At 37.0% G+C, this 72089-nt stretch overlaps 3 protein-coding genes across 4 annotated transcripts; 2 read left to right on the forward strand and 1 right to left on the reverse strand.

The window, feature by feature from the left end:
* Nucleotides 1-5434: 5434 nt before the first annotated feature.
* LOC142850893 (olfactory receptor 5P1) lies at nt 5435-8191 on the reverse strand. 2 transcript variants are annotated; one of them, XM_075974795.1, is made up of 2 exons: nt 8174-8191; nt 5435-6361 (listed from the first exon to the last, which is right to left on the reverse strand). In XM_075974795.1, the coding sequence occupies exons 1-2, from the start codon at nt 8189-8191 to the stop codon at nt 5435-5437; spliced, it is 945 nt and encodes a 314-aa protein (XP_075830910.1). The 2 variants fall into 2 exon arrangements, with proteins under 2 accessions (XP_075830910.1, XP_075830911.1); XM_075974796.1 differs by lacking the exon at nt 8174-8191 and having other exon boundaries at nt 5435-6376.
* A 23979-nt stretch (nt 8192-32170) lies between these two features.
* Nucleotides 32171-33116, forward strand: LOC142850895 (olfactory receptor 5P66). The gene has a single exon (XM_075974797.1). The coding sequence runs from the start codon at nt 32172-32174 to the stop codon at nt 33114-33116; it is 945 nt and encodes a 314-aa protein (XP_075830912.1). The 5' UTR covers nt 32171.
* Nucleotides 33117-62423: 29307 nt separating this feature from the next.
* LOC142850896 (olfactory receptor 5P72-like) lies at nt 62424-63369 on the forward strand. Its single transcript, XM_075974798.1, is given in 2 exon segments — nt 62424-62441; nt 62443-63369. Coding segments are annotated over 2 exon segments (945 nt in total).
* Nucleotides 63370-72089: the final 8720 nt, after the last annotated feature.

Raw genomic sequence — 72089 nt, forward strand, 5'->3', positions numbered from 1 at the left:
TATTAGATTTTAATGCTCTCCATGTATTTATTAAATAAATTGAATTTATAAATTCCTTCCTGTAATGTGTCCATCACAGCTGTGTTTTTCAAGCAGTCATAATGACCCATAGTTTCTTCAACAATGAGAACCACACTGTAGTGACAGAGTGTATTTTATCAGGCTTAACAGATGACCCATCCTCTTCACCATCATCCTGTGCATCTACCTGGTGACCATGTCTGGAAATGTCAGCACCATCCTTCTCATCAGAGTCTCCTCTCAGCTCCATCATCCCACGTACTTTTTTTTTTATCAGTCACTTACTTTCTATTGACATAGGTGTCTTATCTCTCACATAGAATATGCTTGTCAGCTTCCTGGTAGAGAGAAGTACAATATCCTATCTTGCATGTGGCATGCAGCTTGGCATATCTGATTTCTTTGGGTCAGTTGAATTCTTTATGTGGCTGCCATGACATATGATCATTTTATGGCAATCTGCAACTCACTGCTTTATTCTCCAAAATATCCACACAAATTTATAACCAGTTGGTTGTAGGATCTTATATAGGGGCTTTACTTGATGCTTACTTTGCCACTGTTTCCTTTTTCTTTTCTTTTTTTTCTTTTCTTTTGAACCAAATAGAATCAATCTTTTTTTTTCTGTGATTTTGCTTCTTTGGGGGAACTCTCCTGTTCTGATGGCAGTGTCCCTGAAACTGTACCTCATTTGCTCTGACTCAGTTCACAGTGTTTGTCAGTGCTGTCTCCTGTTCCTATATATTCATTACTATCCTCAAGATGCACTCCACTGAGGGTTACCATAAAGTCTTCTCCATCTGTGCCTCTCACCTCACTTCAGTCACTCTCTTTTATGGGACCATCACATTCATTTATATGACACCCACATTCAGCTACTCCACTGACCAAAGAGGTGATGTCTTGTTCTGCATGGTGGGTATCCTCATGTCAAAACCCCTAATTTACAGCCTCAGGAATACTGAGATTAAGGGTGCTCTGAAGACACAGCTTGAAAAAGATTTTCTTTTTCTTTCTTTCTTTTTTTCTCTGTGCTAGTTCGTTTATTTTATTTTTTAAATTTATTTATTTATTAAAGATTTCTGCCTCCTCCCCTCCACCGCCTCCCATTTCCCTCCCCCTCCCCTAATCAAGTCCCCCTCCCTCATCAGCTGGAAGAGCAATCAGGGTTCCCTGACGTGTGGGAATTCCAAGGACCACCCACCTCCATCCAGGTCTAGTAAGGCGAGCATCCAAACTCCTTAGGCTCCCCCAAAGCCAGTACGTGCAGTAGGATCAAAAACCCATTGCCATTGTTCTTGAGTTCTCAATAGTCCTCATTGTCTGCTATGTTCAGCCAGTCTGGTTTTATCCCATGCTTTGAAAAAGATTTTCTTAACAGTAGTTATAAAACTATGTAATAGTGGCTGTCACAGTTATCTCAGTTTTGGTTGTTAACCTTCTTGTTACTCCTTTCTCCCCCACCTTCTCTTTCCCCTAATTAAAAAAAAACCTTTTATTTTATTTTATTTGTATTTTTAAACGTATCTTTGAAAATCTTATACAATATATTTTGACACTGTTTCTCCCTCTCGCCAACTACTCTCAATCCTATATTTCCCTCTCCTACATATCCAACCCCATATACTTTTTGTCAATTAATACTTGTGCTGCCTGTATACACTTAGTTGTATTGGAATCTACTGAACCATGGCTGGCCTACCAGGGGCCACTGACTATTCATCATCTGGCAGATATTAGTTCATAATAACTCCTCAATTATGAATGGACTTTATAGACACATCTATTCCCCATGCTGATATTTTGTCTCTTTTGAGCTTGTACATACTGACACAGTTACTGTGAGTTTACATCTATAACCATTCTGCTTGTGTCCTCAAAACTATGCTTTGTTTGTAGGCATCTACCAACTCTGGCCCTTGCAGTCTTTTTACCCATTCTCTCTCAATGATTGGAAAGATGGAGATATGAATTAGTTCTCCCATTTAGAGCTGATAATTTTAGTCTCCCATTACCTACACATTGACAAGTTGTGTGTTAATCACCATCTTCTGCAAAAAGAACCTATGCTGATAAGGATTGGGAGATGTACTAATGTATAATGTACTAATGTATAATGTTAAATCATTCCAATGGAGTTTAATATTATTTGAAGTCAGCAGGATAATAGTCGTAGGCTCTTCCATATGGCCTATTACCTGTCCTCAACAGGATTTGTCTCTACTAGTAGTGATAAGTATGGGTTTCATCTCATGGAGCTAGTCTTAGTTACACTCAGTAAGTAGTTGGTTACTCTCATGACATCTGTGCCGCTACAGTACCAGTTGGCATGTCTTGCCACTTTGGTTAGCTCGTAGGGTTCACAAGATAAATTTCCTATACTATACATATGATATTTAAAATTATGGTCATATTATGTTACACCTATTTTCAAATTTTAATTTGTTCCATACACTTTAGAATAGAATCCAGAATCTCTTCTATCTTCCATGAGTCTCTTCTTGGATTACCCTGTCATGCTTTTTATTTCTTTAGATTATCAGGAGCTGTGAACTTGTTATTTTCCATCTGGAATCTTTTTTTCTCTATTTTTCATACCTACAAAACATTCTCTATTTCGTGCTCAAATATCACTTTTCAATGGGAATTTCATTGCTAGTTAATGCAAGCTAATACCATCCATCCCACCACACCTAACTTTGCCACTGATAACAATTCTATTTATGCTTCTCTTACCACATTCTAAATTTTAAAATGTTGATGCTTTTTCTACTTTACTATCTACTAAAATACCAACTTCATCACAATTATTTTACTTGGTAGCATGTTTTTAGTGTATATTTGCTATATAATATAATAAACTTTCGACATCTAGATAGAATAGATGCTTCAATGATTATCTTGTGTCTACCAGTAAAGCAATTCCAATCTCTGACACAACATGCCAGAAAGAATTTGGGGTCATGAAGGTAAAGACCACAGGTTTTTGGAGTCCTTTTCCTGACTTCTTTGTAACCTAGCCTCAATCATGTTGAGAGAGAGCAAGAAAACTTCACAGATGTATAAATTAATTATTCTTTTTGGTCATTAACATAATTTCTCAATTATGCAAGTGTAGCTAATACTAATGTAAAATTCAGAAAACTGAATGTAAAATTTAGTTGAACAACTTGACCTCAGAGATAAATAATTCAGTGCTTATGAGGAGGTTAATCTTTATGTTCAGGAATTTTGGATTTATATAGCTAAAGTTCTAAGGTCTAAATTCTAAGGTCATTGACTTTTTTTTATCAGTCTTGTTTAGTTCTATCCTAAGTCTCTGGGCTGTCCAGCCTCTAGGTTGTAGCCCTTTAGGCAGTGTCAGGGGTGGACTGCATCTCATGGTATGTGTCTCAAGCTGGATCAGTCATTGGTTGACCATTCCCATGACTTCTGGCCAATCTACTATTTCTGATGTGGTTTCTTACACCTCCACTGCCCTAAGCTTGCTTTTTATCTAGTCATATTGTAACATTTTGTTTGTATACTCTATTTCTTTTGAAAAGTGCTATTCTACAATACTGCTTGAGAAAATACAGCTCCCTTGCGCATAGTGCTTTTTTTTGTACCTTCTACATTTAAACTTAAGATTCAAAATTCCTCTAGAAAAGGAAACACATGGGCTTATTTGATTTTGTAATAACTTAGAGTCATATGAGGATTTGAGCATTTTGGTATCTGCACAATACCTGTTGCTTAATAAATGCTCAGTAAACAGTCAAGCTGAATTGAATTATCTCAAATAACACTAGGAAAACATGTACCTCAGTGAAATGAAAGATGCTTGTCCGAAGAGAAAAAGCCTATCATTCCCAGGTCACGTACCTCTATTTGACTATAGCACTCTCCTCCATAGCTAAGAAGTGGAATTTCAGGCCAACTACCCAAAAGGGAAATACAAACTTTTGTACATTGCCTGAAGGATCAAATGTGATATTTGAGCATCAATGTGTGTCAATTCTTTCCCTATATTTTCTATTTTCTTTATGTTTGTTTATTTTTTCACTTTATTTGTGTTTATCTATGTGTATGAATTCAGCTCATCAAATGTGGTGGTAAGCACTTCTGCTCAGTGATCCATTTTCATGGCCTAACTTTATTTTCAGTGTTTCTGAATTTTAAATAAGGTATTAAACTATGAAAAATGAAAACATGAAATTCCTATGCAGTACCTCATATTTTTCTGCATTTAATTTACCTTGTTTCCTTTCCGTCTTGCTTAGAATCTTTCATTGAAATGTACTGTAGGGTTTCACTCAGTAGTAAAGTATGAAAATTTTCCATTTGACTGGATACTTCAAAGTATCTCCAAGCCCTAACATCTTTTACCTTATCACACTGAGGAACAATTGTTGGAGTCCGAATCAGCCTTTCTGGTTCCATAATCGGTTGTTACAACATTTAATTTGAAGTACCATATTATATTAAATTTGTCCCACTTTTTCCTAATAAAAATCATACATCTACAAAATGTAGTCCTTTCCACAAGGAAAAAGTATGCAGTATGGTCTGTGACAAATGTCCTTCTTTTGCCCACAAGTTCTACTTTACAGTTCTAGGCCCAAGAAAATATGACTGTGGAAAGACATTTGACTTCAAGATCCAATTATCTAAACATAAAAATGAATTTATAATGGAATAAGTCGAGTTTTCCAAGATTTACACTTCCCCCAGTGTTGGTATAACATAGAATATCTCTGAGCACGATTTCTCTAAAAGACTGATGTAGTGTATCTTTGATCCAGTCCCTCACATCATTTTCAGTGTCCAGGTCACTGTACTGAATGTGGAGAGAGAGTATAAATACAGTTGATGAAAGATAGAATTAACAGCCTTGAATACACACTGATTGGATAAAGTATTTGATCTCTTGCACACCAGTTTCTCACTGATATTTCTCATCTGTGAATTAGGGGAAGATTTTAATGCCAGGTCAGCAGACTTATTGTAAAAAATCATTGTAGAAGTAGAGATTTTAGAAGCAGGTTCTCAATGTTAATCTAGTAACTACTTATATACCTAAGTGTGATAATCTAACTACCTCCTTAGAAAAGTTATTTGTAAAATAAAACGAATGATGTCGTTTCACTAGGTTATTGTTTTTGTATGTAGAATAAATTTAGAGCAATATGGCACACAACAAAGGCAAACTGTTGTTTGGTACATGAATTTTGAAAAGAAAAATTTATTGACATCTGTAGGAAATCCATACTTAACACAAAAAAATTTAAAGACTTTAAGATAGCCTCTAAATGAACAAAGATTAAAAGTGAGATTTAGAAAAAAAACCAAGATGTTAATTTAAATACCCTGTGATGGATGCTGAGAGTGACATGTATAAATGAAATATTTATGTCTCTTCAATGAATAGATTCTATGAATATATTCTTACAGTTGCCTTCCTCAGGGCCTCCTTTACATCTCTGTTCCTCAAACTGTAGATGAGGGGATTCAACATGCGGATCACCACTGTGTAGAACAGAGATACCACCCTGTTTTGCTTAGTTGAGTAACTAGACTTAGGCATCACATAGATGAAGGTGATGGTCCCATAGTAGAGAGTGACTGCAGTGAGGTGGGAGGTGCAGGTGGAGAAGGCCTTGTGGCGGCCCTCAGTAGAGCGCATCTTCAGGATGGTGATGAGGATGTAGATGTAGGAGACGGCTATGACAAACACTGTCACTACAATGATGGATCCAGCAGAGATGGAGGGAATTATTCCAATAATGGAGACATCTGAACAGGACAGTTTCAACAAAGGGGAGAAGTCACAGAAGAAGTGATCTATCTGATTTGCTCCACAGAAAGATATACTCAGCAAGCAACCTGTAAATGTCCAAGCGTTCACACAGCCACCCACATAGGAAGCCCCAACTAAGAGAAAGCAGATCTGGGGAGACATGTGTGTAGAGTAGAGTAGGGGTGAGCAGATAGCTACATATCGATCATAGGCCATGGCAGCCAGCAGGAAACACTCAGCTGTCCCAAAAGTCACAACAGAACAGAGTTGGGCTTCACAGCCATGTACAGGAAGGGCTGTTCCATGCACAATAAATCCTATGAGCATTATAGGTGTAACCGATGTAGAGTAGCCAATGTCAACAAAAGCCAGATGGCTAAGGAACAGGTACATGGGGGTATGGAGTTGAGGACAATTTCTTACTAAATTAATTATGCTGATATTTCCTACCAAAGTGACAATGTATATTACAAGAAAAAGCACAAAGAAGATGACACAAAGTATAGGATCATCTGTTAACCCCAAAAGGATGAATTCTTTCACTTTTGTGTAGTTTCCAGGCTTCATTTTCTTTGTGAATTGTCCCTGAGGAAAATAAAATGTTCATTTGTTTAATACGCTCATTCTGTACAGTCCAGGTTGCATATGACTATTCCCTAGACTCAACCAGGTCTTCTTTATCCCAACGTTCACTTACTAAGGGTTTTTTTTTAACCATAATTGAGGGTTTTATTTCTTTGCATAAATGAAGAGGATTGTACCTCACTCTCTGATATGTCATATGATATCTCTTGAAAGTGCTTTGCCAGCCTTCTATTAATAGGCAGAACTGTTTCCCATGCTCCAAATCCATTTCCCATGGCATACTGGAATTCTCATCATGCTCCATGACACATTGAAATCCTAGACACACCTCACTAACTTTCTTCTCGTCCATCCTATTTTACAACCACTCCTCCTGTAATATGTATTTAGGGAATGATACTGCATCTAGCCAGCCAGCTGTATCTGAAATTTGGCAGACATTCTGGCCTGTATCAAAAATTAGGAATTTGCCACATTTCTCTCCAAGGTCTGTTCCTTCCAGGTGTAAATTAAAATGGCATTAACACATTATGAGAAAACAATTTGATAGTAGTATTTTAACTGTACATTTTCATATAAAAATTCTGTGACCTCATAAATAATTGCGAAGAAGTTTTGAGAATGGTCTGATGAAACACTACATAGATATTCATTTTGTGATTATTATTCAATTCAATTTAACGGTGACAATTTGATGAAAGGTTATCTATTTCTTTTGTATCTTCACTTGCTCTCAGCCCTTTCTTTCAGAACTAGGAACACTATTATATAAAAGAAGCCTCAAAAAAAAGAAGCCTCAGTTTAAATATTAATATTATTTTCTCTTACTTTTCTTAAGGTAGTAATTCAAAAGAAGTATGTGTGTTCAAAAATAAGTTTATTTTTCTGACATGAAGTAATGAAAATGTTAAACTGATTTGCTAAGTATCACTCATTAATTGTTTTGTATGTGTAGTTTGATGCATTTTTATTAGAGTTCCATGCCTTCTCTGTTTAGTCACTTCATTGTGACAAGCACAAGATTCTAGTGTTTTGGAGCAGTCCTAAGACAGCATAAACAACAATAAATAAATTTATTCAGAAAAGAAAAAAACTGCTAAAACAGCTATACTAAAACCTCAATAAAAATTAAAATGTTATAATATTAATGTGAAAGTCACAGAATAAAAAATAATTCTAAACCATTTCAGTCAAATATGTGGCTTACGAGTTAAAAGTACTTTACTGCTGTTTCAGAAGACTTGGGTTCCATTCCCAGAAACCACATCTGTAACTCCTCTTCCAGGGGTTCCAAGGTCTTCTTCTGACCTTATGTGATGCACATACACATGTGCAGAAAAAATACTCTTGCACATAAAACACAAATCTTTAAACTTTTAATAAAAGTATTTTAATTAGGAAGTTTTCAGTGCAAGAATCTTAATTTATTCACACCTCATGGTAGTTAGTCCAACTACATAATTATACATTTCAGTATAATCTATTGATTACAAATTTTATCAGCTTGTTTTCTTTCAGCTAATGAAAAGTTTATTCTATGGGGAATGTCAGGAAGAATCACCACAAATAATCTTAGATATTGATGTGCAGGATTTGGTCAGGTAGGGAGGGTGGATGCAGTATTGAATCCTTAATTTTCAAAACAAATCACAATTCATTGAGTTATTTTAATTTGGGGTCATATATAATAGTGTCTTCATTTAGATTATTACAGTCAAGTTAATATTACTAATAAAATGCTTCCCATCTTCTGAATCAGCTTCACAGCAGAAATACTGCACCAAACACATAAACTGAGAATGCCATAATCCTTCCTCAGTTACATCTTGAAATGCACCTCACTGCTACGTTGCTATATATGCTTTCTCACAGTTCTGTTTCCTTCAAAAATTGTGTGTGAGAGAGAGACCTGCTATGTTTAAAGGGAAATGGATAAGGAGTGGATTTCAGGGAAGTGGGGGAGACAGTGAGGAGTGGCAGGAGGATAAACTGGTGGGGATGTAATTAATGAGAGAAGAATTAAAAACCAAACAGAATTGTGTTACTATGATGCCCAGTTTCTACCCAAGTCTCTTAGTTACAGCAGTAATAAAGATATGAATTCATTCTAACAGAATTGTTGCATCTCTTAAGAATTTTAAAACAAGCTGGGCAGTGGTGTCAGATGCCTTTACTCCCAACACTCAGGAGGCAGAGGCTGTCAGGTCTCTGTGAGTTTGAGGCCAGCCTGATCTACAAGATCTAGTTCCAGGATAGGCTCCAAAGCTACAGAGAAACCTTGTCTTGAAAAACCAAAAAAAAAAAAAACCATTTACCAGAGATAATCAAACATGGTTATAAAGTAGCATGAGAATGTATTAATTCCTTAAATGTTTTCAAATGTTTTCTTCATAGCTAGTAATAATGTTGTTCCTCTGATAAATGGACTGGGGTCTTGAACTGGGGAACTGTAAAATGCACTGAATCAACAGCTGCTGTCCATTAAAGAATGTAATCCATCTCTTTACTGATAATCCTTCCTTAGACATCTTCAAATTATTTTAATAACAGGCACCCTACATTGCTTGATATGTTATCATTTATAAAGTTGTTGTAAATATTATCAATTTTGCATCACTATTTTAATGGTACAAATCATTCATTTTCCATATAAAACCCTTAAATGATTGTCCACACAGTGTAATTTTGTTGTAAAATTAAAAGAATTGTTTTATAAAATTAAAAGAAATACTATCTATACAATTTCCAGAGGTATTTGATCATATGCCATGATTAAGCAACTTCTAAATATAAAATATTCTAGATATAAAATATTGATGGACTTTTAACTATTATGTTAATGAGATGTATTATTTAGTTCATACTTAGTAAGATTTTCACCATCAATCTAAAGAAAAGTAGGAAGAACAAAGTCTGATATTTCCTTTGCTCCTAAGTAAATCATTCATATGCATGAACCCCTGCTAGGTTTTGCCCTCTTTCTCTTTCCATTTGAAACTAAAAGTATAGAGCTCTCATTGGCAAACTTGCTGTTTGAATCAGCAACTGTGACCCTGTATCCATTCCCTGGACTCATTAGCCAACTGTGTAGATAAATTGAGTACAGGAGTGTGAACTAAATCCAACCAAACATCTGCTCTTTTCCTTCAATTCCTTTTTCATAGTCTTTAGTGCTCAAACGTAGCCAGGGTTTTGTCACAGACCATTCATATTACCTTGGGCACCCTTGAAAGAATGATCCAGGTGAGTCAGGCCGATCATTGCACAGTGACTCTTGCATGAACAAGCTTTCCAGAGGAATCAAGAACTAAAACCAGTGAATTAGTTCTGTTACTTTCAAATTCTTCTTTAACTAGTAAGGTTCGTGTGTCTCATACTTACCTTTTAGAAACAGAACTGTTGATGCTGAATTTCAAAAAAAAGGTCTTTGAAGTAGACACATCCCATCTATCCTTATAGTTGAAAAGTCTACCCTAGGAACCATGACTGCAACACTTGATGAAGGAACATACTTATACACATGAGGTGAGGATGATGGCAGGAGCCTGTGTGGTGGTGGGGGAGAAGAGAAGGTTAATGTCAACATGGCAAAGTCTCTGGGGCTACTGCTATTTGTCCCTTTGAGATAAAAAGTCCATGGGTTTGTTGTACATAAATAACTTAAGGAACCAGGTGGCTCATTAAGGCCTCTCTCTAGGACTTGTTTAATATTTACCACAGCAAGACATAACAAATTTTATAACAAAAATAAGCTCCACATTTACCTTGACTCTAGTTCCAACTCTTCAATATGTATTTAATGATAAGGATTTTATATTGCCATCTTTAACATATGCCATTATGTATCTTGGAAAAACTGCATGAAAGTTGAGTTTTAAATAACAAAACTTTTAAAAAGATCATTCCCATTATCATATCAGAATGAAGAACATGAATACCTTGAAAATGAAATAAAAAATAAGATTATAAGAGGTTTGAATGAATGGAACAGTGTGAGAGTGTCACCTCATGAGCAGTTGATGTGGGATTCCCCTCTGTATGCTGTGCACATGTTTTATTACCATTAGTTAATAAAGAAGCTGTTTTGGACAATGACTTAGCAGAGTAAAGAAAGGTGGGAAATCTGAGCATAGATAGAGATAGAGAGAGAGCAGGCAGAGTCAAAGAGAAACCATGCAGCTGCTGAAGGAGAAAGATGCCCACTGGAAACTTACCTTATCAGTAGATCACAATCTCATGATGATACACAGATTAATAAAAATGGGTTAATTCAAGATTTAAGAGTTAGTACAAATGTACCTGAGTCATTGGCCAAACATTTTTTATAATTAATGTAGTTTCTATGTGATTATTTGGGTCTGAGCACTCAGGAAACAAATGAACAGTCTCTGCCTACAAATGGCATACCAACGTGGGTACTCTACATCCTCATAAAAATTGAGAAAGCTTGGGAAAAAATACTAGATACAAAAGCACAGAGTTAAGCACAGCTTCTTGGTAACCACATTTTTTTTTCAGATAGACTCTGTTTCCTGGCAGCAAGCAGAGGCATGGCTCCTTTAAGAGAAGTCTTCATGACTCAGTGTTAGTGGCAAAACAATTTCATTGGTTCTTTAAGAAATGACTTCATAGTTCAAGCTGGCAGAATAAATTTTGATTCTTTCAGGAGACCCTGTATTTAAATGGGGCTTGTGAGTAGAGTGCTACAAATTGCTTAATGGCAACATTTACTTCCTGGGTCCCTGGAGTTTGGGCAATGAGAATGGCTAGTGGAGACAGTGAACATACCTCCACCATCTTAAACTGGTCAGAGCAAGCGGCCAAGACTGCAGAGTTGGTCCTAGCCATTCCAGCTTAGCATTTTCTAAATAAAAAATTGCTCCTGGTTATAAAATGATTACATATATGCAATAAAGACAGATTCAAATGAAAAAGACCTCTGAATGTGTCACAGTGTTGGATAAATATATGTAGACTTTGGAAAGAGAGGAAAAAGAGTTTAGACAGCTATAAAAAGAAGTAAATGGTTTTAAAAAGCAAACAAAGTCTTTAAAGAGACAGATTACAGACAGTCATAGATTGAAGGAGTAAAAAATTAAGCAACATAAACATAGAATATACACAAAGAGTTTGTATTATGTATATTATTGTGTTTTCTTTGAATTTTTTGACTGCAGAGAGATATTGGATTTTGTAGGGCTGCCAAGCTAAACCAACACATATATTTTAAAGGATTCTTGACTTCAAAATTTGAGTCTAAGGATATGTTACTTCGGAAAAGAGGTTCTAGTTTTGTTTCCACAGAGGATGGGAACCTGTGGATTCCTTCCAGGCTGATGTGATTTGATGAAACAAGACCCACAAAAAATCCAGGTGGGAAATCTGAACACACACACAGAGACACACACACACACGCACACACACACATGTGTGTGTGTGTGCGTGTGTGTGTGTGCGCGCGCATGTGTGTGTGTCTTTATGATGATAATTATGCAAAGCATTTTATACATACTGAACCTTAAAAACAACTTTACGATATAAATGCTTTCATTATTTTCATTTTTTTAAACATGAAAGAACTGTGATTTTCCCACTTCCAGTGCTGTCCACTGAACTTTCCACATTAATGTTGACCTCATTATCTGAAGACAAAAGTCCCCTAGTAAATACAGATATGCTCACCTCATATGCAAGCACAGGGAAGCAGCCTAAAATAAGAGAAGCTAGAATTCTGTGCATACTCATTTGTCTCTTAATGACCAGATAGAAAGTGCTTTCCGAGATTCCAACATGTACCAGTATAATTTGTTTGATCTTGCTCCATCAGTGACTTGAGTTATGCCATCAGAAAAATAGACTTTAAGGGAATGATGGAAATATCTTACTTGCAAGAGTGCATTAAGGAAATTTAATAAAAATAAATATACATATTCACTACCCTTTGGAATCCATAAATCTCACTAAATAAAAATATTAAGTTTCCTAATGATCCCTGTATATTACTATTTATAAGATACAGATTAATAAAATATTAATGTAGTCTTAGGACAGTAAACTTAGGAATCTTCATATTTTGGGTAATCTACTACATTACTAATGGAGATAAGTATGACAATCTATGAATGAATATTGCAATACCAAGAACAATCATTTTAAAAAGTAATGTGAAAATTTGTGCCTAAAATATCAATAGAAAAATTAGAGTAGATTCAAAAATTCAAGTAATCCATAAGAAGTGATAAAATGTAATAAAATTTAAAAACTTAGAAAGAGAAGCAGCATCATGTCTAGTGGCAAAATGGTGATTTATGTCCATCAATGTTTGGGTAAATAGTACATGACTTACTCTTGCTGTTTTCACAAAACAGTAAAGGTATGTTTCAGGATTCATGAAAAATAATAAAGAATAATGAATATATGTGAAAAATAAGTCAAATTCCCTATTTTTGTTCTGCTTTACATGTAGTAAGTAGCAAAAATATTATAAAATGTTATATTATTATGATAAAAATACAACATATATGTAAATAATTTATGTACCTGTAATTGTTAACACAGAAAAAGGTGCAAAACCTATTTAAGGAGAAATGTATGTAAATGTATAAAATTACTTACCAAAATTTTGAAGACAAATTAAATAACATTTGTTAAGTACAAAGAGATATATTATGTTTCTGAACATTAAGTGTCAATATTATCTAAGTGTCAATTTCTAAAATTGCTCTATTTTAGGACGCTCTAAGTCAACACTCACTCTTTGTGTAAATCAACAAGATGATTTTGCTATCATGCACAAAATAATTAGAATTAGTGATAAAAATGAATAAAAGAGCAAAATCAAATAATTTGCTTCTTATAAATTTAAGACACACCAAAATATTAAATTAATGTTGACAGTATGGCATTGGTGAGAGGACAGGTATGTACATCAATGGAACAGAAAAGATGGTTCAAAAATGGTCTCACATGATCTATATTATACATGGTAAATTTAAGAGTTAATTAAATATTCTGACATAAATTGACTATGGATAAAACTCATTTTCTCTATTCTTTATAAATAGATATATAAACTCTGTTATGTTGAACATTGCTTTATAATAAAACTAATTCTTTTATTACATTCATTTCTTTATTATCTTCAGTATCCATCACAGCAGAGGTAGAATTCCAAGGAAAACTTGGGGGAGTTAATTCTTTCCCTCTACCATGTGATCTCAGGCACTAAAAACATGTTATCAAGCTGGATAGCAAGTGCATTTATCCATTCTGATACCTTTATAAATTTAATATAAATCTAATAAATTTTTCTTTCATGATACATTGCATCAGTAGTAGAAATATCACACAACATTCTGTATAATGTCATATAATCACTAGCACACTGATTTCTATGACTCCAAACAACCCCTGAAGGGATCCTAAAATATATATGATGTATTTCATGATGCACTACATCAGAGGGACACAGAAGTATTACATAGGCATATCCTGCCCATACTGCCAGTGCAACACTATCAAAACTTTCATGAAGAATGTGTTAAAACACAAGGTTGCTTGCTTTTCCCACTGTATGGTGAAGTTTGCCGTTGATTCTTTCATATATTGTCATTACCTTCTCCTTCTTCTCCTTCTTCTCCTCCTTCCTCTTCTCCTCCTCCTCCTCCTCCTCCTTCTTCTTCTTTTCTCTTTTACCCTCTCCCCCCTCCTCCTCTTTCTCCTTCTTCATCTTCTTCAGAAAGGGATTTTCAAATTCCAAAGAGAGAATCTATTTTGACAGGGAAGCAATGGGAGACAGGGTAGGCATGAGGTAGGAGCAGAAAACTGACTTATCTCATTTCATCCACACCAAGAAAGACCCTTAAAATGAAGTGGGAACAAAATGTATCTTGAATACTTCCCTAGATGGCATATTTCTTACTGCAAGACTTCACATTCTAAAGAATTACAACCTTTCCTTTTTAAAAAATATTTATTTATTATGGATACAATACTCTGTTTTCATATATGTCTGCAGGTTAGAAGAGGACACCAGACCTCATTACAGATGATTGTGAACCACTATGGTTGCTGGGAATTGAACTCAGGTCCCTTGGAAGAGCAGGCAATGCCCTTAACCCCTGAACCATCTCTCTAGCCCCCAAACTACAACCTTTCTAAACAGGTCCATCAGCTAGGGATCAAGTATCTTTCTTTCTGTGACTTGCTCAGTCTGATTTTTTAAATAACTAAGGAAAACCTTCTCAATGATGGCAGGATGTACACTAAGCTGGATCCTCCCACATCAAACACTAATCAAAACAATACATCATAGACTTAACACCAGGCCAGGTCCATAAAGGCATTTTTTAAACTAAGACTCTTACTTCCCAGATCTGTCTAGGTTTATATCAAATTAACAAGAGCCAACAAGTACAGTGGCCCAATACATTTAATCATATTTTGTTTGAGGAAGGTGAGTGTATTGCAGGGGATCTTCTTAGTTGGTCCCAGATGCTTAACCCCAAAATAGTCACACAGAAACCATATTATTTGCAATACTGTTTAACCAATAGCCTAAGCATATTTTTGACTAAGACTAACACATATCCTAAACTAACCCATCTCTATTAATCTGTGAATCGCCATGTGGCTGTGGCTTTCCGGCTAAAGTCTGGCATTCATCTCTGGTGTGGCTACATGGTTTCTCCATGACTCTGCCTTCTTTCTCCCAGCATTCAGCTTAGTTTTTCCTGCCTAGCTCTGTTCACATATAGCTCTGCTATATGCCCAAAGAAGTTCCTTTATTAACAAATGGTATTTACAGCATACAGAGACGAATCACACATCACCTCCCCTTTTCTGTTAAAATTAAAAGAAAAGTTTTAAATTTCACATAGAAAAATTACATATAACAAAACAGATATCAAGCAAGAATTATAGTTACAATATTAATGTCTAATCTATCTTTTATTATAACTAAGGAAAACTATAACTATAAATTCCTCAACTCCATCAAAGACTCCAGAAGGATATAATATTACCTAAGGAAACAGGAAGTACATTATAAGCAACTTCTAAAACTCTAGAATTGACAAAGACATCTTGCTGCCTGTACAGTCACCCAAATTTCTTTTGTACCATGTGGGCATCCATCTTCAGCCTAAAGTTCCATAATATCCAGCAGACTTTCCATGAAGCAGCAAATTTCAAAGACAGTTTTGCCTATATTGACAGTTTGTCCAGAAGAATGTCTAGCAGACTCTTTCATGAAGCAGGAACCCTGAAGAATTGTCTCACCATTAGGCAAGTTCAGCAGTCATTTCTCTGTGGGTCCTGCATGACCAATTCACATAGCAGGCCATCAAGCAGTCTAGGCAAGATCAGTTTTTTTTTTGTTGTTGTTGCCCAAATGGCTAACAAACACCATAAAGAGTCTCTTCGATGCCCATCTCCCTCTTGAAATAGCTTGGTGCTGCCAGGAACAGATGTGTCTCACTGTCATGAAATGTTCTAAATTCTTTTTTTCTAAATAATTAAAATGCTTTAAATGCCATATTCTGAAGGTCTCTAAAAGATTTAAAGAATTCCTATCCTTGAACATGAGCAAAGAAGTCAGGACCACAAGGGGTGCACCCACCCACAGAGACAGTGGGGCTGATCTATTGGAGCTCACAAAGGCCAGCTGGACTGTGACTGGATAAGCATGGGATAAAACCGGACTCTCTGAATATGGTGGACAATGAGGGCTGCTGAGAAGCCAAGGGCAATGGCACTGGGTTTTGATCCTACTTCATGTCCTGGCTTTGTGGGAGCCTAGCCAGTTTGGATGTTCTCCTTCCTAGACCAGGATGGAGGGGGGAGGACTTTGGACTTTCCACAGGGCAGGGAACCCTGACTGCTTTTCAGACTGGAGAGGGAGGGGGAGAGGAGTGAGGGAGGGGGGAGGACTGGGAGGCTGAGAGGAGGCGGAAATTTTTTTCTCAATAATAATAATAAAAAAAAGAATCTCAAAAACAAAATAAGAAGAGAGCACCTGAAAAAAAAAAGAATTCCTATCCTTCTGAAATATATCTTTGTATATCTAGGAGATATATCATAACTACAAGTTTGACTACTGTAGATGACTATTTATTTAATCATAGATTGCATTTTTAAATGAGCTACACAAACACAACATCTTAGTCAAGATCAGAAATATATATACATATAACAAAATTGACCTTAAATTTGTATCAATAAACCAAAATCCATACCAATGCAGATCTCTATAGCATATCCCCCTTTAAATGTAAACAAACATTTATAAATAATATTTGGGAATATGGACATAGTTCTCGCCAAGCTGCGTTCTGCTGCTTATTGGGAGAAATAATTTTTGAGCAGTGTTCAAGGCGACCTTTCAGGGGCTCTTGGTCCATCAAACCGTATTAATCTGGAAGCAAACTACAGTTTCTCATCCTCTGTGGAAACCACAGAAGAACCTCTTTTCCAAAGCAACCTCTTTTTAGACTCATATTTTTAATTCAAGATACCTTTAAAATATATATGTTGGTTTAATTTAGCAGTCCCCAGAATTAAATGTCTCTTTGTAGTAAAAAAAATCAAAGAAAACACTTAATATACATAATCCAGACTCTCTGTGTGTATTTCATCTTGGCTTGTTTTTACCCTATTACTTTTTAGTATTTATTTTCTTTACTCCTTTAATCTATGACTGTCTGTACTCTGTCTTTTTAAATACTTAGTTTTATTATTTTGTTTTAAAACAATTTACTTTTTTGTAACTCTCTATACTCTTTTCTTTTTTCTCCAAAGCCTATAAACATTTATCCAACACTGTGACTCATTTAGAGGTCTTTTTCATCTAAATTTTTCTTTATTGTGTGTCTATAATTATTTTCTGACCAACACTGATTCTTAAAATACTAAGCCCTTCTTATGAACTTAAGCAGTGCCTTTTTTAGGGGAAACATGGCAATGCCTACTTGCCCCACTCAGTATAGCATGGCAGCGCTGTTTTCTGCCTCTAGGTTCCATGCTCACGGCACTGTCTTTAGGCTCACAACCAGTCTATGTTGCCATTAAGAAAGTTGCAGGAGGCTGTTTATAAACCCCATTTAAATGCTCCATAACCAGATCTCTTGAAAGAGTAAGTGTTCATGTTTGCAGCAAGGCCCAGAAAACTACAGTTTCAAAATAGCACAGCTTTTTTCTGCTACCACTGAATCAGGAAAACATCTTTTTTCTTTCTTTTTTTTTATTGAAAAATAAAAAAAATTTCCGCCTCCTCCCAGCCTCCCATTTCCCTCCCCTTTCTCCCACAGCACTCCCCCTCCCCCCACTCCTTTCCCCCTCCCTCTGCAGTCCGAAGAGCAGTCAGGGTTCGCTGCCCTGTGGAAAGTCCAAGGTCCTCCCCCCTCCATCTAGGTCTAGGAAAGTGAGCATCCAAACTGGCTAGGCTCCCACAAAACCAGAACATGAAGTAGGATCAAACCCCAGTGCCATTGTCTTTGGCTTCTCATCAGTCCTCATTGTTCAGAGAGTCCGGTTTTATCCCATGCTTTTTCAGTTCCAGTCCAGCTGGCCTTGGTGAGCTCCCAATAGATCTGTCCCTCTGTCTCAATGGGTTGGTGCACCCCTCACGGTCCTAACTTTCTTGCTCATGTTCTCCCTCCTTCTGCTCCTCATTGGGACCTTGGGAGCTTATTCCGGTTTCTAATTCTTCTCAACTAACAGGTCTATTTAGGTGGTTCACCTGGTCCTGGTTTAACTTTGGTGTATGGTGTTTATCTAAAAAAATGTCCATTTCTTTTACATTTTCCAGTTTTGTGGCATACATGTTTTTGTAGTAAGATCTAATGATTCTCTGAATTTCCTCTGTGTCTGTGTTTATGTCCCCCTTTTCATTTCTGATCTTATTAATTTGCATTTTCTCTTTGCCATTTGATTAGTTTGGATACGGGTTTATCAATCTTGTTTATTTTCTCCAGGAACCAGCTTTTTGTTTCATTGATTCTTTGGATTGTTTTCTGTGATTCTATTTTGTTGATTTCAGCCCTCAGTTTGATTATTTCCAGTCTTCTACTCCTCCTAGGTGAGTCTGCTTCTTTTTTTTTCTAGAGCTTTCAGGTGGGCTGTTAAGTCTCCAACGTGTGTTTTCTCTGTTTTCTTTAAGTGGGCACTTAGTGCTATGAACATTCCTCTTAGGACTGCTTTCATAGTGTCCCATGAGTTTCAGTATGTTGTTTCTTTATTTTCATTAAATTCAAGGAAGGCTTTAATTTTTTTCTTTATTTCTTCCTTAATCCAGGTGTGGTTCAGCAGTTGACTGTTCAGTTTCCATGAATTTGTAGGCCTTCTGGGGGTAGCATTGTTGTTGAATTCTAACTTTAATCCATGGTGATCCGATAAGGCGCAGGTAGTTACTAATATTTTTTTGTATCTCTGGAAGTTTGGTTTGTTACCGAGTATGAGGTCAATTTTCGAGAAGGTTCCATGAGCTGCAGAGAAGAAGGTATATTCTTTCCTATTTGGGTGGAATGTTCTATGGATGTCTGTTAAGTCTATTTGATTCATTACCTCCATTAATTCTCTTATTTCTCTGTTGGGTTTCTGTCTGATTGACCTGTCCATTGGTGAGAGAGGAGTGTTGAAGTCTCCTACTATTAGTGTGTGCGGTTTGATGACTGGCTTGAGTTTTAGCAATGTTTCTTTTACATACATGGGTGCTTTTATATTAGGGGCATAGATATTCAGGATTGAGACTTCATCCTGATGAATTGTTTCTGATATGAGTATAAAATGTCCCTCTCCATCTCTTCTGATTGATTTAAGTTTGAAGTCAACTTTGTTAGAAATTAGTATGGCCACACCTGCTTGTTTCTTAGGTCCATTTGCTTGATAAGCCTTTTCCCAGCCCTTTACTCTGAGTAGGTGCCTGTCTTTGTGGTTGAGGTGTGTTTCTTGTAGAAAGCAAAATGTTGGATCCTGTTTTCGTATCCAATCTCTTAGACTGTGCCTTTTTATAGGTGAGTTGAGTCCATTGACATTAAATGATATTAATGACCAGTGGTTGTTAACTCCGGTCACTTTTTCGGCAGTAGACTTTGTGTGTATCCCTTCTTCGGGTTGTGCTGGTGAAGGGTCTCTAGATGTCTGAGTTATTGTGGTCATTGTTGGACTCCTTGGTTAGTGATTTTCCTTCTATTACTTTCTGTAAGGCTGGATTTGTGGCTATGTATTGTTTAAATTTGTTTTTATCCTGGAAAATTTTGTTTTCTCCATTTATATTGAACGAAAGCTTGGCTGGGTATAGTAGTCTGGGCTTGCATCCCTGGTCTCTTATTTTCTGAAGTACCTCTATCCAGGACCTTCTGGCTTTCATGGTTTCCATAGAGAATTCAGGTGTAAGTCTGATAGGTTTACCTTTATATGTAACTTGGCCTTTTTCCTTTGCAGCTCTTAATATTCTTTTTTTATTCTGTATGCTTTGTGTTTTGATTATTATACCGTGAGGGGATGTTTTTTTTTTTGATCCAGTCTATTCGGTGTTCTGTATGCTTCTTGAAACTTCATAGGTATATCCAAAAAATGGATAATGAAATAATAGTACATTTACACAATTGAGTATTACTCAGCAGTAAAAAATGACATCTTGAAATTTACAGTCAACTGGATGAAATAGAAAATAAAACATCTTGAATGAGTTAACCCAGACCCAGAAATACAAACATGAACTTACACCCAGTAATTAATGGAAACAGTGACCCACACACAAGCACTGGGATATATTCCTGTAGTTCATTTGAAGGGAGCGAAGAGGGATCATATGAGAAAGGAGGAGTCAAGATCATAAAGGCAAATAATTCTGTAACTATATTTCAGCCATTAGAGATTCTTCTGTTGAAAATTCTCTGATTAGATCTATACCCCGATTAATTTTTTTAAATTCAATTATTTGGTATTTTGATATCTACTTATTTATTTATATATTTTTATTGAAAAAAAATTCTGCCTCCTCTCAGCCTCCCATTTCCCTCCCCCTCCTCCCACTCCTCTCCCTCTCCCCCCACTCCTCTCCCCCCTCCCTCTCCAGTACAAAAAGCAGTCAGGGTTCCCTGCCCTGTGGAAAGTCCAAGATCCTCCCCTCTCCATCCAGGTCTAGTAAGGTGAGCATCCAAACTGGCTAGGCTCCCACAAAGCCAGAACATGAAGTAAGATCAAACCCCAGTGCCATTGTCCTTGGCTTCTCATCAGCTTTTATTGTCCACCATATTCAGAGAGTCTGGTTTTAATCCATGCTTTTTCAGTCACAGACCAGCTGGCCTTGGTGAACTCCCAATAGATCACCCCACTGTCTCAGTGGGTGGGTGCACCCCTCACGGTCCTGACTTCCCTGCTCATGTTTTCCCTCCTTCTGCTCCTCACTGGGACCTTGGGAGCTCATTCCGGTATTCCAATGTGGGTCTCTGTCTCTATCTCCATCCATTGCCACATGAAGGTTCCCAGTGATGGCTCTCCTGGTGCCAAGATCAGATCCTGATATCTACTTTTTAAAAGTTCTTTATAAATGTTGATGATCAGCCCACTGTCAGATGTGGGGTGGGTGAAGATATTTACCCATTCTGTGGGTTGCTGTTTTATATTATTTATAATGTCCTTTGGTGTAAAGCTTTTCAGTTTTAGGAGGTAACATTTATTAATTATTGATCTCTGTGTCTGTGCTTTACTTCAAAAGTACCAGGCGACCACCTCCTGTGTGGAAGGTGCAAATTGTTCCTGTAAGTTGCTCAGATTCTTTGACTGCCAGACAATGTGGAATATGGGCCTGCATTTTTTGGCCTCAACACATATATTAATTGGCCTTTTGCCTTTTCTTCTGTATGCTTAGTGTTTTTTTTTTTGTTCTTGTTTATTTTTTTTTGGTCCAGTCTGGTATTTCTGTTGTAAGGCCACAGGGTTCTGGTGTTACCATATTGCCCTTTATGTTGTTGAATGTATTCTCACAATGCATTTACTTCTCTGTTCTTCTAACTGGTGTGTGTGGTGCTTGTGCCTATAGGCCATGATAATGTTGCCAAAAAGGCTGTCCACAGGGAGGATGTTGTGATGTGGGAGTGTCATATCAATCTGTTGATTTCTTTGACTAAGCAATAAAGAAACTGCTAGGCCCATTTGATAGGCCCACCCTTAGGTGGGTGGAGTAAACAGAACAGAACGCTGGGAGGAAGAGGAAGTGAGGTCAGACTCCGCAGCTCTCCTCTCCGGAGCAGACGTAGGAGAGACGCCATGCTACCTGCTCCAGGGAAGACGCACGCTATGAAGCTCCGACCCAGGATGGACTTAGGCTAGAATCTTCCCGGTAAGCGCACCTAGGGGCGCTACACAGATGATTAGAAATGAGCTAAATTAATATGTGAGAATTAGCCTAGAAGAGGCTAGATAGGAATGGGTCAAAGCAGTGTTTAAATGAATACAGTGTCTGTGTAATTATTTCGGGGCATAAGCTAGCCGAGCCGAGCCAGGCGGCTGGGGTTTTGGGGACCCAGCCCCGCCGCTCATATTACTACAAATGGCGCCCAACGTGGGGCTCGAACCCACGACCCTGAGATTAAGAGTCTCATGCTCTACCGACTGTTTTTAGGGCCTAGAGATTGGTGCAGTTCAGCTGGGAGACCAATCAATCACCTGTTCTTATAACTGGTGTGGATGGCACTTGTGCCTGTCAGGTTTGCTGATGTTGAGGGTGAAGGCTGTTTGCGATGAGAATTCTGTGGTAGTTGGGGGTAGATGAAAGAGTGGGTCTTGTGGGAACTGAGTCCAGTGGGTGACATTGGTGGTGCCCCCTGCCCACAGGTCAGGAAGTTAACCATTAAGTTTCTTAACAGGTATTCAATTTCATCTGTAAAAAAAGTCAAGATGAGCTAAAGAGTTTATATAAACACACCATACATGAATGGAAAAGGCCACTCTCAAAAGCCAAAATGTTGGTGAAAATCTCAGTAAAAAGATTGGGCAATCTCCCTAAAAATTATGGTCAGTGAAGAACCCACAAACTACTATAAATGTTAAAGGATATTGCTACTGCATTGAGTTGCATGTGAGAGCTGGATGGAAGTAGACACCACTTCCCTGGCAGAATAACATAGAGAAATTAGGCTGTGACGACTGAGCTGGATGATACCTCCTTTCTGGTAGAATTCATACTGCCGGAAAATGCTATAAAGAGTTCTGGGCAAAATTGTCATTTACAGTACTGGTTTGTTATGGTCCCTATGTGCTAATGGTAATATACCATCTTATATTACTAATATGCTAGGCAATATGTGCAAACTGGTTCAATAGTGGCATGACAAGCATGTATGTAATTAACTGCTTTCTGCCATCTAGTTACTGTAAGCCAAGTTGAAAGACCACAGCTGTTGTGAGCATAGACCCCACAGGAAAAGCAACTTCTATTTTTCTGTTAAGTACAGATGATATAATTGTCAAATTGTCTTTTAAACATATGTGCTCATGCCCAAGATTACAACTACTGTCACTCACAGTTGAGAATGAAAAAAAATTCTGTGTCCAAATGGGAAGTGTACTCCAGATGCTCACAGCCAGTCAGCTTCTGGGAATAAGTGACTGTTTCTATGTATTTTTTATCACCTGAATCTCAGGACTTAAACAAAAACAGTTAGTCTAAAAACTGGTACAAAGTGATAATTGCTATTTTTGAATCAGAGCAGGGAGGTATCAGTAGGAGACATAGCTGCTATTGATCTCTTGAAGGATTATGTTATAACAAGGACACACATTTGAAATACTACCTAATTGTCATAAATATTCGAAGGACTTATATCTAACAAGGCCAGATACCTGAAATTCTTCTCTGGGGAAGTTCCTTCTGTGATCACTCCATAAGGGCATTCTGTCTGGCCAATTTGCCTTGTATGTCAAGTTATAGATACAGAACAGACTTTAAAATTTCTCGACATAAAATGGGACAAAGACTGGACTATGAGAGCTTGTTTATATGCCAGAAAATATAGCACAGGAATAAGTCAACCTACTAACAGAATACAGGAATATTGTGCCTGATATATGAGAAACACACTGCTAAGGGTTCCAAAGCTGAGTTAGAAAGTGTGTTATCGCACAAGAGAATTTGCATTTAGAGACAGCCAACTATTTAAAAGGCTATACATTTCATGGGCTGAGCCTATGTGAATTTAACCTCCATCAGAAGTGTCAGTCTCTGGTGGCTTGCCTTCCAAATTGTCAGTTATTATTATTGTATATCTTTGTGAAATCCATCAAGCATACATCAGTGATTTTCTTAATGTCTTCTATTACACCCTTTCCATTTTTTCTTAATTGTGTCTTCACTAGTAAATTATAGATTACATAATAAGATTTCTATAAGCATCTTCAAAAATTGTGACAAATTAGGGAATCAAGTCTAAAATTGTGTGTGTGTGTGTGTGTGTGTGTGTGTGTATTTGAGATGGACCAGCAGGTTAAAATCCTTATTACAAAAGTCTGATTATTTGAGTTTATTCCCTGGTACTCACATAAAAGTAAAAGAGAAACCCTCATTCACCCACAAATAGTAAGAAATATATTATTTTTTTTAATGAGATAATTTGAAAATTCAGAAAAAAGTTACATTTTTTAGGAAATTTAATATGAGATGGGGGATGTTAGGGGTAGAATCAGAAATTTAAGTGTTTCCTTGAGAGAGATCTGATCAATAGACCCTGATAGAGTCTCAGAATAAGCAAGACAAACAAGCCTTGTACAGATTGCTGTAATAGTAGGATAGGAAAGTTTAGTCCTGGAACTTGGATGGAATAAGGTCAAGAACTAGTGGTATGTTAGGACCAATTGAGTCAATGAATAGACAAGTCTTAATTATCCCTGTCAAATACAGAGAAAATTATTGACCTGCTTAAAACAATCCTAGGTTAGTAAACAGAGAAGCAAAAGCCAAAGTACAACAGAAACAAAACCACTAGGATTTAATGTATATAACTTAATCAACACACAGAGTAGTATTACTTTCCCTGAAAAGTTAAGGGACAGCTAAAATGTATACAGTAACAGAGAATGAAAAATGAAATTAAATAGAGTGTCATAGCTGGAAAGTTTGCCATCTAGCACTTACAAAAGACATTTCCCTTTGAAGTGCACTTTCCTCTGGTTTTAGACTGTGTTTTCAGTGGCAGTACTAGCTGAGGAGCAGCACAGATAAGAACCCTATGACTCTCTGGAATAGGATATGTTAAAATGCTGTCAGATATTTTCTAATGATCCCTGTAAGCATTGTTTAGACTTTTAAAAATTGCTGTACTTAGGGAATCAGACAGAATATAGCAGAGCTTGGGTGAAGGTGGTTTGAAAGTTGGTCATTGCTCAGTGGTCAGTTACTTACATCAAGGGCATTAAAGATAGAGTGAATGACTCCGTAAAATTAGGATTAATTAAAGTCAGACTGACTTTTCAGACTGAAGAACACTTTCTGTTATCTTCCACAACAAAATAAAAGCCAAAACCTGTTTGAGGTATGAATTGTCTGACGCCAAATTTTATCTGACAACCACTCACATGTCTTTTCACTCACAGTTTTGTATATAACAGTATTTAACACTTTAACTGTAAGATTTATGTGTGTTTATAAAGTTGTTATTTGAAAATAGCCTTTACATCTCTTCACACCCCTATTCCTCAAAGTACCTAAGGAAGTATATTATATATCTCACTAGAAACCACTACACAGCTACACAGATAAAAAGATTTTGAACAAAAGAAGAAAATGTTGTGGTATGGGAAGTCCTTCTGTATATGTGTTGCTTTTATTGGTTAATGAATAAAGAAGCTGCTCCAGCCAATAGCTTAACAGAACATAGCCAGGCTGAAATATATATATTTGGAGAGAAGGCAGAGTCAGTGAGATGCTATGTAGCTGCCTCCTGAAGCCCATCGAACTTTGCCAGTATGCCATGACCTCATGGTGATGCATAGATTAATGAAAATGGGTTAGTTTAGGATATAAAACTAAGTCAGAAATACTTTTAAACTTGGCCAAACAGTATTACAAATAATATAGTTTCTAATTGATTATTTCAGGGCTGAGCAGCCAGGAACAAATGAACAGCCTTCCTCCAACAACAAATTGGTGCTCAACGTGGTGGACTATATCCATATAAAACCCGAGAAAGCTCAAAAGTAATTTTAGACACAAAAGAAAAGAGGTGACCATGGCTTCTTGGTAGCCAGCATGTTGCTTGTGGAATGCTGCAGCTCCTTTTAGAGAGGTCTTTCTGATTCATCAGTAGCAGAAAAGAAAACCACATGGTTTCAAAACAGCAGCTTCCTCGGCCATGCTGCCAGCACAAACTCTGTTTTGTTCAGGAGGCCGAGCATTTAAATGGGGTTTGTGAGAAGCATAATATAAACCACTTAATGGCTCAACATAGACCTGTTGGAACTGGTCTATGTTCAACTGAACATAGACCAATTGGTTTGAACATAATACAAACCACTTAATGGCTCAACATAGACCTGTTGGACATAGACCATATTGGAGCCATAGTTCCAATATGTTGGACCTGGGGCAGTGTGTGAGGCTTGCAGAGAGCAAAGCAGCCTTAGTCCTAGTCATGCCACCACTTAGCTTTTAAAGAAGTGTTTAGTATTTTAAGAAGCGTTCCTGAACAGAAAAGGATTTTAGATACACAATTCAGACATAAACAACATCTAAATGAGACACAGTGAGTTTAAAAAGTGTACATAGGCTTGGGAGAGAGAAGAAATAAGGGGACAGTAAACGTAATATAAAAGAGTACAGACAGACATAGATTAAAGAAGTAAAGATAATAAATATTAAACTTGTAGAAAAAGTAATAGAGTAAGAAAAATAAGCCACATAGATGGATTATACACAGAAAGTCTGGAATATGTATATTATTGTGTTTTCTTTAAATTATTTGACTGTGAAGAAGCTAAGAGTACAGGGAGATATTTCATTGTACAGGCTGATAAGCTAAACCAACACATATGTTTTAAAGATATCATGTCATCAGAATTTGGGTCTAAGGTTTTGTTACTTTGGAAAAGAAGTTCTTCTTTTGTTTCCATGAAAATGAGAACATGTGGCATTTTTATAGACTAATGTGGTTTGATGGACCAAGACTCCTGAAAGGTTGCTGTGAACACCCCCCCCCCCAAATTACTTAACCCAATAAACAGTAGGAAGTAGTTTGGAGCAAGCTATCCCAAATTCCCAAATGTTGTTTATAAATGTTGATTACATTTAAAGGGGCTTATGCTATAGAGATTTGCATTGGTACATAACTTGATTTATTGATACAAATTTATGGTCAGTTTTGTTATATGTATATTTCTTCTCTTGATGAAGGTATTGTGTTTGTGCAGTTCATTTAAAAACATAATGTATGATTAAGAAATAGAGGTCAATAGATAGTTATCTCTAATAGTCAAGCTTGTAGTCATGTTAGTTAGATTTTCTGGATGTACAGAGATATATTTCAGATGGATAGGCATTCTTCAAACCTTTCAAAGACTACAGAATATGGCATTTTATTAGAGTACTACTCAGCAGTAAAAAACAAGGACTTCTTGAATTTTACATACAAATGGATGGAAATAGAAAACACTATCCTGAGTGAGGTAAACCAGACCCAAAAAGAGGAACATGGGATGTACTCACTCATATTTGGTTTCTAGCCATAAATAAAGGACATTGAGCCTATAATTCACGATCCTTGAGAAGCTAAATAAGAAGGTGAACCCAAAGGAAAACATATAGGCATCCTCCTGAATATTAACCTTCATCAGGCGATGAAAGGAGACAGAGACAGAGACCCACATTGGAGCACCGGACTGAAATCTCAAGGTCCAAATCAGGAGCAGAAGGAGAGAGAGCACGAGCAAGGAACTCAGGACCGTGAGGGGTGCACCCACACACTGAGACAATGGGGATGTTCTATCGGGAACTCACCAAGGCCAGCTGGCCTGGGTCTGAAAAAGCATGGGATAAAACCAGACTTGCTGAACATAGTGGACAATGAGGACTACTGAGAACTCAAGAGCAATGGCAAAGGGTTTTTGATCCTACTGCACGTACTGGCTTTGGGGGAGCCTAGGCAGTTTGGATGCTCACCTTACTAGACTTGGATGGAGGTGGGTGGTCCTTGGACATCCCACAGGGCAGGGAACCCTGATTGCTCTTAGGGCTGATGAGGGAGGGGGTCTTGTTTGGTGGAGGGGGCGGGAAATGGGAGGTGGTGGCGGGGAGGAGGCAGAAATTTTAAATCAATCAATCAATCAATCAAAACAAAATGTTTAAGAGCTTGGGACTTTTCATGACAGTGAGACACATATGCTCCTGACAATATCAATTTACTTAAAGAAGAATATGAGCATTGAAGAGGATCCTTATGACATTGGTTAGCCATTTGGGCAAGAAACTGCCCTTGCCAGTAATGTTATGCTGTAAGAAGTGGACATGCAGGACCCACAGAAATGACTGCTGAACTTGATTAAAAATGAGATGATCCTTTGGGGTTCCTGCTTCATAAAAGATTGCCAGACATTCTGCCAGGACATAGAAGAAAGTGACTGACAAACTGCCAATATAGGTAGAACTGTCTTTGAAATTTCCTGCTTCATGGACAAGTCTGCTGGATACTATGGCCCTGTAGGCTGAACACGAATGCTCCAATGATACAGAACTTTGGGTGACTGTCCAGGCAGTGAGATGTTTCTGTCAATTCTAGAGTTTTGGAAGTTACTTACAATGCATTGTTGTTTACTTAGGTAACATTATATTTTTCTGGGGTCTTTGATGGAGTTGAAGAACAGATAGTTATAGTTTTCCTTAGTTATGATAAAAGATAAAGTAGATATAAATATTGTAACTACAATTCTTGCTTGATACCTGTTTTGTTATATGTAATTTTAATATGTTAAAGTTGAAAGCTTCCTTTTTATTTAAACAGAAAAGGGGAATTGGTGTGGGAATTCCTTCTGTATATGCATTGCTTTTATTGGTAAATGAATAAAGAAGCTGCTCTCAGCCAATGGCTTAACAGAACATAGCCAGGCTGGATGATCAATCTATCTGTTTGTCTGTCTGTCTTGTGTGGGGGAATGGGAGGGATGTGGGAGGAGGGGAGGAAGTGGGAATTTTGATTGGTATTATTTAGAAAGTAATAAAAAAGAAAAAAATAAAATAAAAATAACAGGGAACTATTACAAACCACTGAGATGTCTTTCAGTGGGTGGAGATTATCACTGTGGTATAGCTGCACCCAGCAATAAGAAGACCAAACAACTTAGATGGACTATAAAAGTACTGTAACAAATGGGAAAAGCCAGTCTCAAACAGTGAGAAACTATATGAATCCTCTTACAAAACAACAATGTATAGAGAAGGGGAATTGCCAAGTGGTGGGGGTGAGAGAAACAGCGATGAGGGTGAGTCTACAGGGTATCACCAGAGAGATCCTTTGTGGTGAGGGACAGATAGATCTGTGTTGATTGTACAAAGGCACAAACAAGTAAATACATGCAAGAGCTGGTGATATCACTATTGCAGGTAACTGGGTAATAGGTATAAGGGACTTCCTTATGTTGTTTTTCAAATTTTCTGTCAGTACACAATTATTTCAGCACAATGTGTTAAATAGTTCATTAAAAGCAGACTGAGGAGGAAGACATGAAGCAGCCTTGTACACATTAGACATCTAACTTACAAGTTAGCTTGTTCATTTATTCGACTTACTTCGTGCCTTCCTGCTTTGTCCGTACTGTGCTTGGGAACACAATGCCTACAGTCTTTTTGCTATTACAGCCTAGCTGACAAAAGTGAAGCAGATGGAACTCAAAGCTGTGGCCCCGCCCTCAGAAAGACAATGGTGTCACTAGAACTTTTCAAGTATTCTCTCTCTCTTTCTCTCTAGAAGTGAGTCAGTGAGATGCCATGTTGCCACGGCAGGGGATAGATGCCTGCTGCAGCTCGTTGCAACTTTGCTGGTAGGCCACACCCTCATGGTGATGCACAGATTAATGGAGATGGGTTAGTTTAGGATGTAAGAGTAAGCCAGAAATGCATTTAAGCTATTGGCCAAACAGTATTAAAAATAATATAGTTTCTGAGTGATTATTTCAGGACTAGCAGCCAGGAATGAACAAACAGCCTTCCTCCAGCAACAATGTTGTCATTTTCTTCTTATTATTATTATTTTCAATATCCAGTAAAATTAAATAAAATTAACTTAGAAACAACATTTACCAGATACGATTGGTTATTATAAAGTTCTAATAATTATAAAATGAATGTGCATCAATTCCCATATAAAAATAAAAAATAAGATTGCATATTGGAAATTTGTGTTCATGTGTAATGAATGGCTTGTTTTCACCTATGGTAATGGTCTCTGGGGATTTAATTCATATCTGAATCCTTAGATTCTTCAGAGACTTACTCTCAATGGTAAACAATGATTTTGGGAGATAGCTATGAGGCTATAAAACCATGTTATAATTATCTTGACTTTCTAATTTAAGATGAATTCTTATTTCGAAAGGTGAGTGCACTGACTTCTCTCTACCATTAGAGAGTGCTTTGTTCTTTGCAAATGTATGTGCTATACTTATAAGCTGTAGTTGAGAAACCAGTCAAGTGTAATCACACACAAATTTTAACTGAATCAACTAATTGTTAAAGTGTAATTCCGGTGAATAATTACTTTTTAAAGCCTTAGTTATAGTGCTTCTTATGTAACAGTAAGCTGCATAACATTTTCAATTCACACATTATATCAACTATAAAACTGAATGAATGAATCCTAATATTATTCAATGGAAATAGAACATGATATACTGTATTATATCATACAAGTAATTTGGAAAGGATATTTGGGTTTTTTAAAATTTCCACCTCCTCCCCTCCTCCCATTTCCCTCCCACTCCCCCCTTCTCCCTCTCGCTCCCTCTCCAGTCCTAAGAGAAGTCAGAGTTCCCTGCCCTGAGGGAAGTCCAAGGTCCTCCCCCCTCTATCCAGGTCTACTAAGGTGAGCATCTAAACCGACTAGGCTCCCACAAAGCCAATCCATGCAGTAGAATCAAAACCCAGTGTCATTGTCCTTGGCTTCTCAGTCAGTACTCATTGTCAGCCGCTTTCAGAAAGTCCTGTTTGATCACGTGCTCCATCAGTCCCAGTCCATCTGGCCTTGGTGAGCTCCCATTAGATCAGTCCCACTGTCTCAGTGGGTGGAGACACTCCTTGCAGTCCTGACTTCCTTGCTCATGTTCTCCCTCCTTCTGCTCCTCATTTGGACCTTGGGAACTCAGTCCAGTGCTTCAGTGTGGGTCTCTGTCTTTATCTCCATCCATTGCCGGATGAAGGTTCTATGGTGATATGCAATATATTCATCAGTGTGGCTATAGGATAAGGCCAGTCTTGGGCAGCAGAGGAGAGTGGAAAGGATATTTGAACCTGATAAATTATTTAAAACTTCATGACAAATTGTACATTTGTAAAATTTAATTTTTCTTGTGTATATGATAACTGTTTTGCTATTTTCATAATCCTCACTCATACTAACATCCTTAGTTTTAAAATCCATATGTATATTTTATTATATACACTCAATGTAAATGAAAATACATTAAAAGGCATTTCTAGAATTTCATTTAGAAATTTATGATTATATACATATGAATATATAAACACTGAGATTCCAATGTAATCTCAAATTATATATTTTGAACGATATATTTTTTAACTTTTTATTGATTCTTTGTGAATTTCACATCATGCATCCCAATCCCACACATCTCCTTGTTCCCTCACTTCCACCCTCTGCTCTTGTAACCTCCTTCCAAAAATAAACTTTAAACTAAAACCCCAAAGCCCAAACAAAGCAAAACAGACAAACAAACAAAAAACAAAAAATATTGGCATGGAAGCTGTAGTGTGGCAATGAATCACACATTATCCCATTTAGTTTATACATCTTTTCATTACAATGAGTCATTGTTCTGGCTTGAGGACTTTGGTTTCTACTACACCCCTGTAACTGGCCTCAACTAGAACTCCTCTTGGATATATTATTATTGCCTTGTATCATGGAGATCCTGTAGGTTTGGATTTGCAGATTTGGCCCCTTTACATGCTCGCGAGGTTCATAGATGAGATGGGTTTTGGGGTGGTGTACCTTGTAGTCCTGGTTCTGGGCCCAAGTGGTAGCTGGATTGTTTAGCCTGCTACCAGCACCACCATCCAGGTGAGCTCCCAGTACTTCCCAGGCTAACTCACTTAAAGTAGCAAACATCAAGGAGAGAGGCTGTTTCTCCTGTTATCACACCACTGTTTTTTTCAGGTGAGGTGCAAAGCCAGCTTTTCCATTTGCAAGCCCCTGACATCAGCTTTCCCACCTTTCACAGGGGGCAGTGGTAGGAGAGTGCATGTTTCCCTTGCCCTTGCCATCCATAGAATACAAGGAAGGGGAAACTGTGCTTATCACCCAGAGTCTGCCGGGCTTAGAAACACTCAGATGTTTGTGGGTAAAATTCTTCATGCCCAGGGCAGCAGACCTGGGGCAGAGTTGTTTGTCCTCCAGAGTCTGCCAGGCTTAGAAATGTTCATAGGTTCATGGGCGAAATTCTTCCCACCAATATATTTTTGTAACAACGTGTATCTGTGTGTTAATGAAAATGCAGTTACATATTTATAAATCCTTCCTGTCCTGTCTCCATCACAGCCTTGTTCTGGCAGCAGCTACACTGTCCCATGGCTTTCCCGGAGGATGGGAACCACACTGCGGTGACAGAGTTCATTTTACTGGGCCTGACAGATGACCCAGTCCTTAGAGTCATCCTCTTCATCATCATCCTGTGCATCTACCTGGTGACCGTGTCTGGGAACCTCAGCACCATCCTTCTCATCAGAGTCTCTTCCCAGCTCCATCATCCCATGTATTTTCTTCTCAGTCACCTAGCTACTGTTGACATAGGCCTCTCATCTTCTGTCACACCTAATATGCTTGTCAACTTCTTGGTAAAGCAAAATACTATCCCTTACGTTGGATGTGGCATCCAGCTCAGCTCAGCTGCTTTTTTTGGTGCATCTGAATGCTTCCTTCTGGCTGCCATGGCCTATGATCGATTTATGGCAATCTGCAACCCACTGCTTTATTCAACTAAAATGTCCTCAAAAGTCTGCATCCAGTTAGTTTTGGGATCATATATAGGGGGGTTTCTTAACTCTTCCTCTTTTATTTTTTCCTTCTTTTCTCTTCTATTTTGTGAACAAAATAGAGTCAATGACTTTTTCTGTGATTTTGCTCCATTGGTGGAACTCTCCTGTTCTGATGTCAGTGTCTATGTAGTTGTTATCTCATTTTCTGCTGGCTCAGTTACTATGGTAACAGTATTTGTCATAGCCATCTCCTACATCTATATCCTCATCACCATTCTGAAGATGCGCTCCACTGAGGGCCGCCACAAGGCCTTCTCCACCTGCACCTCCCACCTCACTGCAGTCACTCTCTACTATGGGACTGTCACCTTCATCTATGTGATGCCTAAATCAAGCTACTCAATGAACCAGAACAAAGTAGTGTCTGTGTTCTACATGGTCGTGGTTCCCATGTTGAATCCCCTCATCTACAGTCTTAAGAATAATGAGATTAAGGGTGCTCTGAAGAGACAGCTTAGTAAGAAAATATTTTCTTAGATATGTCTTTAATCCATTATGCTGTCATATGCTGTATAGTAATGACACACCATAGATATTGTGTTAAGTGGGAAATGGGTATTGATTGGTGAAATAAATGTTATGATATAAATTTACCAGACTCATATTTGGTAGTAATTTACAGTGTGAATATTCATAATCACAAATTAAATCATGTGTTCATAATAAGTTGTATGTAATACATTTCATGTGGAACTAAAATTTTTTCTATATAGAATTATTTTGTTTTTAATAATAAGCATGGAATCCAGAGCCTGGTAGAACCAATATGTTCTGCCTATAAGCCATAGCCTCAGGACCCCCAAGAATTCTTATAAGCTAATACTATCATATTTATTTATCATTATTTCTCAACTTAGTTCCTTATACTCAGGAACCCCATCATTGAAACAGTTCATTTCTGCAGGAACATAAGATTATCTCTTTTCTTCCCTCTGTGGTTCTACTTTGTCAGAAAGCTTCTTGACTTGAGACCAACTTTGATCTTCTACTGCTCATTGCCAGTGTCTCTACGTTAGGCTGACCTCTTTCACAAAAGATACCACCAATGAGATGGCTAGCAATGTGTCAACTTGATTACAATGTTGTTCTCAGATTTTTGTTCCAATATTACTACAAATAATTCTTGGATTGTTTGTACAGGTAATTAGCATACACCACATGTTAAATGAAGCAAATTATCTTATGTGATCAGCATTTTCTGATCAGTTTTATGGAGTGCTATTTGTCAATTGTTGGCATTAATTCATGGTCAAATGGAGTTCTATCTCAAAAGTCTTTTCCTGTACAGATATCTTGTAGAGGACTGTCCATGTTTACTTTTAGTAGTTTCAGAATTTTATGGTTCATACTGAGGTTTTTGGTTCATTTGGAGATGATTTTACATGGGTCATAGATATGCATCTAATTTCATTTTTATGCATGTGAACATTCCATTTTCCATGCACCATTTGTTGAAGATGTTGTATTTTTTTAGAGTGTTTGGCAGTTTTGTCCAAAATCTACATTTATTATTATGTTCTTCTTATCTCTTATGAATATTTCTTAATATACAAACACATGGTTTTTATTAATTAATCACGTGCTATTGTTTCAAAACCTTAAGCTTGTCTGCATTCTCTGTGATCTCAAGACCCTCTCACACACAGCACCACTGTCTGAAATGCAGGACTCTTTCCATATGGACGACACCCTGAGTCTTCTGTGACTCTCAATTTGTACACTGTTCATTTCAGGAAGACATCTATGAAATCCATAGAAAATAAATTATACCATTCAGGAGGCCCTAACTATTTTACAGGACATGTAAAGAGATACTGCAGTATAATGAAAAGGTCAAGATCATAGCTATACCCTTATTATCTGTCCTCCTTAAGGCCCTTTCTTTGATGATGAATAAAAGGACAGTTTTTGAGAAATTTTCTCCACAAGGATACTTGGTTTCCTGACATTTCTTTCCAGTAAGTCTCTGTTTCAAGTAAATGCAGGGATTCAGTATTGTGCATGTATACTGGTTATAGTAGACTAACTCAATGAATCCAAAGGAAATAGAAGGATACAAATTTTTATGAAATGAAAAAAAGAAATTTCGGAGAGCTTTTATTGGCAAGATTATGTATTGGAAGAGCATTTGTACATCCATAAGAGTTGGGTTAGTGTCCTGTCCTCTGACTCTAATATTAGCTATTTGTTTTGTGTGTGGTTCACATCGAGATTCCCATGGAGTCCTTCATGCATATATAAATATTTTTTAATGGTGAAGATTGAACCTGGATCTTGTTGGGAACAAGTTTTCTACACCTTCACACAGAATGTTAAAAACCACATCATCTAATCAGTAAAATGATTAAAAATATGAAAGAACTTTATATCTTTTATCTCTGTCTTCTGTCTGTGCTCTTACAGTAGAACAAAACCTTTTCATATTCTGCTTAGCATGAATCTACCATTTATCTACATCTTATCTGATGTTAATATTCAAGTTGACCCATTTACTTTACAATAAATCACACTGTTGGAATAGTTAGTATTATGTGTGAACCTTATTAAAATGTGGTGACCACATTATTGTTAAACATGAGCCTGTGTGGTATTTTAAGATTTGATTAGCATTTAATGGCCATTGATTAAAATAAATAATTATTCATAATCTGATTGGTCATAGTCCAAACAGCTCAAAGCATTTATGTCTGATGTCTTCAGGAGAGGAAGGACTTTAGACTCTATTTTGGCTTTAGTCTGTAATATTCTCTCTCTCTCTCTCTCTCTCTCTCTCTCTCTCTCTCTCTCTCTCTCTCTCTTTACCCATTCTTCAGTTTTGGCATATCTAGATTGTTTCCAGGTTCTGGTTATTATGAATGAAACTGCTATGAACATAGTTAAGCAAGTGTTCATGTGGTATGATTGAACATCCTTTGGGTATATGCCCAATAGTGGTACAGCTGGGTCTTCAGGTAGATAAATTACCAGTTTTCTGAGAAACAGCCATATTGATTTCCAGAATGGCTACAAAAATTTTGCACTTCCACAAGCAGTAGAAGAATGTTCCCCTTGTTTCTCATCCTCACCAGCATTAGTTGTCAGTTGTGTTATTGATCTTAGCCATTTTGATAGGTATGAGGTAAAATATCAAAAGAAAGTTTTGATCGGCATTTCCATGATGCCTAAGGATGATAAACATTTCAAGTGAATCTTAGCCATTTAAGATTCTTCTGTTGAGAATTCTCCATTTAAATCTGTACCCAATTTTAATTGGATTATTTGGATTTTTAATATCTAGCTTTTTTACTTCTTCATATGTTTTTGATATTAACCTTCTACCTCTTGTGGAATTGGTGAAAATTCTTTCCTATTATGTAGGCTGCCCCTTTGTCCTTTGTCTTACAGAAATTTTGCATTTTCGTGGGGTCCTATTTATTAATTGTTGATCTTAGTGTGTTTACTATAGTGTAAAAGGACCAGCTAAGTAACATGCCAGACCCTGAAACTAGAGCCAAAAGGTTAAAAAGAGTCAGTGAGACAGTCATTAAAAGTCTCCCAAACAAAAATTCCCTTAGCCAGTTGTTTCAGTGTATAACTCTACCAGACTTTCAAAAAGAGCTAGTACCAATATTCTTCAAATTGTACCACACAAAAGAAAAGGAAGGAACATTATCAAAATTTCTTCTATGAGACTACAGTGATACCTGATACCCAATCCACAAAAAGACACAACAAAGAAAGAATTATAGACCAATCTCCCTTATGAACATCGATGCAAAAATACAGACTAAAATACTAGCAAACTGAATCCAAGAACACAAAAAAAATCATCATCCCAGAGATTCAGGGATGGTTCAACATATGAAAATCTGTCAATATAGTCCACTGTACAAACTGAAAGAAAAAACCACATGATCATCTCAGTAGATTCTGAGAAAGCCTTTGTCAAAAATCCAGCACTCTTTCATGATAAAAGTCTTGAAGAGATCAGGGATACAAGAAACATATCTAAACATAATAAAGGCTATTGACAGCAAGCTAACAGCCAACATCAAATTAAATGGAGAGAAACTCAAAGTGATTCCATTAAAATCAGGCCAAAACAAGACTGTCCTATCTCTCTGCATCTACTCAATACAGTACTCAAACTTCTAGTTAGAGCAATAAGACAACAAAAGAAAATCAATAGGGATACAGATAGGAAAGGAAGAAGTCAAACTTTTGTTATTTGCAGACAATATGATAGTATACATATGTGACCCCTAAAAATTCTACTAGGGAAGTCCTACAACTGATAAATACCTTCAGTAATGTGGAAGGATACAAGATCAACTCAAAAATCATCATCTCTCCTATATACAAATGATAAATAGGCTGGGAAAAAAGTCAAAGAAGCATCACCCATTACTATAGCCACAAATAATGTAAAATATCTTGGGGTAATTCTTACCAAACAAGTGAAAGACCTGCATAACACAACTTAAAGTCGTTGAAGAAAGTAACTGAAAAAGATATCAGAAAATGGAAAGATCTCCCATGCTCTTGGATAGGTATGTTCAACATATTTAAAAGACAATCTTACCAAGAGTAATCTACAGATTCAGTGCAATCCCCATCAAAATCCTAATACAATACTTCACAGGCATCTAAATAAAACTTCATAAGGAAAACTTCATATGGTGGAAAAACAAAAAAAAACAGAATAGATAAAAAACAATCCTGTACAATAAAAAAAATTCTGGAGGCATCTCCATCTCTGACTTAAAGCTCTACTATAGAGTTATAGTAATAAAAACATCTTTATATTCTCATAAAAACAGACAAGTGGACTAATGGAATTAAATTAAAGACCCAACATTAATCTACACACTTTTTAATACCATATCTTTGACATAGAAACAAAAGCTATACAATGGAAAAAAGACAGCATCTTCAACAAATTGTGTTGGCATAACTGGACATCAATATGCAGAAGATTGAAAATAGATCATATTGATCACTATGCACAAAACCCAAGTCCAAATACATAAAAGCCTCAACATAAATCCAGTTACACTGAACCTGGTAGATGGGAATGCACGACATATCCCTGAATGCACTGATACTGGAGACCATTTCCTAAATATAACATCAGTAGAACAAACCTTGAGCAACAATCAATAAATAGTACTTCTGAAACATAAAAGCTTCTGGAAGGCACAGGGCATGGTAAATGAGAAAAAACAATAGCTTACAGAATGAGAAATGATCTTCACTAGCCCCACAGAGGGCTGACCTCCAACATATATGAAGAACTCAAGAAACTAGACATCAAAATACCAAATAATTCAATTTTAAAAATTGGACACAAATTTAAACAGAAGTCTCAACAGAAGAATCTCAAATGGCTGACAAGCATTTAAGGAATTGCTCAACATCATTAGCCCTCAGGGACATACAAATCAAAACAGCTCTGAGACCATCTTATACCTGTCAGAATAGCTAAGATCAAAAACACAGAGGACATCTTAGGTTGGTTAGGATGTGGAGTAAAGGGAACATTCCTACACTGCTAGTGGGTGTGCAAACTTGTACAGTCACTTTGGAAGTCAGTATGGTGATTTATCAGAAATTTGGGAAGCAATCTACCTCAAGACCAAGCAGTACCACTCCTGGGAATACAGCAAATGGTACTCAATCATATTATACCTGAGAGATCTACAGAATATGGCATGTAAGATGTTGTAAAAACATTGGTACTTTTTATAATAATGAGACATGTCTGTTCTTGGCAACATCAATCTACTTCAAAGAAGATAAACGACATTAAAGAAACTCCACATGGAATTTACTTCTGCATGGCAAAAATAAGCTATGGGAAAGAAAATGCCCATGCCTCAACTGCTGACACTATACTGTCTGAATTGGACAAGTGGGATACAAAAGAGAGTGATTGCCAAATCTCATTAAGAGAAGGCAGTGCAGTCCTTCAGTAATCCTGTTTAATAAAATGTCTGTCAAATATTCTAAGACTTTAGGCTGAATATGGATGCTCCAACATTGCAAAGGAATGTTCGGTGACTATCCAGGCAGCCAGGTGTTTCTGTAATTTCTCAAATTTTTTGGAAGTTACTTGCTTGCACTTCCTGCTTACTCAGTTAATATTATTTTCTTTGCAGATCTCTGAGGTAGTTCCATCAAAGACAAAACTAGATATTAGCATCTAGCACTATAACCTTCCAAATCCCTGATGCTTAGACACCAACACAACAATATAATAACAAGCAAGGCATTAGAGCTACCCTAGAACCCAACTACCGTACCTCATCAGGTCCTGAATATTCCAACATATTTTAAGCACAAAATAAAGAACATAAAACATCTTGTATGGATATGATAGCAGTCCTAAAAGAGAAAATGAATAGATCACTTAAAGAAATATAAGAACAACAAACAGTTTAAGGAAATGAACACCTGCTTCAGTCTTTAGTCCCATCCCCACAGCCCTCATCTCCTGTGAATCTTACAGACCTTCCCCTCCTAAACTCCTTCCTCTACACTTAACCCAATCCTCAAATCCAGAACTCATTCTTCTGCTAACCCACAGGCCCCTCCTGGCAGGAAATTGGGTTCAAGACCTGAAAATGGGATTAGAATAAAAAAAATCCAAAGTGAGGGAATTCTTGAAGTGAAAAATTTAGGAATTTGAGAAGAAACTACAGAGGTAAGATTCACCAACAGAACAAAAAATGGCAGAGAGAATCTCAGAGATTGAAGATATGTGTGGTAGTTTGAAAGAATGATAATTATAATCTTAACCTCTTAAATTGTAAGCCATCACCTCAATTAAATGTTTTCTTTTAAGAGTTGTCATGGTCATGGTATCACTTCACAGCAATAAAAACCTAAACTAAGATAATATGAAAGAAAAAAGAACAGATGCATGGTCAAAGAAAATGTTAAATCTAAAAATTCCAAACACTAAACAATCAGGAAATTTGAAACATCGTGCAAACAACAAATCTTAAAAAAGAAAAAAGGAATAGAAGTAAAAAAAAACCCAATTCACAGGTCTTGAAATTATTTTAAATAAAATGATAGACAAAAATTTTCCTAACCAAAAGTAGCAAAGGCTTATAAAGTTACAGGAAGCATAGCAAAAACCAAATAGACTTGACCAGAAAAAAATTCTCCTCTGCACAGCATCAAAACACTAAGCATACAGAAAAAAAAGAAAGAATTTTAAAGCTGTGAGTGAAGAAGACCAAATAACATAGGAAGGTAGATCAATTAGCATTACACCTGACTTCTCAACAGAGACTCTAAGAGTCAAAATATCTGGACAGATGTATTGTAGATTCTAAGACATTACAGATACCAGTCCAGACTGCTATACCCATCAAAACTTCTATTATGAACATATATGTATAAATGCTCAATAAAATACTTGAAAATTGTATTTAAAACACAGCAAAAAGATGACCCAACATGATCAGTAATCATTCTTGTATACAAATGTGAAATTGTATGAATAAAAATTAGGAAAACCATAGTTTTCAAAATAGTGTCAAATAATATACAATATCTTGGCATAGCTCTAAGCAAGGAAGTTAAAGATTTGTTTTATAAATCATCAAGTTTCTGGAGGAAACAATAGAAGATGTCAGAAGATGAAAACATCGCACATGCTCATAGATCAAAAGTTTAACATAGTAAAATTTGCCATCTTACCAAAAACAATCTTCAAATTCAATGTAATTTCTATAAGTTTATAACACAATCCTTCAGAGATCTTGAAAAAAATCTCAGCTTCATATGAAACCACACAAAAGAAAAAAAAACAACTGGGAAAACTAAAACAATTCCTGAATAGAAGAACTGCTGAAGCTATCACTATTTTCTAGTTCAAGTTGGACTACAAATCTATATAAATAAAAAGAACAGCATAATGGCATAGAAATATACATTGATCAATGGAATCTATTTGAAAACCCATATGTAAGTTCATATACCCATAGACACATGATTTTTTTCAAAAAAAATAAGATTCAGAAATACACACTGGAAAAGAAGACAGAATTATCAGGAAGTGGTGCTGGTCAAGGTAAATGTCTGCATGTAGAAGAACGCAAACAGATCCATAGCTATCACCCTGTATAAAATAAAACTCCAAGTTAATAATAAAATCTCAACATAAAACCAGATATATTGAACTTGATAGAAGAGGAAAATAGATAGTAACAATAAACTAATTGGCACAAGAGACTTTCTGAAAAGAAGACCATTAGGGTAATCACTAAGTTCAACAATTAATAGATGGGACCTCAAGAAGCTGAAAAGATTTTGTAAGGCAAAGGACATTGTCTTTCCCACCTACCTCAGTTTCTGCCCTATCAAAAGTCCAAGGCAGTTTCTTTATTCAACCAATGAAAGCAACACAAATACAGAAGGACCTCCTACATCTGGAATGAACCATTTAAGTTCCTGGAATAGGCTTTCCAACCTGACAACACCTACTGTTATCAAAGCCTCTCCTGGGAGTTCAGAGAGTTCTAAAAGTTCATAGTATGAACTATTTTACAGTCTTAAGGAGAGAAACACATTTGATTTTCCTGATTCACCAATTGTATGTGGCAACAGATTTGATGACTGTGTGTATGAAACTTTTGAGAATTCATGTAACAATAAGGAATGTGATGATGATGGTTTGTTGTTTCTAGTATCTCTGGATAAGTTGAAAAGGGCAAAAATATGTTCCATAATTAAAACTTAACTGACTTTTGGCATCTCAGAATACAGTGAAGCACAGCAATAAACTCAGTAATAAAATTGACTGGATGCAGATTGCAGATGTGCATAAACCTTCTCAAGGTTTCTAAGCCCTTAGAAGAGAGTCTTCTCTCCATCAGTCATACACCACAAGTTGTGTAAAACGAAACTGATTATAAGATTTATTGTAAGACTGGCTGAATTACAGTTGAACTTAAATCACAGTCTCAGAGGGTGTCAGCTGTTAAAGTAAGAGCATTTATTGGCAAATAATGGGATCCTGTAACATGGGATAGGGATGTTATAGAGAACCTTATTGAAGCTGAGAGCTTTGAACCAGAAAAAAATTGTGGCCCTCCAAGTAGTGGAGGGGCTTTTGGAGGTCAGGTAGTTAAAAGAATTTTGTCCGAATACTGATTCGAGGTAGGTTTGTGGGTCCCTGAACTCATCCTGTGGTCATTTTTCCAGTCTCAGAATGCATAATTTGTGTATATATATATATGTATATAGGTGTGTATGTATATATATATATATATATATATATGTATATATATATGTCAAATTCTTGCATTCGTTCCCTGACATGTAGAATGAGGGATATATTATGGTTGTAAGGCCAAATTGAAGCCTTTAAAGTTACTTCTGCCAATGAAAATAGTGAGTAAAAACCAGTATCACATCCCTGGAGGAATTGCAGAAATTAGTGCCAGTATCAAGGAATTGAAAGATGTAGAAGTTGTGGTTCCCAGTATATCTCCCAATTCTTTTATCCAGCCAGTGCAAAAGACAGATGCATAGTTGGGAATGAAAGCTGAATATCGAAACCCAATAGGGTAATGACTCCAATTGCAGCCATAGCACCAGACTGTTGTCCTACTTGAGAAGATTAGCATATCTCCTGGTACATGATATACAGCTATTGAGCTAGCAAATTCCTTTTTCTTTGTACCTCTATAAGGACCACCCAAAGCAATTTGCTTCAGGTGGCTAATACTCTTTCAATTTTATGTCAAGGATATATTAACTCTCTAGTTCTGCATTATAATTTAGAAGGGATATTGATGATCTATCTCTTCTACAAAATATCACATTGATGCACTATATTGACAACATTATGTTGAGTGAACCAAGAGAGTGGGAGGTAGCAACCCCTTTAAACTCACTGGTAATGCTTTATGATCATCAGAGAATGGGGAGTAAACCTAACTAAAATTCAAGGGCCTTCTACCTTAGTGAAGTTCTTAGGAGTCTAGTGGTATAGGGCACGCATAGATAATCCTTCTGAGGTGAAGGATAAAGATATTGTGTTAAGTGGGAAATGGGTATTGATTGGTGAAATAAATGTTATGATATAAATTTACCAGACTCATATTTGGTAGTAATTTACAGTGTGAATATTCATAATCACAAATTAAATCATGTGTTCATAATAAGTTGTATGTAATACATTTCATGTGGAACTAAAATTTTTTCTATATAGAATTATTTTGTTTTTAATAATAAGCATGGAATCCAGAGCCTGGTAGAACCAATATGTTCTGCCTATAAGCCATAGCCTCAGGACCCCCAAGAATTCTTATAAGCTAATACTATCATATTTATTTATCATTATTTCTCAACTTAGTTCCTTATACTCAGGAACCCCATCATTGAAACAGTTCATTTCTGCAGGAACATAAGATTATCTCTTTTCTTCCCTCTGTGGTTCTACTTTGTCAGAAAGCTTCTTGACTTGAGACCAACTTTGATCTTCTACTGCTCATTGCCAGTGTCTCTACGTTAGGCTGACCTCTTTCACAAAAGATACCACCAATGAGATGGCTAGCAATGTGTCAACTTGATTACAATGTTGTTCTCAGATTTTTGTTCCAATATTACTACAAATAATTCTTGGATTGTTTGTACAGGTAATTAGCATACACCACATGTTAAATGAAGCAAATTATCTTATGTGATCAGCATTTTCTGATCAGTTTTATGGAGTGCTATTTGTCAATTGTTGGCATTAATTCATGGTCAAATGGAGTTCTATCTCAAAAGTCTTTTCCTGTACAGATATCTTGTAGAGGACTGTCCATGTTTACTTTTAGTAGTTTCAGAATTTTATGGTTCATACTGAGGTTTTTGGTTCATTTGGAGATGATTTTACATGGGTCATAGATATGCATCTAATTTCATTTTTATGCATGTGAACATTCCATTTTCCATGCACCATTTGTTGAAGATGTTGTATTTTTTTAGAGTGTTTGGCAGTTTTGTCCAAAATCTACATTTATTATTATGTTCTTCTTATCTCTTATGAATATTTCTTAATATACAAACACATGGTTTTTATTAATTAATCACGTGCTATTGTTTCAAAACCTTAAGCTTGTCTGCATTCTCTGTGATCTCAAGACCCTCTCACACACAGCACCACTGTCTGAAATGCAGGACTCTTTCCATATGGACGACACCCTGAGTCTTCTGTGACTCTCAATTTGTACACTGTTCATTTCAGGAAGACATCTATGAAATCCATAGAAAATAAATTATACCATTCAGGAGGCCCTAACTATTTTACAGGACATGTAAAGAGATACTGCAGTATAATGAAAAGGTCAAGATCATAGCTATACCCTTATTATCTGTCCTCCTTAAGGCCCTTTCTTTGATGATGAATAAAAGGACAGTTTTTGAGAAATTTTCTCCACAAGGATACTTGGTTTCCTGACATTTCTTTCCAGTAAGTCTCTGTTTCAAGTAAATGCAGGGATTCAGTATTGTGCATGTATACTGGTTATAGTAGACTAACTCAATGAATCCAAAGGAAATAGAAGGATACAAATTTTTATGAAATGAAAAAAAGAAATTTCGGAGAGCTTTTATTGGCAAGATTATGTATTGGAAGAGCATTTGTACATCCATAAGAGTTGGGTTAGTGTCCTGTCCTCTGACTCTAATATTAGCTATTTGTTTTGTGTGTGGTTCACATCGAGATTCCCATGGAGTCCTTCATGCATATATAAATATTTTTTAATGGTGAAGATTGAACCTGGATCTTGTTGGGAACAAGTTTTCTACACCTTCACACAGAATGTTAAAAACCACATCATCTAATCAGTAAAATGATTAAAAATATGAAAGAACTTTATATCTTTTATCTCTGTCTTCTGTCTGTGCTCTTACAGTAGAACAAAACCTTTTCATATTCTGCTTAGCATGAATCTACCATTTATCTACATCTTATCTGATGTTAATATTCAAGTTGACCCATTTACTTTACAATAAATCACACTGTTGGAATAGTTAGTATTATGTGTGAACCTTATTAAAATGTGGTGACCACATTATTGTTAAACATGAGCCTGTGTGGTATTTTAAGATTTGATTAGCATTTAATGGCCATTGATTAAAATAAATAATTATTCATAATCTGATTGGTCATAGTCCAAACAGCTCAAAGCATTTATGTCTGATGTCTTCAGGAGAGGAAGGACTTTAGACTCTATTTTGGCTTTAGTCTGTAATATTCTCTCTCTCTCTCTCTCTCTCTCTCTCTCTCTCTCTCTCTCTCTCTTTACCCATTCTTCAGTTTTGGCATATCTAGATTGTTTCCAGGTTCTGGTTATTATGAATGAAACTGCTATGAACATAGTTAAGCAAGTGTTCATGTGGTATGATTGAACATCCTTTGGGTATATGCCCAATAGTGGTACAGCTGGGTCTTCAGGTAGATAAATTACCAGTTTTCTGAGAAACAGCCATATTGATTTCCAGAATGGCTACAAAAATTTTGCACTTCCACAAGCAGTAGAAGAATGTTCCCCTTGTTTCTCATCCTCACCAGCATTAGTTGTCAGTTGTGTTATTGATCTTAGCCATTTTGATAGGTATGAGGTAAAATATCAAAAGAAAGTTTTGATCGGCATTTCCATGATGCCTAAGGATGATAAACATTTCAAGTGAATCTTAGCCATTTAAGATTCTTCTGTTGAGAATTCTCCATTTAAATCTGTACCCAATTTTAATTGGATTATTTGGATTTTTAATATCTAGCTTTTTTACTTCTTCATATGTTTTTGATATTAACCTTCTACCTCTTGTGGAATTGGTGAAAATTCTTTCCTATTATGTAGGCTGCCCCTTTGTCCTTTGTCTTACAGAAATTTTGCATTTTCGTGGGGTCCTATTTATTAATTGTTGATCTTAGTGTGTTTACTATAGTGTAAAAGGACCAGCTAAGTAACATGCCAGACCCTGAAACTAGAGCCAAAAGGTTAAAAAGAGTCAGTGAGACAGTCATTAAAAGTCTCCCAAACAAAAATTCCCTTAGCCAGTTGTTTCAGTGTATAACTCTACCAGACTTTCAAAAAGAGCTAGTACCAATATTCTTCAAATTGTACCACACAAAAGAAAAGGAAGGAACATTATCAAAATTTCTTCTATGAGACTACAGTGATACCTGATACCCAATCCACAAAAAGACACAACAAAGAAAGAATTATAGACCAATCTCCCTTATGAACATCGATGCAAAAATACAGACTAAAATACTAGCAAACTGAATCCAAGAACACAAAAAAAATCATCATCCCAGAGATTCAGGGATGGTTCAACATATGAAAATCTGTCAATATAGTCCACTGTACAAACTGAAAGAAAAAACCACATGATCATCTCAGTAGATTCTGAGAAAGCCTTTGTCAAAAATCCAGCACTCTTTCATGATAAAAGTCTTGAAGAGATCAGGGATACAAGAAACATATCTAAACATAATAAAGGCTATTGACAGCAAGCTAACAGCCAACATCAAATTAAATGGAGAGAAACTCAAAGTGATTCCATTAAAATCAGGCCAAAACAAGACTGTCCTATCTCTCTGCATCTACTCAATACAGTACTCAAACTTCTAGTTAGAGCAATAAGACAACAAAAGAAAATCAATAGGGATACAGATAGGAAAGGAAGAAGTCAAACTTTTGTTATTTGCAGACAATATGATAGTATACATATGTGACCCCTAAAAATTCTACTAGGGAAGTCCTACAACTGATAAATACCTTCAGTAATGTGGAAGGATACAAGATCAACTCAAAAATCATCATCTCTCCTATATACAAATGATAAATAGGCTGGGAAAAAAGTCAAAGAAGCATCACCCATTACTATAGCCACAAATAATGTAAAATATCTTGGGGTAATTCTTACCAAACAAGTGAAAGACCTGCATAACACAACTTAAAGTCGTTGAAGAAAGTAACTGAAAAAGATATCAGAAAATGGAAAGATCTCCCATGCTCTTGGATAGGTATGTTCAACATATTTAAAAGACAATCTTACCAAGAGTAATCTACAGATTCAGTGCAATCCCCATCAAAATCCTAATACAATACTTCACAGGCATCTAAATAAAACTTCATAAGGAAAACTTCATATGGTGGAAAAACAAAAAAAAACAGAATAGATAAAAAACAATCCTGTACAATAAAAAAAATTCTGGAGGCATCTCCATCTCTGACTTAAAGCTCTACTATAGAGTTATAGTAATAAAAACATCTTTATATTCTCATAAAAACAGACAAGTGGACTAATGGAATTAAATTAAAGACCCAACATTAATCTACACACTTTTTAATACCATATCTTTGACATAGAAACAAAAGCTATACAATGGAAAAAAGACAGCATCTTCAACAAATTGTGTTGGCATAACTGGACATCAATATGCAGAAGATTGAAAATAGATCATATTGATCACTATGCACAAAACCCAAGTCCAAATACATAAAAGCCTCAACATAAATCCAGTTACACTGAACCTGGTAGATGGGAATGCACGACATATCCCTGAATGCACTGATACTGGAGACCATTTCCTAAATATAACATCAGTAGAACAAACCTTGAGCAACAATCAATAAATAGTACTTCTGAAACATAAAAGCTTCTGGAAGGCACAGGGCATGGTAAATGAGAAAAAACAATAGCTTACAGAATGAGAAATGATCTTCACTAGCCCCACAGAGGGCTGACCTCCAACATATATGAAGAACTCAAGAAACTAGACATCAAAATACCAAATAATTCAATTTTAAAAATTGGACACAAATTTAAACAGAAGTCTCAACAGAAGAATCTCAAATGGCTGACAAGCATTTAAGGAATTGCTCAACATCATTAGCCCTCAGGGACATACAAATCAAAACAGCTCTGAGACCATCTTATACCTGTCAGAATAGCTAAGATCAAAAACACAGAGGACATCTTAGGTTGGTTAGGATGTGGAGTAAAGGGAACATTCCTACACTGCTAGTGGGTGTGCAAACTTGTACAGTCACTTTGGAAGTCAGTATGGTGATTTATCAGAAATTTGGGAAGCAATCTACCTCAAGACCAAGCAGTACCACTCCTGGGAATACAGCAAATGGTACTCAATCATATTATACCTGAGAGATCTACAGAATATGGCATGTAAGATGTTGTAAAAACATTGGTACTTTTTATAATAATGAGACATGTCTGTTCTTGGCAACATCAATCTACTTCAAAGAAGATAAACGACATTAAAGAAACTCCACATGGAATTTACTTCTGCATGGCAAAAATAAGCTATGGGAAAGAAAATGCCCATGCCTCAACTGCTGACACTATACTGTCTGAATTGGACAAGTGGGATACAAAAGAGAGTGATTGCCAAATCTCATTAAGAGAAGGCAGTGCAGTCCTTCAGTAATCCTGTTTAATAAAATGTCTGTCAAATATTCTAAGACTTTAGGCTGAATATGGATGCTCCAACATTGCAAAGGAATGTTCGGTGACTATCCAGGCAGCCAGGTGTTTCTGTAATTTCTCAAATTTTTTGGAAGTTACTTGCTTGCACTTCCTGCTTACTCAGTTAATATTATTTTCTTTGCAGATCTCTGAGGTAGTTCCATCAAAGACAAAACTAGATATTAGCATCTAGCACTATAACCTTCCAAATCCCTGATGCTTAGACACCAACACAACAATATAATAACAAGCAAGGCATTAGAGCTACCCTAGAACCCAACTACCGTACCTCATCAGGTCCTGAATATTCCAACATATTTTAAGCACAAAATAAAGAACATAAAACATCTTGTATGGATATGATAGCAGTCCTAAAAGAGAAAATGAATAGATCACTTAAAGAAATATAAGAACAACAAACAGTTTAAGGAAATGAACACCTGCTTCAGTCTTTAGTCCCATCCCCACAGCCCTCATCTCCTGTGAATCTTACAGACCTTCCCCTCCTAAACTCCTTCCTCTACACTTAACCCAATCCTCAAATCCAGAACTCATTCTTCTGCTAACCCACAGGCCCCTCCTGGCAGGAAATTGGGTTCAAGACCTGAAAATGGGATTAGAATAAAAAAAATCCAAAGTGAGGGAATTCTTGAAGTGAAAAATTTAGGAATTTGAGAAGAAACTACAGAGGTAAGATTCACCAACAGAACAAAAAATGGCAGAGAGAATCTCAGAGATTGAAGATATGTGTGGTAGTTTGAAAGAATGATAATTATAATCTTAACCTCTTAAATTGTAAGCCATCACCTCAATTAAATGTTTTCTTTTAAGAGTTGTCATGGTCATGGTATCACTTCACAGCAATAAAAACCTAAACTAAGATAATATGAAAGAAAAAAGAACAGATGCATGGTCAAAGAAAATGTTAAATCTAAAAATTCCAAACACTAAACAATCAGGAAATTTGAAACATCGTGCAAACAACAAATCTTAAAAAAGAAAAAAGGAATAGAAGTAAAAAAAAACCCAATTCACAGGTCTTGAAATTATTTTAAATAAAATGATAGACAAAAATTTTCCTAACCAAAAGTAGCAAAGGCTTATAAAGTTACAGGAAGCATAGCAAAAACCAAATAGACTTGACCAGAAAAAAATTCTCCTCTGCACAGCATCAAAACACTAAGCATACAGAAAAAAAAGAAAGAATTTTAAAGCTGTGAGTGAAGAAGACCAAATAACATAGGAAGGTAGATCAATTAGCATTACACCTGACTTCTCAACAGAGACTCTAAGAGTCAAAATATCTGGACAGATGTATTGTAGATTCTAAGACATTACAGATACCAGTCCAGACTGCTATACCCATCAAAACTTCTATTATGAACATATATGTATAAATGCTCAATAAAATACTTGAAAATTGTATTTAAAACACAGCAAAAAGATGACCCAACATGATCAGTAATCATTCTTGTATACAAATGTGAAATTGTATGAATAAAAATTAGGAAAACCATAGTTTTCAAAATAGTGTCAAATAATATACAATATCTTGGCATAGCTCTAAGCAAGGAAGTTAAAGATTTGTTTTATAAATCATCAAGTTTCTGGAGGAAACAATAGAAGATGTCAGAAGATGAAAACATCGCACATGCTCATAGATCAAAAGTTTAACATAGTAAAATTTGCCATCTTACCAAAAACAATCTTCAAATTCAATGTAATTTCTATAAGTTTATAACACAATCCTTCAGAGATCTTGAAAAAAATCTCAGCTTCATATGAAACCACACAAAAGAAAAAAAAACAACTGGGAAAACTAAAACAATTCCTGAATAGAAGAACTGCTGAAGCTATCACTATTTTCTAGTTCAAGTTGGACTACAAATCTATATAAATAAAAAGAACAGCATAATGGCATAGAAATATACATTGATCAATGGAATCTATTTGAAAACCCATATGTAAGTTCATATACCCATAGACACATGATTTTTTTCAAAAAAAATAAGATTCAGAAATACACACTGGAAAAGAAGACAGAATTATCAGGAAGTGGTGCTGGTCAAGGTAAATGTCTGCATGTAGAAGAACGCAAACAGATCCATAGCTATCACCCTGTATAAAATAAAACTCCAAGTTAATAATAAAATCTCAACATAAAACCAGATATATTGAACTTGATAGAAGAGGAAAATAGATAGTAACAATAAACTAATTGGCACAAGAGACTTTCTGAAAAGAAGACCATTAGGGTAATCACTAAGTTCAACAATTAATAGATGGGACCTCAAGAAGCTGAAAAGATTTTGTAAGGCAAAGGACATTGTCTTTCCCACCTACCTCAGTTTCTGCCCTATCAAAAGTCCAAGGCAGTTTCTTTATTCAACCAATGAAAGCAACACAAATACAGAAGGACCTCCTACATCTGGAATGAACCATTTAAGTTCCTGGAATAGGCTTTCCAACCTGACAACACCTACTGTTATCAAAGCCTCTCCTGGGAGTTCAGAGAGTTCTAAAAGTTCATAGTATGAACTATTTTACAGTCTTAAGGAGAGAAACACATTTGATTTTCCTGATTCACCAATTGTATGTGGCAACAGATTTGATGACTGTGTGTATGAAACTTTTGAGAATTCATGTAACAATAAGGAATGTGATGATGATGGTTTGTTGTTTCTAGTATCTCTGGATAAGTTGAAAAGGGCAAAAATATGTTCCATAATTAAAACTTAACTGACTTTTGGCATCTCAGAATACAGTGAAGCACAGCAATAAACTCAGTAATAAAATTGACTGGATGCAGATTGCAGATGTGCATAAACCTTCTCAAGGTTTCTAAGCCCTTAGAAGAGAGTCTTCTCTCCATCAGTCATACACCACAAGTTGTGTAAAACGAAACTGATTATAAGATTTATTGTAAGACTGGCTGAATTACAGTTGAACTTAAATCACAGTCTCAGAGGGTGTCAGCTGTTAAAGTAAGAGCATTTATTGGCAAATAATGGGATCCTGTAACATGGGATAGGGATGTTATAGAGAACCTTATTGAAGCTGAGAGCTTTGAACCAGAAAAAAATTGTGGCCCTCCAAGTAGTGGAGGGGCTTTTGGAGGTCAGGTAGTTAAAAGAATTTTGTCCGAATACTGATTCGAGGTAGGTTTGTGGGTCCCTGAACTCATCCTGTGGTCATTTTTCCAGTCTCAGAATGCATAATTTGTGTATATATATATATATGTATATAGGTGTGTATGTATATATATATATATATATATGTATATATATATGTCAAATTCTTGCATTCGTTCCCTGACATGTAGAATGAGGGATATATTATGGTTGTAAGGCCAAATTGAAGCCTTTAAAGTTACTTCTGCCAATGAAAATAGTGAGTAAAAACCAGTATCACATCCCTGGAGGAATTGCAGAAATTAGTGCCAGTATCAAGGAATTGAAAGATGTAGAAGTTGTGGTTCCCAGTATATCTCCCAATTCTTTTATCCAGCCAGTGCAAAAGACAGATGCATAGTTGGGAATGAAAGCTGAATATCGAAACCCAATAGGGTAATGACTCCAATTGCAGCCATAGCACCAGACTGTTGTCCTACTTGAGAAGATTAGCATATCTCCTGGTACATGATATACAGCTATTGAGCTAGCAAATTCCTTTTTCTTTGTACCTCTATAAGGACCACCCAAAGCAATTTGCTTCAGGTGGCTAATACTCTTTCAATTTTATGTCAAGGATATATTAACTCTCTAGTTCTGCATTATAATTTAGAAGGGATATTGATGATCTATCTCTTCTACAAAATATCACATTGATGCACTATATTGACAACATTATGTTGAGTGAACCAAGAGAGTGGGAGGTAGCAACCCCTTTAAACTCACTGGTAATGCTTTATGATCATCAGAGAATGGGGAGTAAACCTAACTAAAATTCAAGGGCCTTCTACCTTAGTGAAGTTCTTAGGAGTCTAGTGGTATAGGGCACGCATAGATAATCCTTCTGAGGTGAAGGATAAGTTATTGCACCTGGCACCTCTTACAGCCAAAAAAAGAAACAGTGTGTTTAGTGGGCCTATTTCGATTCTGGAGAGAGCACATTTCTCACTTGGATGTGTTACTGTATATACCAAGTGACTCAGAAAGCAGCTTTGTGTGGGGTCTGAAACAGGAGACAACTTTTCAACAGATTCAGATGTCTGTGAAGGCTGCTCTACCTCTTTGACCATAGGATTCAGCAGACTAGGTGGTACTTGATGTATCAGTGGCAGATAGAGATGCTGTTTGGAACATTTGGCAGGCCCCTATATGTGAATCACAGAAGAGACCTTTGGGATTTGGGAGTAAGACTCTGCCATTATCTGCAGACAATTATTCTTTCTTTAAAACACAGTTAATGGCCTGATATTGGGTCTTAGTGTAAACTAGCTGACAATGGGGCAATTAGTTTACCATGTAACATGAGATTCCCAATCTGTGCTGGATGTAATCAAACCCACCAAGTTATAAGGTAGGATATATGCAGTATACACAGTAGCAATGTATTGTCATATGGAAGTGGAATATATGTATACATATATACATATGCATACACACATATGTGTATACACACACACACATATATGTATATGTATAAAATTGGGTCCAAGCATTCCCTGAAGGCACAAGAAAGCAAGCTATGTGAAGAATTTGCAAAAATTCCTATTGTTTCTATTCTTGGTGTGGTGCAATCTGCTGCCAGGTTTGCACATATAGCCTCATGGGGTATTCTCTATGAATATGATAGGTCAATAAGTAGACAAGGGACTGATTTGCTGATGGTTCTGTATATTATTTATGTACCACCCAGAGGTAAACACCTAACTGCAACATTACAACCCCTTTCTGTAACAACCATGAAAGTCACCAATACGGGGAAATTTTTACAGTGGGCAGAACTTTAGGCAGAACGCTTTGTTTTAAAAGAGAAATGAATAGATGTGCAATTCTTGATTAATTTATAGGTTGTAGGCAATGAATTGACTGTATGGTTATAGACTTGAAAGAGAATGATTAGAAAATTGGTGAGAAGGACATCTGTAAAGTATGTGAGTAGTTCTCTCTAAATGAGCAACAATGTAAAGATATTTATGTCCCATGCAAGCTCATCAAAAGGTGACTTTACATATGGAGGATCCAGTAATCAAGTAGATAGGATGACACATTCTGTGAACAGTCAGCCTCTTTCCCCAGCATTCCTGGGCCCATGCATAGAATTAACATAATGGCAGAGATGGATGTTATGCATGGGCTTGACAACATTCCATTCAACAAGGCTAATGTTACACTTGCTGTTGAGTGTCTAATATGCCAGCAGCAGAAAATAACAGTGAGCCCCCCTCCATCTCCATTCCCCATGGTGACCAGCAAGTGACCTGGTGGCAGCCTACCTTGGACCACTTCCTCTGCATAGATCTTTATTTTGGTTATGGATATGCCATTCCTGCACTTAATGCTTCTGCCAAATCCACTATTCATGGACTTACAGAATGCTTTATCCACCATAATGGTTTTCTACACAGTATTTCTTCTGACTAAAGAACTCACTTCATAGCTAGACAAGTGTGACAGTGGGTCTGTGATCGTTAAATCCACTGTCTTACCATGTTCCCCACTGTCCTGAAGCAGCTGACCTGATAGAAAGAAAAAATAGTCTTTTGAAGACAGAGCACAGGTATGTGGCAGCTGCCTGGAGGGCTGGGGCAGGGTTCTTCAGAAGGCAAAACACACTTTGCATCAGCATCAAATATATAGTATGGTTTCTTCCATAGCCGAGATCTACAAGTCTAGGAATCAAGGTGTAAAAAAAAGAATAGTTTCACAGTTGTAGTCACTGTCACCTATATTGACCCATTAGGAAATTTTTTCTTCCTGTTCTTGTGACCTTATGTTCTGTTGTCCTAGAAGTTTTGCTTCCAAAGGCAGGTAAAGTATTCCTGCCAGGAGCTACAGCAAACATTCCATTAAACTGGAATCTCAGATTACTCCTGTGTCCCGTTGAGCTTCTAGTGTCCTTAAACCAACAGACTAAGAAAGGAATCATGTTGTTAGGCAGGGTGAATCTCAACAATGTGAGTAACAGAGTGCAGGACATCTCTTGGACGTTTCTCTTCCACCCTACTTGCCATGGACGGTGTTCATTCTCTAGCAGCTTATCCTTGGAAGTGTACTTTTCCTAAGAGATCCATTTTCCTTAAATTATCTCAGTTTCTAGAATACAACAAATATTCAACACATATTTTTGAAAGGAATGAGTGAATGAATGAATAAATAAAGCAATCAATGATTTCCCCATATCTGCTTGTGGAGCCTCTTCATTGGTGACAGTTTTCCAAACTATACATTCTAGCATCTGATCTGAGTCAAAAATCTAAATTAATTCTGGCATAACTCATGAATACATTTATAAAGGTAGTTTAAACTCAACCTCTGCTCACTCTCATCTTTAAATCAGAAGATTGTGTGTGTCTTTATGTGTGTGTATACAAATCATTAAACTAAACTAAGTTAATAATCAATGAAGTAGTCCAACTTTTATAATCCTTGCCTGACATGCATAAAATCCTGTGCTAGATCCCTAGTACCATGTGTGATGCTTCTAAATTAAGTACTTGGGACATGGAGACAGAAAGAGTAGAAGTTCAAGATCTCCTTTAGATGCCTAGCAAGTTCAAACTCAATCTGGGTTACAGGAGACCATCTTATATATAAAGAGATAAATTACGTCAACCTGTCTGGGAGCTGGGGCCGAATTCTTTGGGCAACCAAGCGGGTGGGCAGGAGGTCCTTTGTTTCAATAGCCTGCCTGCAGCAAGCAAGGTAGGTGCTTTGTTTACGAGCTACCCAAGCAGCAAGGAGATCTGATCTCGGCACCAGGAGAGCCATCATTGGGAGCTACCCAAGCAGCAAGGAGATCTGATCTTGGCACCAGGAAAGGCATCACTGGAGCACCAGGAGAGCCATCACTGGGGACTGCCATCCCTGGGAAGATACATCAGTAGGCAAGGAGACCTGATCCTATAAAAGAAGATTCATAGGGGAACATTCAGAGGAAGAGACGGGCAGGCACCAATGCAGGAATTCACCCAGCAATCTCAAAAACAACATGAAACCACCAGAACCCAGCGACTCCACAACATGTGGACATGAACACCTTAATCAAGATGAAGTAGAAAAAATTGACTTTATGAAAGTGATTGACGCCCTTAAACAGCATGTAAATAATGCCCTTAAAGAAATGGATGAGAAGTATAACAGAAAGTTTGAAGAATTGAGTAAATCAGTGAATGATACCCTTGGAAACCAAGGAAAAACAATCAAACAGATAATGGAAACAGTTCAAGACTTGAAAACTGAAATGGAGGCAAAGAAGAAAACACAAACGGAGGGCTGGCTGGACATGGAAAATCTAGGTAAACGAATAGAGACTACAGAAACAAGCATAACCAACAGAATACAAGAGATAGAAGAAAGAATCTCAGATCCTGAAGATACCATAGAGAAAATAAACGCACTGATCAAAGAAAACAGCAAGTCCAACAAACTCTCATCACAAAACATTCAGGAAATATGGGAAACAATAAAAAGACCAAACCTAAGAATTATAGGAGTGGAAGAAAAAGAAGTGCAGCTCAACGGTCCAGAAAATATATTTAATAAAATTATAGAAGAAAACTTTCCCAACCAAAAGAAAGATATACCTATGAAGATTCAAGAAGAATACAGTACACCGAATAGGCTGGATCAAAAAAAAAAAAACATCCCCTCACCATATAATAATCAAAACACAAAGCATACAGAATAAAGAAAGAATATTAAGAGCTGCAAAGGAAAAAGGCCAAATTACTTATAAAGGTAAACCTATCAGACTTACACCCAACTTCTCCTTGGAAACCATGAAAGCCAGAAGGTCCTGGATAGATGTACTGCAGAAACTAAGAGACCATGGATGCAAGCCCAGATTACTATACCTGGGCAAGCTTTCATTCACTATAAATGGAGAAAACAAAATTTTCCAGGATAAAAACAAATTTAAACAATATGTAGCCACAAATCCAGTCTTACAGAAAGTAATAGAAGTAAAATCACTAACCAAGGAGTCCAACAATGACCACAATAACTCAGATATCTAGAGACCCTCGACCAGCGCAACTCAAATAGGGAAACACACAAACTCTACTACTAAAAAAGTGACTGGAGTTAACAACCACTGGTCATTAATATCACTTAATGTCAATGGTCTCAACTCACCTAAAAAAATGCACAGGCTAAGAGATTGGATACGAAAACAGGATCCAACAATCTGCTGTTTACAAGAAACACACCTCAACCGCAAAGATAGGCACCTACTCAGAGTAAAGGGATGGGAAAAGGCTTATCAAGCAAATGGACCTAAGAAACAAGCAGGTGCAGCCATACTAATCTCTAACAAAGTTAACTTCAAACTTAAATCAATCAGAAGTGATGGAGAGGGACATTTTATACTCATAACAGGAACAATTCATCAGGATAAAGTCTCAATCCTGAATATCTATGCCTCTAATATAAAAGCACCCACATACATAAAAGAAACATTACTAAAACTCAAGGCAGCCATCAAACTGCACACATTTGTTCAACTATGTTCATAGCAGCATTATTTGTAATAGCCACAAACTGAAAACAACCTAGATGTTCTTCAATGGAAGAATGGATGAAGAAAGTGTGGGATATATACACATTAGAGTACTACTCTGCACTAAAAAAAACAATGACTTCTCGAATTTTGCATGCAAATGGATGGAAATAGAAAACACTATCCTGAGTGAGGTAACCCAGACCCAAAAAGATGAACATGGGATGTACTCACTCATAATTGGTTTCTAGCCATAAATAAAGGTCACTGAGTCTGTAATTTGTGATCCTAAAGAAGCTAAATAAGAAGGTGAACCCAAAGAGAAACATATAGTTATCCTCCTGGCTACGGGAAGTAGACAAGATTGCCAGGCTAAATACTGGATCTTGGGGGTGGAGCGGGATGGGGGTAAGGGGAGAGGGGGAGAGAAAAGTGAGAAGGGGAGGATGGGGGGAACATGGGGAAACGGGATGATTGGAATATAGGAGGGTTGGATAGGGGAGCAGGGAAGCACATATCTTAGTTAAGGGAGCCACCTTAGGGTTGGCAAGAGTCTCGTACCTAGAGTGGCTCCCAGGCGATGTCCCCAGTTAGTTCCTTGGGCAGCTGGGGATAGGGATCCTGAAATGACCCTATCCTATAGCCATACTGATGAATATCTTGCATATCGCCATAGAACCTTCATCTGGCGATGGATGGAAATAGAGACAGAGACCCACACTGGAGCACCAGACTGAGCTCCAAGGTCCTAATGACGAGCAGAACGAGGGAGAACATGAGCAAGGAAGTCAGGACTACGAGGGGTGAATTCAACCACTCAGACAGTGGGGCTGATATATTGGGAGCTCACCAAGGCCAGCTGGTCTGTGACTGAAAACGCAAGGGATAAAACCGGACTCTCTGAACATGGCAGACAATGAGGGCTGATGAGAAGCCAAGGACAATGGCACTGGGTTTTGATCCTACTTCATGTTCTGGCTTTGTGGGAGCCTAACCAGTTTGGATGTTCACCTTCCTAGACCTGGATGGAGTGGGGAGGACCTTGGATTTTCCATGGGGCAGGGAACCCTGACTGCTCTTCGGACTGGAGAGGGAGGAGGAGAAAAGTGGGGGGAGGAGGAGAGGGTGGGAGGAGGGGGAGGGAAATAGGAGGCTGGGAGGAGGCTGAAATATTTTTTTCTTTTCAATAAAAAAATAAAATAAATAAAAAAGAGATAAATTACATGGAACATTAAATACACAGTTTAGTAAAGGAAGCTTTGACTGATATTTATGTATATTCTGCATATATGGAGTGTGTATGCATGATATGTGTGTGTGTGTGTTCTGAGTCCAGATTGCATGCTTACCATAGTATGCATGCGAAGATCAGAAGACAATGTGGCTGTGTGTGTTGATCTTCTACTGTGATTGATTCAGGGTCTCTTCTGTCATTCACTGCTCTATACTGCAGGTTAATAGACTAGATAGCTTTCAGTGGTGATCCTGACTCTAACTTTATGTGCCATTGTGGACAGGAGACACTTTGAATAAAAAAGCTGACTGATGCTCAGTGGTCAACGGCTTTTATCAGGGTGATATCAAGGTTCCAGTGCATGACTTAATGAAAGTAAGATTATAGGGAGACTTTTATCAAGGTGATATCAAGAGTACAGTGTAGGACTTAGTGAAAGTAAGAATCTTAAGATAGTTGAGCTGACTCTTTGGGATGAGGATCATTATGTCTTTTTTCCTCCATTATAGCATAAAAGCTGAAACCAATGTCACTTATTTGACGTATGACTTATGAAATGTTAATTCTAATGTGGAAAACATCCATACAAACTTTTACTCACTATTTTCTGGGTAACAATGATATTTTATATTCTTGTATATATAAATTATATATATATCTCAAATTATTGTTTAACTTTGCCTCTCATCACTCCCTGTATTCACCAAAGTACCTAATAGAATATGTTATATCAATCACAAAAATACTAAATAACTGAACCCAGCAATACCACTCTTGGGAATATACCAAAGAGATGCCCTATCATATGACAAAAGCATTTGTTCAACTATATTCATAGCAGTATTATTTGTAATAGCCTGAACCTGGAAACAACCTAGATGCCCTTCAATGGAAGAATGGATGAAGAAAGTGTGGAATATCTACACATTAGAGTACTACGCTGCGGTAAAAAACAATGACTTCTCGAATTTTGCATGCAAATGGATGGAAATAGAAAACACTATTCTGAGTGAGGTATCCCAGACCCAAAAAGATGAACATGGGATGTACTCACTCATAATTGGTTTCTAGCCATAAATAAGGGTCACAGAGACTACAATTGGTGAACCTAAAGAAACTAAATAAGAAGGTGAACCCAAGGAAAAACATATAGTTATCCTCTTGGCTATGGGAAGTAGACAAAATTGCCGGGGAGAAAAGTGGGATCTTGGGGGTGGGGTGGGATGGGAGTAAGGGGAGATGTTGAGAGAAAAGTTAGAAGGGAAGGAGGGGGGGAACTTGGGGAAACAGGAGGAGCGGGATAAAGGAAGGTTGGACAGGGGAGCACGGAACCACAATTCTTACTTAAGGGAGCCACTTTAGGGTTGGCAAGAGACTTGACCCTGATGTCCCCAGTTAGTCCCTTGGGCAGCTGAGGATAGGCAACCTGAAATGACCCTATTCTATAGCAATACTGACGAATATCTTGCCTACCACCATAGAACCTTCATCTGGTGATGGATGGAGATAAAGAAAGAGACCCACACTGGAGCACTGGACTGAGCTCCCAAGGTCCAAATGAGGAGCCGAAGGAGGGAGAACATGAGCAAGGAAGTCGGGACCACGAGGGGTGCACCCACCCACTGAGTCAAGGGGGCTGATCTAGTGGGAGCTCACCAAGGCCAGCTGGACTGTGACTGAAAAAGCATGAGATAAAACTGGACTCTCTGAACATGGCAAACAATGAGGGATGATGAGAAGCCAAGGACAATGGCACGGGGTTTTGACCCTACTTCATGTTCTGGCTTTGTGGGAGCCTAGCCAGTTTGGATGTTCACCTTCCTAGATATGGACGGAGGGGGGCGGACCTTGGACTTTCCACAGTGCAGGGAACCCTGACTGCTCTATGGACTGGAGAGGGAGGGGGAGAGGAGTTTGGGAGAGGGGGTGAAGGGTGGGAGGAGGGGGAGGGAAATGGGAGGCTGGAAGGAGGCGGATACTTTTTTTTTCCTTTTCTCAATAAAAAAAAAAGTGAAAAAATACTAAATAAAAAATTGGTGCACATGAAAGTAGCCAAATTAGCACACTTTTATAAATGGTTTAATATCTTCTAACCTGAATTAATTAGAATAAAATGTCAGCTTGAATGATTTTCCTAAGATAATTTGTTATCATTATCTCCCACGATTACCAATAAAAGTGTACAATACTTAAATAAAGAGTAAAATAAGGGATCCCTTGAAATTGATAGGTGGCCTCTTGAAAATTAATTGTGTTTGTGTGAAATGAACTACTCAGTACTCACTGGGAATTAGGTAATGATCCTTGGTGATTTGAATTCACACTGGAATCCAGAGACTCAGAGGGAGTTACCCTCAGTGACAGACAATGACAGTAAGAGACAACTTTAAAGCTATAAAATCATAACAACTTTGGACTTACTACATTGAAACAAATTCTAATTTGAAGAGGTAAGATTTTGAAGTTTTGGTATACTTTATTCTTTGAAAATTTACTGTATGTATGAACCATGGTGAAGAAACAAGTCAGATAGAGACAGGTAATCATGTAAGAGATGGGACATAAACAAACTTATGAAATTATGTTATATTTCTATAGGCAAATTATTAACAATAATTATGCATGATGCTAACTCTATTTTTTTTTACTGAAAATGGATTTTTATTTCCCAACCACAATATCCCCTCCCTCTACTATTCCCAGATATTCCCCAGTTTTCAATGATTCCTTATCCATCTCTCCATTAGTAAGGCCAGAAACAAACTTTATCGTCAAAGGTGTACAAATGTAGCATTCAGCCAAATGACTAAAAGTTCACTAGCTTTTAAATGCTTTGGTGGCTTCCTGTCAGTGAATGAAGTGTTCAAAGATCTGCTTTGCATCTGGACTGAATGTTTGAGCATTACAGTTATCTCTGTGGACAAATGAGGATGTATATCAAATATAAGGGATGAGAGTCAATCTACTTTGTGCTGGATGCATCTCGGTAAATCTCTTATATTATTAGTTTGAATATTAATAACCAGTGTCCTCTGTTGAAAATCATATGAATTCATTCCATCATACTTCTGTTAGAAAACACTGTGACATTGAAAAGCAATTTGGTGTATTTTAATGAAAAATCAACAATTTGTTAAATATTATTCATATTTTATATGTTGAATTTGATATTTCAAATTATTTAAAACATGATGATCTATTTAGAATCATTTAAGATATTTAATGAGCTTACAACAGAAAGTTCCCTTTGTAAGAAAGTTCCCTTTGTAAATTTAATGTGATCTCTGCTCTATTTCTTCTCATATCTGACAAAAAATTATCATCTTTTAAAAAGTTGATCAATATATTACCTTACTTACAGAAATTATAGACTGAGATTAATGTTACCAAATAGAAACTCTCTATGTATTAACATTGGGAAGCTGAAATACTATTCTATAGTATGTGGCTTACTTGTATGTGTCCTTGACTGCATTGCCACCCTTTATTTCTATTACAGTAATTAAAAGGAATAGACTGAGTCCAGCCTGTCTTCTGTTCATAATTAATTCTCTTTTTAAATATTTATCATTTTAACTTTGTGTGTGCGAGTGTTGCCTGTATATATGTGTACCGCCAGCATGACTGGTGATTTTGAATACACGAAGTGGACATAGGTTCACAAGACCTGGAACCACAATCTGCATGAGAAACTGTGCAAGTGTTGGAGATTAAACCTGGCTTCCCTGAAAATCCAGCAAATGAGCTTAACCATTGAACCATGTCTTCAACCACATGATTTGTTACTTCTCATATTTGTTTTAATGTAAAACTACTTCCTTCTGCAAAATGGAAATATTAAAACAGATCAATGGGTCATAGACATGAAAACAGAAAAACATAAAATTTTAATATTTAGTAAGGATTTAAATCTTCATTAAATAATACTATGCTTTTACATTTAAGCCTTATTAGAAATGGTACATTAATAATAAATACATTGTTATGATTCATATTATTGTATATTTATTTTTATTTGTGTAAACAAAATGGGGCAGTAAACATATCATATGTATAAATACCAAATGATAACATTCAGGAGTTGATTCACGTTTCCACCATTTGAGCTCCAGCAATCAAACTTTGGCTGTCAGGTGTCAGGCTTAGTGACAAAAAACTTTGTCTGAAAAAAAATCTCAGCAAGCAAAGTCTCATAACTTTAAATCTTTAAAGACATAAGAATATTTTATTATGTATAATATAAATAATAATTGCACATTATTTATAGCATATCTCTAACACTTCTCTTTAAATAATTGATAATGCTCTCCATGTATGTGTTAAATGAAATAAAATGACCTATTCATAAATTTTTTTCCTGCAATAAATCCATCACAGTGTTGATCTGACAGCAACTACAGTGTCCCATGGCTTTCTTGGAGGATGGGAAACCACACTGCAGTGACAGAGTTCATTTTATTGGGCCTGACAGATGACCCAGTCCTTCGAGTCATCCTCTTCACCATCATCCTGTGCATCTACCTGGTGACCGTGTCTGGGAACCTCAGCACCATCCTTCTCATCAGAGTCTCTTCCCAGCTCCATCATCCCATGTACTTTTTTCTGAGTCACTTGGCTTCTACTGACATAGGCCTCTCATCTTCTGTCACTCCCAATATGCTTGTCAACTTCCTGGTCAGTCCAAGCACCATCTCCTTCCTTGGGTGTGGCATCCAACTCAGTTTAGCTGATTTCTTTGGGACAGTTGAATGCTTCCTTCTAGCTGCCATGGCTTATGATCGCTTCATGGCAGTCAGCAACCCACTGCATTATTCATCCAAAATGTCCACACAAGTCTGTATCCAGCTGGTTGTGGGATCTTATACAGGGGGGTTTCTTAATGCTTCCATTGCTATAGTATACTTTTTCTCTTTTCTCTTCTGCGGACCAAATAGAATCAATCACTTTTTCTGTGATTATGCTCCTTTAATGGAACTCTCCTGTTCTGATGTCAGTGTCTCTACAGTTGTTACCGCATTTTCAGCTGGGTCAGTTACTGTGATCACAGTGTTTGTCATAGTCATCTCTTATTCCTGTATCCTCATTACTGTCCTGAAGATGCGCTCCACTGAGGGCCGCCAGAAGGCCTTCACCACCTGCACCTCCCACCTCACTGCAGTCATACTCTACTATGGAACCATCACCTTCATCTATGTGATGCCCAAGTCCAGCTATTCCACAGACCAGAACAAAGTGGTGTCTGTGTTTTATATGGTGGTGATCCCCATGTTGAACCCCCTCATCTACAGTCTCAGGAATAATGAGATTAAGGATGCACTAAAGAGAAAGCTTGGTAAGAAAATATTTTCATAGATTGATTGGTTGCTTTGCAAAACAATATAATAATAGTGATCATGCAAGACAAATGTGACCACCATTTCAGGTTTGATTATTAGCCTTCTTATTTCTCCTTTCCTGATCATCTCCTTTTCCTCCCAATATATATATATATATTTGTATTTTATCTTATTACATTTAAATTTAATGAGTGTGTTTTTAAATGTGTCTTTGAGAATATTATACAATGTAATTAGATTATGTTTACCCTCTCCAGCCAGCTCCTTCCAGTTCTTTATTTCCTTCTCCTACACAGCCAACTCCATTTTTCTGTCATATAATGTTGGGTGCTTTCTGCCCACCCTCTGCTGTATAGACATTCACCAAAGATGGTTATCCTATCAAAGACCAAATCCTTAAAGAAAGTTGACTCCGATTCTCCTGGAAGATACCAACTGCAAATAACTTCTCAGTGGTGGATGCACTTCATCTCACCTCCCATCTCCATGCTGGGATTTTGTATGGTTTCATCTTAGACATACTGACACAGCTACCATGAGTTCATGTCTACCCCCATTGTGTTGGGTATGAAACAAGGTTTCTTTGTTTTCTACTAGTTCTGGGTTTTACAATCTTTCTATCTACTCTTTCTCAATTCCTAAGCTTGAAGAGAAGGAGGAATAATATAGACATCCTGTATAGAGTTGAAAGTTCCGTAGTATCTAATTCTCTGCATGTTGACAAGTGGTGTGCTGATTACTAACTTCTGCAAAAAAGAAGCTTCTCTCATGAGGACTATGAGATGCACTAAATTATGAGCATTGCAATAATAAATCATTGCAAATTGGTTTAATACTATGTCCATTTAGCAGTAAAATGGTGGTAGTTTCTTTGCTAGGGACTTTGGCATGTCTAGCATAGGTTTTGGGCCAAATGGTGGTGTTAGGTGTGGGTTTCGTTTTTTATATCTAGCTCTATATCCACTCAGAAAGTGGTTGGTTGTTCTCATGACTTTTGTTTCACTATAGCATAACAAGTTATTTCATGCCAGGCTGGTGGTTATTGTATTATACATTGCTCACAAAACACACATGATATTTAAAGGCATGGTCTTCTTAGGTTGTTCCTATTTAAATATTTTAATTTCTTCTATTCATTTCATGATAGAATTCAGATAAGTTTCTATCTTCCTTAAGTCCCTCCTTTGGATTATTCTTTCTTTTTATTTTTTGAGGTAATCATGATGAATATACTAGCTATTTTGTATTCTGTTTGGCAGCTTTCTTACTGTTCTCCATACCTCAAACAATTTCTCAGTTAAGAATAGAATTCAGATATTCATTCGTCTTCCATATTTTTCTCCTTGAACTACCCTTACTTGCATCTCATTTGTAGAGATTATCAGGATCAGTGTACTTGTCATTTTCTATTTGGCAGTTTTTAGCCCACTCTTCATACTTACAAGCTATTCTCAGCTTCCTGTTAAAATATTTTTTTTGCCCCATAGGAATTTCATTGCGAGCCTCCCAAGCTAAAAGCAGCCACCCTCAATAAAGATATTTTTACCACTCATAATAATAATAGTAATAATACTAAATACCACTCATAATAAATTCCATTTATCCTTCTTCACCATATTCTAAGTTTTAAAATGTTAATTCATCTATAGTGTGATCTCTACTAAAATATCAATTTCATGAGAATTATTTTAGTAGTAACACATCTTTAGGAATGTTAGGATCTACTTAGTTTTACAATATAATAAGTACTCAATGTCTAGATGAGCTCATTGGCTATCCTGTATCTACCTGTAAAATTATTCCAATCTTTGACATATGCTCCACAGATAATTAGTTTTTGATGCCTTTTCTCTGACTTCTTCCTAATTATTCTCAAATATGTCCCCCCAAATCTAGAAATCTTCACAGATATGTCATCAAATGTTTCTTATTGTTCATTAACTTTTTATTTTTCAATTAGCAAATACAAGATAATGTTGAATTTAAAATATAGGAAACAGTTAAACATTCTGACCTCAGAGATGTAGATTCAGTGTTTACAGGGAGGCTAATGTTTTTGTTCAGGAATTTGTTGAGAATGGTATATTGGGACTCTCACTATCAATAAGTGAGGGTCAATGTGGGTCTCAGCTGTGATAGTGTTTATTTTACAAATTTGGGCTCCCTTGTGTTTTGGGCAAGGACTTTAAGAATTGAAATGTCGATAGAGATAGAAACCCACACTGGAGCACCGGACTGAGCTCCCAAGGTCCAAATGTGGAGCAGAAGGAGAGAGAACATGAGCAAGGAAGTCAGGACCGCGAGGGGTGCACCCACCCACTCAGACAGTGGAGCTGATCTACTGGGAGCTCACCAAGGCCAGCTGGACTGGGACTGAAAAAGCATGTGATCAAACCGGACTCTCTGAACGTGGCGGACAATGAGTACTGACTGAGAAGCCAAGGACAATGGCACTGGGTTTTGATCCTACTGCATGAATTGGCTTTGTGGGAGCCTAGTCTGTTTGGATGCTCACCTTCCTAGACCTGGATAGAGGGGGGAGGACCTTGGACTTCCTGCTCTTTAGACAGGAGAGGGAGGGGGAAAGGATTGGGGGGAGGGGGAGAGGAGTGGGAGGGGAGAAGAAGAGGAGTGGGAGGAGGGAGAGGGAAATGGGAGGCGGGGAGGAGACGGAAAATTTTTTCAATAAAAAAAAGAATTGAAATGTCATCTTGGTGAATTTTTTTCTTTGGTTAGTATGTAGTGTCTTACCTGTCTCTTCTAATTAGCTTTGGATTGAAGTCTGTTTTGTCAGATATTGAAACGCCTATACCAGCTTGATTCTTAAGTTGTCTTAAAAATGTAATTTTCCAACACTTTATCCAGAAAGAATATATATCCTTGACGTTGTCTGCGTGTTTCTCATATGCTGCAGAAGAATTGTTCCCAGTTTTGCATCCATTCTATTAGTCCGAGTATTTTTATTGGGGACTTAATACTGTGAGATAGTAATGTCCAATGATTATTTTATACTTTTTAATTTAATGTTGTAGTAGGTATTGGTGGTAGTTGTGCTAGCAGATGTGTGTGTGTGTGTGTGTGTGTGTGTGTGTGTGTGTGTACTTCCCTTTCTTGTTTTTTCTGGTCTGAGACTATTTATTCCCTATGTTTTCATGATTTTAGTTAACTTCCTTAGATTGAAATATTCCTTTTATCATATCCTGAAGGGTTGAGTTTGTAGATAAATATTGTTTAAATTTGGTTTTATCATGGAATATGGATTTTTAACACTAGCGCTGATCAGGCTAGTCTCACTCCTAGTTCTGCAATAGATCACCTGCCTCATCCTTTCCTGAGCACTTGCACCCATCTACTGTGCATTCCATAATTTTCCTCTTCTAATTTCCTTTCCCAAGCTTGTTTCTTTACGTCATTGCCCAGCTCTATCAGGTACTTCCTACTAACCCAAAGGCCACTCCTGCAAGGGAATCATGTAGGTTGACTACAGATATTCACCTCTCCTTCTGCTTCTCCAGAAACCACCCCCTGATCTCATCTCCAACTCTGTAGCAGAACATCTGTTGTAGTCTCCCTTTCTGAACAGATGAGACAGCCAGTGGATCACAAAGATCTTCTCCTGTTTCCTTCCACCCAACTCTTCCCTCACTTTTCTCTTGCTCTTGCATTCTTACCCCATCTTTCTGTCTCTCTCACTTCTCATTGTCCCATACTGCCTACTGGCTCAGTTCAGTCTGGACCATTCCAGATGCCTTTGACTGTACTCCTCCTCATATATACAATAAAACTGTCTCCTCGACCATATCTAATAGTCGTTGTGTCCTCATTTCCAATAATCTGATACCATAATCATATTTGTGTTCCTTTAAATCAACTGAGCAAAGCTTGTATGAACTCATATAGAGAGAAACAAGCACAGGACCCTCATGGGGTCTGCACCAAATCCTATGAATATATATTATAGCTTTAATTTTAGTATTTGAAGTGATAATCTAATAATCACAATTGATAAAAATCAGGAGTCAAATATTAGAATAAGAACCTGAAAGATCAGAGAACTGGGAGGAGATGCCAGTTGATTATTACCTGTCTTCTTCCTCTATTCAAAAGTGGCTGAGATCTTGTCTACACTCTACCTTATCACTTACTGTTTCCACCTCCCAAAAGGCATGAGCCACAAGTGTGCCAACACTACTTGGCTTCTTGGTTAACTAGTGGCTAATTCTACCCTCTTATATTCACAAAAACTTTATTCATCAAAACACAAAAAAATCATATATTTTTTAGATTTTGTCTAAATATAACTGAAGGTTTAAGTTAACATAGAAAAACTGCATATAACAAGTACAATAACTATATACAACTATATATAGACAATATTTACGTTAACAATGTCCAGTCCATTTGCTTTGAAAAATTCAGAGAAAATACTCCATTTCCCATCCTATCTTGGTGAGTACAAAGTGTTATATTAATTCACTTTTTATTCTGACTTGTACTATCAACCCAAACTATCCTTTTATGTCTCTCAACCTTTTATATTCTATACCTCTTTTGTAAGTTGCTTTTCTCAGTTAGGAAACAAGGAAAACTATAACTGCTTAGTCTTCAACTCCATCAGAGACCTGAGAAAAACATATTAACTGAGTAAGCAGGAAGTGCAAGCAAGCGACTTCTAAAAAAAAATGTGAGAAATGACAGAAACAGCTGACTGCCTGGGCAGCCACCCAAGGCTCCTCTGCAATTTTAGCACATCCAACTTTTGCTTACAGGCATAGAATATCTGACAAACTTTTCTATAAAGTAGGATATTCTGAAGGACTGCCATACCTTTTCTTGGAAAGTTTTGCAGTCACTTTCTTTTGTGTCCTACTTGTTTAATTTGAACAGAATACTGTGAGCAGCAAGGGCAATTTCTTGCCCAGTTGCTAACTTTTGCCACAAAGAAAGTAAACTCCATATGTAGTTTTTTCTTCAATGTCCGTCATCTTATCTTAAGTTGCTTGGTGCTGCCAGGAGCAGACATATTTCAGTGTCATAAAAAAGAACCCTATGTTATTAAAACATCTTAATTGCCATGTAGATCTCTGAACTATTTGAAGATCACATGACTATCTAAAATATATCTCTGTTTGATTTTGAAAACATACATAACATGACTACAAATTTGCTTGTAGTAGGTGAATAACTACTAACCTGCATTTTATCATACTAAATAGTTTGTAATAATAACTTTCTAGAACTAGAACTTTTTATTACATTCTTAAATAAGTTGTAAGGGTACAATACCTTGAACAAGAGTAGAAATGTGTGCACAGTATTGTCTAACAAAAATAACCTCAAATTTGCATCAATATAAAAAAATCTTAAATAAGAGTAGAAACATATATCCAGTATAACAAAGATAATCTCAATTTTGCATCAATATACCAAAATCTCTACTAATGTAAAATATTTAAAACTAGTAGTTGTTGTTTCTGGTTTAAATGTACATTCAATAGTCTACCCTTTCAACACAATAGTCTATCATGCCTATATCTCCCATTCTTCTTTTCTGAATAAGAACCCTGAATCTAATCTCCTTTTCTCAGATTTTCCTAACCATTACCAATAACAGTTTGTAATCAGCTCTGATAAATGAGGGCAAATATCCATAACACATTGAATGACCAAAACTGCCCACTACACCCACCTATCAAGAATGTACATGCTGTATATTCAGAATTACTTCCTGCTGTCTGGGGATGATAGCATATTTAAGGGATCCTGAATAACTTATGGTTAATTGTTAAGTCCTGGGAGAGGTAGCTTCAACATTTATTTTTCAGTTTCTGTGCAAAGAGAAAGTTCAGGGTTCATGTTAAGTCCTGTAAAATAGTCAGCTAGCCACCTTGAAATTGTCCTGAGTAGTTTGTAGTTCCAAGCTGATTGGGGTTATATTTCTTGGCTTGGTGGCATTATCATAGACCTGGTAAAACCTTTATGATACCATATTCTCCTTTTGGAGACTTCAAAGGTCACTGTTAGGCATGGTTATGGTTCACTGAATAAAACTGATATATTTTAAATATCATATGCAGCAGATCTCAAAGAGGTTAAAGGATCATAATTTGTTATGGATATCCAGAGTACAAAAACTTAATTCCTAGCTACCTTATGGAGACTCAAAACCAAAATAATGCAAAAGAAATTAGATGAATCCTTTTCTTCTAGAATTAGTTAGTATACTATATGACAATTAATATCATGACAAAAAGTTTTATTTCAGGGAGGTCACTTGTTTATCCTGGCCACCTAGAACTGAAATAATCACACAGAAACTGTATTAATTAAATCACTGCTTGGCCCATTAGCTTTAGCTTCTTACTGGCTAACTCTTACATCTTAATTTAACTCATTTCTATTAATCTGTGTATTACCATGAGTTCATGGCCTACCAGCAAAGCTTCAGCTTGTCTGTCTTTGGTGGCGGCTCCACGGCTTCTCTCTGACTCTGCCATTCTTCCTCCCAGCATTCAGGTTAGTTTTCCGCACCTATCTCTTTCTGCCTTGCTCTGCTATGGGCTCAAAGCAGTCCTTTATTAACCAATGGTATTCACAGCATACAGAGGAGAATATCACATCAAAATTTAAAATATATTATATTACTTTAATGAATTTTGAGATCAGATTTGTAGCTTAAGAAAAGTTTTAAATAGTCAAAAAACCAAAGAATTATGAAATTAGAGGCTATATAATCATCCCTACTGTTGATTTTTCTTCTGTCCAATATCAAGTGGCTCTTTTGACATGAGACCGAGATTTTGGGTTTTCTGTTAACAAGCATGCTTGGGTTAGAGAAGGAAAGAGCTAGCCAACTCCAAAGCCAGCTATAACTTTTACTTTAGTTGGGACCACAAAAAGATAATTTGCATTATATGTCTGTAGGGAATATCAGAAAAAAACATTTGAAGGGGATTTATGAAATTTTGTCCTGTTGAAAATATGATATATTAATAGGCCAATTTATTCTCTCTTGGGACATTTTCCTTTTTTTTTTATTTTATTGAGAAAAGGAAAAAAAAGTTTCAGCCTCCTCCCAGCCTCCCATTTCCCTCCCCCTCCTCCCACCCTTCTTCCCCTCCCCCCACTCCTCTCCCCAGTCCAAAGAGCAGTCAGGGTTCCCTGCCCTGTGGGAAGTCCAAGGTCCTCCCCCCTCCGTTCATGTCTAGGAAGGTGAACAACCAAACTGGATAGGCTCCCACAAAGCCGGAACATAAAGTAGGATCAAAACCACTTGCCATTGTCCTTGGCTTCTCATCATCCCTCATTGTTTGCCATGTTCAGAGAGTCCAGTTTTATCCCATGCTTTTTCGGTCATAGACCAGCTGGCCTTGGTGAGCTCCCAATAGATCAGCCCTACTGTCTCAGTGGGTGGGTGCACCCCTCGTGGTCTTGACTTCCGCTCCTCATTGGGACCTTGGGAGCTCAGTCCAGTGCTCCATTGTGGGCCTCTGTCTCTATCTCCATCCATCACCAGATGAAGGTTCTATGGTGATATGCAAGATATTCATCAGTATTGCTATAGGATAGGGTCATTTCAGGTTCCCTATCCTCAGCTGCCCAAGGAACTAACTGGGGACCTCGGCTTCGGCTCCTGGGAGCCACTCTAGGTTCAAGTCTCTTGCCAACCCTAAGATGGCTCCCTTAACTAAGAATTGTGCTTCCGTGCTCCCCTATCCAACCTTCCTTTATCCCAATCCTCCTGTTTCCCCAAGTTGCCCCCATCCTCCCCTTCTCACTTTTCTCTCCCCATCTCCCCTTACCCCCATCCCACCCCACCCCCAAGATCACAATTTTCTCCCCGGCAATTTTGTCTACTTCCCATAGCCTAGAGGATAACTATATGTTTTTCCTTGGGTTCACCTTCTTCTTTAACTTCTTTAGGTTCACCAGTTGTAGACTCCGTGACCCTTATTTATGGCTAGAAACCAATTATGAGTGAGTACATTCCCTGTTCATCTTTTTGGGTCTGGGTTACCTCACTCAGAATAGTGTTTTCTATTTCCATCCATTTGTATGCAAAATTCGAGAAGTCATTGTTTTTTACCGCAGCGTAGTACTCTAATGTGTAGATATTCCACACTTTCTTCATCCATTCTTCCACTGAAGGACATCTAGGTTGTTTCCAGGTTCTGGCTATTACAAATAATACTACTATGAACATAGTTGAACAAATGCTTTTGTAATATGATAGGGCATCTCTTGTTTATATTCCCAAGAGTGGTATTGCTGGGTCTAGGGGTAGGTTGATCCCGAATTTCCTGAGAAACCGAAACACTGATTTCCAAGGTGGTTGCACAAGATTGCATTCCCACCAGCAATGGATGAGGGTACCCCTTCCTCCACAACCTCTCCAGCAAAGGCTATCATTGGTGTTTTTGATTTTAGCCATTCTGACAGGTGTAAGACGATATCTCAAAATTGTTTTGATTTGCATTTTCTTGGGACATTTTCTCTTGATGATTTTTTCCTTCTTCTTCAGATGTCTCATTTTTCCAGTGATCTTTATATTCCTTAATTGAATGTCTTCATTCTTCTGCAAAGGCAAAAATCCTGCCCTAACCCTAACTTTGGGAGAGATTGCCTGTTGGAAAGTTATATTTGATCAATGAAAAGCATTTGTTTGTTTTATAAAGTAGTTTAGATTGAAAGGTCACACTGTTTGATGAACTATCACCTTTTCTAAGCAAGAGGTCT

Source organism: Microtus pennsylvanicus, chromosome 5, assembly GCF_037038515.1.
Source record: "Microtus pennsylvanicus isolate mMicPen1 chromosome 5, mMicPen1.hap1, whole genome shotgun sequence".
NCBI lineage: Eukaryota > Metazoa > Chordata > Mammalia > Rodentia > Cricetidae > Microtus > Microtus pennsylvanicus.

Bases quoted from the DNA above. Each gene is read 5' to 3' on its own strand.
- LOC142850895 (XM_075974797.1), top strand. From the start codon at position 32,172: ATGGCTTTCCCGGAGGATGGGAACCACACTGCGGTGACAGAGTTCATT.